This window comes from Oncorhynchus clarkii, chromosome 28 (assembly GCF_045791955.1).
Source record: "Oncorhynchus clarkii lewisi isolate Uvic-CL-2024 chromosome 28, UVic_Ocla_1.0, whole genome shotgun sequence".
Taxonomy (NCBI): domain Eukaryota; kingdom Metazoa; phylum Chordata; class Actinopteri; order Salmoniformes; family Salmonidae; genus Oncorhynchus; species Oncorhynchus clarkii.
Window position 1 is genome coordinate 46166406 of NC_092174.1, and position 72089 is coordinate 46238494.

Genomic DNA, 72089 nt, shown 5'->3' on the forward strand with positions numbered 1-72089 from the left:
GCTACTACCAATACAGATTATAAAATAAAACCATACAAATATATTGGATTAGATTAATACCATTTTAGTAATCATAACAACATAGTTCTTCCATAAGTTCACATAGTAGCTGGTCGTATACAGCCACTGTCTCTCCTCTTGGAGAGATCTGGAGAGGATTGTATGGACCAGAGACCACCACTCTACACCACACGAGATCTGGAGAGGATTGTATGGACCAGAGACCACCACTCTACACCACACAAGATCTGGAGAGGATTGTATGGACCAGAGACCACCACTCTACACCACACGAGATCTGGAGAGGTTTTTTTTTGTTTCTACCTGGTAGTTAATCACATGATGTCCCTGGTCTGAAATAGTCTCTGATTAGTTGGAGATGATGAAAACCAGAAGTGTTTGGGCCCTCCAGGACAGGATGATTGGGCAGCCCTGGTCTAGTAGGACCTATGATTGGACAGCCCTGGTCTAGTAGGACCTATGATTGGACAGCCCTGGTCTAGTAGGACCTATGATTGGACAGCCCTGGTCCAATTGGACCTATAATTGGACAGCCCTGGTCTAGTAGGACCCATGATTGGGCAGCCCTGGTCTAGTAGAACCCATGATTGGGCAGCCCTGGTCTAGTAGGACCCATGATTGGGCAGCCCTGGTCTTGTAGGACCTATGATTGGGCAGCCCTGGTCTTGTAGGACCTATGATTGGGCAGCCCTGGTCTAGTAGGACCCATGATTGGGCAGCCCTGGTCTAGTAGGACCCATGATTGGGCAGCCCTGGTCTAGTAGGACCCATGATTGGGCAGCCCTGGTCTAGTAGGACCCATGATTGGACAGCCCTGGTCTAGTAGGACCTATGATTGGGCAGCCCTGGTCTTGTAGGACCTATGATTGGGCAGCTCTGGTCTAGTAGGACCCATGATTGGGCAGCCCTGGTCTGGTAGGACCCATGATTGGGCAGCCCTGGTCTAGTAGGACCCATGATTGGACAGCCCTGGTCTAGTAGGACCTATGATTGGACAGCCTTGGTCTAGTAGGACCTATGATTGGGCAGCCCTGGTCTAGTAGGACCTATGATTGGGCACTGGTCTAGTAGGACCCATGATTGGACAGCCCAGGTCCAATTGGACCTATAATTGGGCAACGCTGGTCTAGTAGGACCTATGATTGGGCCCTGGTCTTGTAGGACCTATGATTGGGCCCTGGTCTAGTAGGACCTATGATTGGGCAGCCCTGGTCTTGTAGGACCCATGATTGGACAGCCCTGGTCTAGTAGGACCCATGATTGGACAGCCCTGGTCTAGTAGGACCTATGATTGGGCAGTCCTGATCTAGTAGGACCTATGATTGGGCAGCCCTGGTCTAGTAGGACCTATGATTGGGCCCTGGTCTAGTAGGACCTATGATATGGCCCTGGTCTAGTAGGACCTATGATTGGGCAGCCCTGATCTAGTAGGACCTATGATTGGACAGCCCTGATCTAGTAGAACCCATGAAAAGAATCACAAACACAAAGCAGCACATGCATTCAATTAATCTGAAAAAGTCTGTAATGAAGAACTGGAAGAAAAACAACTTTGAAATGTCCCCAACACACCCCAAATCCACTGACATGCATGGGAGGGACACAATGCCATTATTCATCTGAAAAATATGGCATAATCATTCTGTAATGTTTAAACACTTTGGGAGAGCTATATTTCATCATCACACGTGTGTGTGCACAGATCCAAGGCAAATCACAATAATCTAAAAGTCTATAAATGATTAAATGATGAAATTATAAATTATGAAGTTATTCATGCTGCAATGGGTTTTGGGAGCACTGGTTTTCAATGGTCACCGGTTTCAACTGTAAAACAACTTGGCTGGAACAAAAGCCTGTAACCAAACAGTAAAACCGCCCAGCATCACGGATCACATCCCCCCTGTTCACAGATCACATCCCCACTGTTCACAGATCACATCCCCCCTGTTCACAGATCACATCCCCACTGTTCACAGATCACATCCCCCCTGTTCACAGATCACATCCCCACTGTTCACAGATCACATCCCCACTGTTCACAGATCACATCCCCACTGTTCACAGATCAACCCCTCCCCCTGTTCACAGATCACATCCCCCCTGTTCACAGATCACATCCCCACTGTTCACAGATCACATCCCCACTGTTCACAGATCACATCCCCTCTTTTCACAGATCACATCCCCACTGTTCACAGATCACATCCCCACTGTTCACAGATCACATCCCCCCAGCATCACAGATCACACCCACTGTTCACAGATCACATTCAAGAATAATTAAAATTGTGAAATTATAATTGTACAGTTTAAAAGAGGTTAGGGATTAACGCTGGTGTCAAAGTGTTGCTTCAGCGCCAATAGGATAGTAAGACAGAACTCCTGAAGGCCAATAGGATAGTAAGACAGAACTCCTGATGGCCAATAGGATAGTAAGACAGAACTCCCAAGGGCCAATAGGATAGTAAGACAGAACTCCCAAGGGCCAATAGGATAGTAAGACAGAACTCCCAAGGGCCAATAGGATAGTAAGACAGAACTCCTGAAGGCCAATAGGATAGTAAGACAGAACTCCCAAGGGCCAATAGGATAGTAAGACAGAACTCCCAAGGGCCAATAGGATAGTAAGACAGAACTCCCAAGGGCCAATAGGATAGTAAGACAGAACTCCCAAGGGCCAATAGGATAGTAAGACAGAACTCCCAAGGGCCAATAGGATAGTAAGACAGAACTCCCAAGGGCCAATAGGATAGTAAGACAGAACTCCTGATGGCCAATAGGATAGTAAGACAGAACTCCCAAGGGCCAATAGGATAGTAAGACAGAACTCCCGAAGGCCAATAGGAGAATAAGACAGAACTCCTGAAGGCCAATAGGAGAATAAGACAGAACTCCCGAAGGCCAATTGGATAAAATGACAGAACTCCTGAAGGCCAATAGGATAAAATGACAGAACTCCTGAAGGCCAATAGGAGAATAAGACAGAACTCCTGAAGGCCAATAGGATAGTAAGACAGAACTCCCGAAGGCCAATAGGATAGTAAGACAGAACTCCTGAAGGCCAATAGGATAGTAAGACAGAACTCCCGAAGGCCAATAGGATAGTAAGACAGAACTCCCGAAGGCCAATAGGATAGGAAGATAGAACTCCCGAAGGCCAATAGGATAGTAAGACAGAACTCCTGAAGGCCAATAGGATAGTAAGACAGAACTCCCAAGGGCCAATAGGATAGGAAGATAGAACTCCCAAGGGCCAATAGGATAGTAAGACAGAACTCCTGAAGGCCAATAGGATAGTAAGACAGAACTCCCAAGGGCCAATAGGATAGTAAGACAGAACTCCCAAGGGCCAATAGGATAGTAAGACAGAACTCCCGAAGGCCAATAGGATAGGAAGATAGAACTCCCGAAGGCCAATAGGATAGTAAGACAGAACTCCTGAAGGCCAATAGGATAGTAAGACAGAACTCCCAAGGGCCAATAGGATAGGAAGATAGAACTCCCAAGGGCCAATAGGATAGTAAGACAGAACTCCTGAAGGCCAATAGGATAGTAAGACAGAACTCCCAAGGGCCAATAGGATAGTAAGACAGAACTCCCAAGGGCCAATAGGATAGTAAGACAGAACTCCCAAGGGCCAATAGGATAGTAAGACAGAACTCCCGAAGGCCAATAGGAGAATAAGACAGAACTCCTGAAGGCCAATAGGAGAATAAGACAGAACTCCCGAAGGCCAATTGGATAAAATGACAGAACTCCTGAAGGCCAATAGGATAAAATGACAGAACTCCTGAAGGCCAATAGGAGAATAAGACAGAACTCCTGAAGGCCAATAGGAGAATAAGACAGAACTCCTGAAGGCCAATAGGAGAATAAGACAGAACTCCTGAAGGCCAATAGGAGAATAAGACAGAACTCCTGAAGGCCAATAGGCTCACAGGGAGGAATGTCAAAGCCAACAGTTCAAATAAGCAAGAGGTCAAACCACCAAAGCCTTGATGCTAGTGTATGTGCGGGTGGGCATGTATGTGTGTATGTATGTGTGGGTGGGTGTGTGTGTCTGTGTATGTATGTATGTATGTATGTATGTATGTGTGTGTCTGTCTGTCTGTCTGTCTGTCTGTCTGTCTGTCTGTGTATGTATGTATGTGCGTGCGTTATGCGGGTGTTGAACAGAAAATCACTTCACAACTCTCCCCTCCAGACACAAGTACAGACTAGAGGAGGAGGCAATGATTTGGAAATGGTCAAATATAGAATATAATATACATCAATACCCTCTAAAACAGAGGAAATAAACATCACAATAAACTAATAATAAATATATATAATTATTAACAAATGAATAAACATGAATAAACATAACATTAATAAAATATTGTTATTATGTTGGCTAGTTTGGCAACTCTTTGATTCAACCCAATTTGAATACGTCTGACTATCATTTCCCTTTTCGTTGTAAGAACGAATAAAAATAATAATAATAATAATGATAATAATGATAATAATAATAATAATAATATCAATGATAATAATAATAATGATAATAATAATAATAATGATAATAATGATAATAATAATAATAATGATAATAATAATGATAATAATAATAATAATAATGATAATAATAATAATAATGATAATAATAATAATAATAATAATAATGATAATAATAATAATAATGATAATAATAATGATAATAATAATAAGAAGAATGATAATAGTAATAATGATAATAATAATAATAATGATCATGATCATGATCATAATAATAACAATAATACTAATAATGATAATAATGATAATAATGATAATAGTAATAATGATAATACTAATAATAATGATAATAGTAATAATGATAATAATAATAATAATGATAACAATAATAATGCTAATAATAATAATAATGATAATAATAATAATAATGATAATAATGATAATAATGATAATAATAATAATAATGATAATAATGATGATAATAATAATAATAATAATGATAATAATAATAATAATAATCCCAAAACAAACAGAGTCCATTTATCTATGAAATATACTTATTTTTCAGTTGTATGTGCCATCCCCCAATACAAACTCATCGGATGGAGGTGGGGAGTTTACAGTACCTTAGTGACCAGGCTACATGGCTACACACTCCACGCCCCCCCAATACAAACTCATCCGGAAGGAGGAGTGGAGTTTACTCCCGCTCTCTATTCGAGGACACACGGGGTTCAGATCATAATGAATTAAACTCTGACAGAATACAGGTAGGATTCTTGTGTAGTACAGGAAAGAGCATGCTCATCAATACGCTATTTTATTCATTCGCGGGATGTTCTATGTCGTTTTGGAGAGACACGGAAAGGCAATTTCTGAAGCCGACATTTCTTCTGTTAGAATAGAAGACAAGACGCACTTCAACTTCGGATTGGCTCGAGAGGAAACGTCGTTCGCTGCTTTGAAGCATACTAAGTAAATTTAATTATTCTTTGCGGTGACGAAAATTGAGTTTGAATACATTCAAATCGATATCTTCCACAGACACACACACACACACACCGCTATTTCGTCTGATGTTTTGGACGGCTATCACTGAGCCGAAACTATGGTGATAGAAATCCGTCACGGATTTGACTAAAGACGCGCCGCAGATAAAGGAATAACAAATCTTCAGAGAAACAAAAAAAACCTCATCGCTGTCTGAAGTCTTGACGGAATGGAGCCTTCCATAGTATTACTGCTCATGACACTTTTCGGTAAGACGTTAAATATATATGTTTACTGAAATACTATTCATGTGGTTCCTTGTCTAATCATGCTTTTGAAGTGACTATAATTTATCCTTTTTAAAAAAATTGAATAGTCCTTTTAATTCGAGTTAATATGAAATACGCTTTAGGAATATAATCGTGTGCAGTTGATACATCTGGTTTCCCACTACTGTAATTACTAGACGTTATAGACCAGTGCTATTCAACTCTTACCCTACACGTTCCGGGGGGGGGGGGGGGGGGGGGGGTGCTGGTTTTCTGTTCTATCTGATAGTTATCTACACCTACCTGTTGTCCCAGGTCTAAGGCAGTCCCCGATTAGAGGGGAACAATGACAACAAGCAGTGGAACTGGGGGGGTTCTAGGTCCAGAGTTGAGTTTGAGGGTTCTAGACCCTCCATATACGGCCAAACTATGTACGTATAGTTAAACTATTTTCAACATCTTGTTTTACTCTATAGGCCAAATATGACATATTATAAGGATAAAAATACCCATGAGTGGAAAAGTTGTCACCAGAACTTCCCACAGAGAACAGAGCATTTGGTAGTGACTTATGTTTGGCCACCTTGGTGGACATGTTTGAGGCAGAGAATGTAATATAGCGTAGCCATGGGCAACAGGGCAGATGAATCAGGGCCTGATTACTGTACACATTCCTGCTGGGGCTCATTCACACCACTACACACACACACACCACTACACACACACACCACTACACACACACACACCACTACACACACACACACACACACCACTACACACACACACCACTACACACATACACATACACACACACACACACACCACTACACACATACACACACACCACTACACACACACACACACACACACACACACACACACACACACACACACACACACCACTACACACACACACACCACTACACACACACACACACACACACACACACACCACTACACACACCCCCACACACCACTACACATACACCACTACACACACACCACAACACACACACCACTGCACACACACCACTACACACACACACACCACTACACACACACACACACACACACACACACACACACACACACACCACTACACACACCCCCACACACCACTACACATACACCACTACACACACACCACTACACACCACTACACACACACACACCACTACACACATACACACACACACACACCACTACACACACACACACACACACACACACACCACTACACACACCCCCACACACCACTACACATACACCACTACACACCACTACACACACACACACACACACCACTACACACACCCCCACACACCACTACACATACACCACTACACACACACCACTACACACATACACACACACACCACTACACACACCCCCACACACCACTACACACACACCACTACACACACACCACTGCACACACACCACTACACACACACCACTACACACACCCCACTACACACACCCCACTACACACACACACACCACAACACACACCCACACACACACCACTGCACACACACCACTAAACACACACATTTACACACCACCACACACACACATACACACACCACTAAACACACACCACCACACACACCACTACACACACCCACACCACTACACCCACACCACTGCACACACACCACTACACACACACCACTAAACACACACATTTACACACCACCACACACACACATACACACACCACTAAACACACACCACCACACACACACACCACTACACACACACATATACACACCACTACGCGCACACACACCACTGCACACACACACACACACACCATTACACAACTACACACTAGATTACTGGAATAGAACTGACCAGTTCCATCTGCTGGTTATGACAGTACAGACAATGAAGCCAAAGACTTGGCCAGGACTTCAAACGAGCTGCAAGATGCAAGAAACTAACATTCAATTAACTGGGGCGTTATTGTAGTCTTTCCCTACAGCTGTAAAACCAGGCTGTCAGACCTGATCAGTGTCAGCTGTAAAACCAGGCTGTCAGACTGGATCAGTGTCAGCTGTAAAACCAGGCTGTCAGACTGGATCAGTGTAGGCTGTAAAACCAGGCTGTCAGACTGGATCAGTGTAGGCTTAAAAAACAGGCTGTCAGACCTGATCAGTGTCAGCTGTAAAACCAGGCTGTCAGACCGGATCAGTGTAGGCTGTAAAACCAGGCTGTCAGACTGGATCAGTGTAGGCTGTAAAACCAGGCTCTCAGACTGGATCAGTGTAGGCGGCAAAACCAGACTGTCTACTTTGGCTACTTGATGGGGGGGGGGGGGGGGTCGAGGTGAGGAGGATTATTTAAGATACTGTTTGCAGTGGACGTGAGCTTCGACTAGAAGCCAGTGGAGTGTGAGGAGGGGCGGGGTGACATGAGAGAACTTGGGAATGTTTGAACACCAGGCGGGTTGCAGTGTTCTGGATTAGTTGAAGGGGTTTGATGGCAGAAACAGGGAGCCCAGCCAACAGACGGGAGATGACAAGTGCCTGGATTAGGACCTGCGCTGCTTCCTGTTTGAGGTAGGGAGCAGTCACTGCCTTGATGACAGGGTGTTGTCCAGGGTCACACCGAGGTTCTTTGCACTCTGGGAGGGCGACACTGTGGAGTTGTCAACCGCGATCTCGGTGGTCTTTAAGCGGCAGGCCTTCCCCGGGAGGAAGTAGCTGAGTTTCATCCTCATAGTAATAATACGAGAAACCATGTGAGGATATGACAGAGCTGAGTGACTTGGTCTATAGAGAGGAGAGGAGAGGTCCATCCTCATAGCAGTGATAGGAGAGATCATGTGAGGATATGACAGAGCTGAGTAACTTGGTGTAGAGAGGAGAGACCATGTGAGGATATGACAGAGCTGAGTGACTTGGTGTATAGAGAGGAGAGGAGAGACCATGTGAGGATATGACGGAGCTGAGTGACTTGGTCTATAGAGAGGAGAGGAGAGACCATGTGAGGATATGACGGAGCTGAGTGACTTGGTGTAGAGACAGTAGAGGAGAGACCATGTGAGGATATGACAGAGCTGAGTGACTTGGTGTAGAGAGAGTAGAGGAGAGGTTCATCCTCATAGCAGTGATAGGAGAGAGAAGAGGAGAGGTCCATCCTCATAGCAGTGATAGGAGGGACCATGTGGGGATATGACAGAGCTGAGTGACTTGGTGTAGAGAGAGTAGAGGAGAGACCATGTGAGGATATGACGGAGCTGAGAAACTTGGTCTATAGAGAGTAGAGGAGAGACCATGTGAGGATATGACGGAGCTGAGTGACTTGGTGTAGAGAGAGTAGAGGAGAGACCATGTGAGGATATGATGGAGCTGAGTGACTTGGCCTATAGAGAGTAGAGGAGAGACCATGTGAGGATATGACGGAGCTGAGTGACTTGGTGTAGAGACAGTAGAGGAGAGGTCCATCCTCATAGCAGTGATAGGAGAGAGAAGAGGAGAGGTCCATCCTCATAGCAGTGATAGGAGAGAGAAGAGGAGAGGTCCATCCTCATAGCAGTGATAGGAGGGACCATGTGGGGATATGACAGAGCTGAGTGACTTGGTGTAGAGAGAGTAGAGGAGAGACCATGTGAGGATATGACGGAGCTGAGAAACTTGGTGTAGAGAGAGTAGAGAGACCACGTGAGGATATGACGGAGCTGAGTAACTTGGTGTAGAGACAGTAGAGGAGAGACCATGTGAGGATATGACAGAGCTGGGTGACTTGGTGTAGAGAGAGTAGAGGAGAGACCATGTGAGGATATGACGGAGCTGAGTGTCTTGGTGTAGAGACAGTAGAGGAGAGACCATGTGAGGATATGACGGAGCTGAGTGACTTGGTGTAGAGACAGTAGAGGAGAGACCATGTGGGGATATGACGGAGCTGAGTGACTTGGTCTATAGAGAGTAGAGGAGAGACCATGTGAGGATATGACGGAGCTGAGTGACTTGGTGTAGAGACAGTAGAGGAGAGACCATGTGAGGATATGACGGAGCTGAGTGACTTGGTGTAGAGAGAGTAGAGGAGAGACCATGTGAGGATATGACGGAGCTGAGTAACTTGGTGTAGAGACAGTAGAGGAGAGACCATGTGAGGATATGACGGAGCTGAGTGTCTTGGTGTAGAGACAGTAGAGGAGAGACCATGTGAGGATATGACGGAGCTGAGTGACTTGGTGTAGAGACAGTAGAGGAGAGACCATGTGGGGATATGACGGAGCTGAGTAACTTGGTGTAGAGACAGTAGAGGAGAGACCATGTGAGGATATGACGGAGCTGAGTGTCTTGGTGTAGAGACAGTAGAGGAGAGACCATGTGAGGATATGACGGAGCTGAGTGACTTGGTGTAGAGACAGTAGAGGAGAGACCATGTGGGGATATGACGGAGCTGAGTGACTTGGTCTATAGAGAGTAGAGGAGAGACCATGTGAGGATATGACGGAGCTGAGTGACTTGGTGTAGAGACAGTAGAGGAGAGACCATGTGAGGATATGACGGAGCTGAGTGACTTGGTGTAGAGACAGTAGAGGAGAGACCATGTGGGGATATGACGGAGCTGAGTGACTTGGTGTAGAGACAGTAGAGGAGAGACCATGTGAGGATATGACAGAGCTGAGTGACTTGGTGTAGAGAGAGTAGAGGAGAGGTCCATCCTCATAGCAGTGATAGGAGAGAGAAGAGGAGAGGTCCATCCTCATAGCAGTGATAGGAGGGACCATGTGGGGATATGACAGAGCTGAGTGACTTGGTGTAGAGAGAGTAGAGGAGAGACCATGTGAGGATATGACGGAGCTGAGAAACTTGGTCTATAGAGAGTAGAGGAGAGACCATGTGAGGATATGACGGAGCTGAGTGACTTGGTGTAGAGAGAGTAGAGGAGAGGTCCATCCTCATAGCAGTGATAGGAGAGAGAAGAGGAGAGGTCCATCCTCATAGCAGTGATAGGAGAGAGAAGAGGAGAGGTCCATCCTCATAGCAGTGATAGGAGGGACCATGTGGGGATATGACAGAGCTGAGTGACTTGGTGTAGAGAGAGTAGAGGAGAGACCATGTGAGTATATGACGGAGCTGAGAAACTTGGTGTAGAGAGAGTAGAGAGACCACGTGAGGATATGACGGAGCTGAGTAACTTGGTGTAGAGACAGTAGAGGAGAGACCATGTGAGGATATGACAGAGCTGGGTGACTTGGTGTAGAGAGAGTAGAGGAGAGACCATGTGAGGATATGACGGAGCTGAGAAACTTGGTGTAGAGAGAGTAGAGGAGAGACCATGTGAGGATATGACGGAGCTGAGTAACTTGGTGTAGAGACAGTAGAGGAGAGACCATGTGAGGATATGACGGAGCTGAGTGTCTTGGTGTAGAGACAGTAGAGGAGAGACCATGTGAGGATATGACGGAGCTGAGTGACTTGGTGTAGAGACAGTAGAGGAGAGACCATGTGAGGATATGACGGAGCTGAGTGACTTGGTGTAGAGACAGTAGAGGAGAGACCATGTGGGGATATGACGGAGCTGAGTGACTTGGTCTATAGAGAGTAGAGGAGAGACCATGTGAGGATATGACAGAGCTGAGTGACTTGGTGTAGAGAGAGTAGAGGAGAGACCATGTGAGGATATGATGGAGCTGAGTGACTTGGTCTATAGAGAGTAGAGGAGAGACCATGTGAGGATATGACGGAGCTGAGTGACTTGGTGTAGAGACAGTAGAGGAGAGGTCCATCCTCATAGCAGTGATAGGAGAGAGAAGAGGAGAGGTCCATCCTCATAGCAGTGATAGGAGAGAGAAGAGGAGAGGTCCATCCTCATAGCAGTGATAGGAGGGACCATGTGGGGATATGACAGAGCTGAGTGACTTGGTGTAGAGAGAGTAGAGGAGAGACCATGTGAGGATATGACGGAGCTGAGAAACTTGGTGTAGAGAGAGTAGAGAGACCATGTGAGGATATGACGGAGCTGAGTAACTTGGTGTAGAGAGAGTAGAGGAGAGACCATGTGAGGATATGACGGAGCTGAGTGACTTGGTGTAGAGACAGTAGAGGAGAGACCATGTGGGGATATGACGGAGCTGAGTGACTTGGTCTATAGAGAGTAGAGGAGAGACCATGTGAGGATATGACGGAGCTGAGTGACTTGGTGTAGAGACAGTAGAGGAGAGACCATGTGAGGATATGACGGAGCTGAGTGACTTGGTGTAGAGAGAGTAGAGGAGAGACCATGTGAGGATATGACGGAGCTGAGTGACTTGGTGTAGAGACAGTAGAGGAGAGACCATGTGGGGATATGACGGAGCTGAGTGACTTGGTCTATAGAGAGTAGAGGAGAGACCATGTGAGGATATGACAGAGCTGAGTGACTTGGTGTAGAGAGAGTAGAGGAGAGACCATGTGAGGATATGATGGAGCTGAGTGACTTGGTCTATAGAGAGTAGAGGAGAGACCGTGTGAGGATATGACGGAGCAGAGTGACTTGGTGTAGAGACAGTAGAGGAGAGGTCCATCCTCATAGCAGTGATAGGAGAGACCATGTGAGGATATGACAGAGCTGAGTGACTTGGTGTAGAGAGAGTAGAGGGCTTAGAACCGAGCCCTTGGGGGACACCAGTAGCGAGAGTACGAGGAGCAGACACAGATCCTCTCCGCGTCACCTGGTAGGAGCGGTTTGCCAGGTAGGGTCCAATCCAAGGTACTTCATTATCCATTTGGTTAGAATATAAACCGACGTCGTCTTAGATATATTGATGATGTCGGAGGAGGAGGAGGAGTTCTCAAAGCCAACGTTCACAACAGATGTGGAGTCCTCCAGCTCCAGCCCAGCCAGGCAGGCAGGGGTCCCAGTTGTGTTAGCTCAATGGTGGTGCTGGGCCAAACTACGTGGGCCAATTGGAAATGTTCACTGTGGTTTGGATCTCTGCTAGGAGCTCTGTGGTTCTCTTTGATTTAGATAGAAACCAATGGGACATGATTGGTAGAGGAGGAGGAGGAAGAGGAAAGAGCCTGCCATTCGGCCTCGGATAGCAGTGGCTTTAGATATAGGACTAATGAAGGAAGGGTTATGGACTTCTACATGAAAGAAACATGAACCTTGAACCTCCCCCCCACACACACACACAGATACAGCGCTAACATCATTCTGAGAAGGACAAATATGGACATTGGTGAGATTGCTGTAATTATGTGTAGTTTTGATAAAAATAGATATTTTATATCTATATATTTGAATGTGTTTTCCCCCTTGGTGTGAAAGTGTTTTCCCCCTTGGTGTGAAAGTGTTCCCCCTTGGTGTGAATGTGTTTTCCCCCTTGGTGTGAAAGTGTTTCTCCCCTTGGTGTGAAAGTGTTTCTCCCCTTGGTGTGAAAGTGTTTTCCCCCCTTGGTGTGAAAGTGTTCCCCCTTGGTGTGAATGTGTTTCCCCCCTTGGTGTGAAAGTGTTCCCCCTTGGTGTGAATGTGTTTCCCCCTTGGTGTGAAAGTGTTTCTCCCCTTGGTGTGAAAGTGTTTTCCCCCCTTGGTGTGAAAGTGTTCCCCCTTGGTGTGAATGTGTTTTCCCCCTTGGTGTGAATGTGTTTTCCCCCTTGGTGTGAATGTGTTTTCCCCCTTGGTGTGAAAGTGTTCCCCCTTGGTGTGAAAGTGTTTCTCCCCTTGGTGTGAAAGTGTCCCCCCTTGGTGTGAATGTGTCCCCCCTTGGTGTGAATGTGTCCCCCCTTGGTGTGAATGTGTTTTCCCCCTTGGTGTGAAAGTGTTCCCCCTTGGTGTGAAAGTGTTCCCCCTTGGTGTGAAAGTGTTCCCCCTTGGTGTGAAAGTGTTTTCCCCCTTGGTGTGAAGGTGTTCCCCCCTTGGTGTGAAAGTGTTCCCCCTTGGTGTGAATGTGTTTCCCCCCTTGGTGTGAAAGTGTTCCCCCCTTGGTGTGAAAGTGTTCCCCCTTGGTGTGAAAGTGTTCCCCCTTGGTGTGAATGTGTTTCCCCCTTGGTGTGAAAGTGTTCCCCCCTTGGTGTGAAAGTGTTCCCCCCTTGGTGTGAAAGTGTTTTCCCCCTTGGTGTGAAAGTGTATTCCCCCCTTGTTGTGAAAGTGTTCCCCCCTTGGTGTGAAAGTGTTCCCCCTTGGTGTGAAAGTGTCCCCCCTTGGTGTGAAAGTGTTTTCCCCCTTGGTGTGAAAGTGTTTCCCCCCTTGGTGTGAAAGTGTTTTCCCCCCTTGGTGTGAAAGTGTTTTCCCCCATTGGTGTGAAAGTGTTCCCCCTTGGTGTGAAAGTGTTCCCCCTTGGTGTGAAAGTGTTTGATGCAAGAAATGATGCATGAAACCACTTTACAAAATGAAATTAATTAACAGAGAATTAGACAATGTTGACTTATTTACATGTTCAAGCCTGTCTCAAAATACAACACTGCCCCTTTTATTAAATTAACATAAGCTGTTTACCTAACTGACTTTTCAAAGGCAGTTTGAAAAGTAGTCTACACGTTTTTGTGCTCTTGTAGGCAGCAGTAACTCCCCATTTCGGACCTATACTTATCTATAACTGGGCTAATAACTCACTAACTAGCAAAGAATATCAACAAATGTTCACACTCTGATCTGAAGTGATCTGAAAAGCGCAATTCACTTGCAGATGATTGAAAGACTCGTGGGCTACTCCGGCCCGCCAATAGAATTCTACTCCGTTTCTCTCTGACTCTGCCTACAACAAAACAAAATCATCACATCTTGCAAAATAAGATGTTTTTTGTTGTTGTTGGTTTGTTGCATTGAAAAGGGGCTGATATAATGCTAATTCGATCACAGAAGAAGAAAAAAAACATTGGCCTGTATTGTACAAACTGATCGAGTGAATTCAGTGAAGTTAGGTAACCTATATACAGCGTATATACATATAAGTCAATGGTGGTTGGTGCCGTTTAAGATGAGGGAGGACGATTATGTTTTTTAGGAGCATGGCCTTACTTCTATTACAACATATTGGATGACTGTCATTCATATTCCATTCACCCAGTTCAATGTAACAGCGATAGGTTTAGGCTACTACATGATACTCAAATGTTCCTCTATACCCATCGTTAGGTTGCTACAACCTAGCCAACGAATGGTTGAGAGAAATTTGAGTCATCAAGGTGACAGACATTGACACATTCAATACCACCTTGCACAATCTTGCCTGCATCTAGCTGATCTAGGGTGTAATCATTAGTCCAACAGTTGCAAACAAGAGTTTCTATTGGACAAATTCAGGTATGTTTATCCCAGTTTCGTTCCGTTTCCTTCTGTTTAAGGAGAAGTATAGCTTTAATTCTATACACTTGTATCTTTTATCAACGTTTATGATGAGTATTCCTGTAAATTGATGTGGCTCTGCAAAATCACCGGATGTGTTGGAGGCAAAACGTAACGCGCCAATGTAAACTGTGATTTTTGGATATAAATATGAACTTTATCGAACAAAACATACATGTATTGTGTAACATGAAGTCCTATGAGTGTCATTTGATGAAGATCATCAAAGGTTAGTGATTACTTTTATCTCTATTTCTGCTTTTTTGTGACTCATCTCTTTGGCTGGAAAATGGCAGTTTTTTTGTGACTAGGCGCTGACCTAACATAATCACATAGTATACTTTCGTCGTAAAGCTTTTTTGAGATCGGACACTATGGTGGGATTAACAACAAGTTTATCTTTAAAATGGTGTATAACACTTGTATGTTTGAGGAATTTTAATTATGAGATTACTGTTTGAATTTGGGACCCTGCACTTTCACTGGCTGATGTAAAATCGATCCCGTTAACGGGATTTCAGCCGTAAGAAGTTAATGCAACCGCTGTGTCAGATTTTAAAAAAAGCTTTACGGCAAAAGCACACCATGCGATAATCTGAGTACAACGCTCAGCCACCATACAGATACCCGCCAAGTTGTGGAGTCAACAAAAGTCAGAAATAGCATTATAAATATTCACTTACCTTAGATGATCTTCATCAGAATGCACTCCCAGGAATCCCAGTTCCACAATAAATGTTTGTTTTGTTCGATAAAGTCCATCATTAATGTCCAAATACCTCCTTTTCGTTTGCGCGTTTAGTCCAGTAATCCAAATGCACAACGCGCGAGCACTAGGTCCAGACGAAAAGTTTAAAAAGAAAGTTCTATTACAGTTCATAGAATCATGTCAAACAATGTATAGAATATATCTTTAGGATGTTTTTATCATGAATCTTCAATAATGTTTCAACCGGACAATTCCTTTGTCTTTAGAAATGAAAAGGAACAGAGTTCGTGCTCACGGCTGTGCACGTAACTAAACTAAAGGCTTTCAAATGACATCAAATCCAATGTATTTATAAAGCCCTTCGTACATCAGCTGATATCTCAAAGTGCTGTACAGAAACCCAGCCTAAAACCCCAAACAGCAAGCAATACAGGTGTAGAAGCACGGTGGCTAGGAAAAACTCCCTAGAAAGGCCAAAACCTAGGAAGAAACCTAGAGAGGAACCAGGCTATGTGGCGTGGCCAGTCCTCTTCTGGCTGTGCCGGGTGGAGATTATAACAGAACATGGCCAAGATGTTCAAATGTTCATAAATGACCAGCATGGTCAAATAATAATAAGGGAGAACAGTTGAAACTGGAGCAGCAGCACGGCCAGGTGGACTGGGGACAGCAAGGAGTCATCATGTCAGGTAGTCCTGAGGCATGGTCCTAGGGCTCAGGTCCTCCGAGAGAGAGAAAGAAAGAGAGAAAGAGAGAATTAGAGAGAGCACACTTAAATTCACACAGGAAACCGAATAGGACAGGAGAAGTACTCCAGATATAACAAACTGATTCTAGCCCCCCGACACCAAAACTACTGCAGCATAAATACTGGAGGCTGAGACAGGAGGGGTCAGGAGACACTGTGGCCCCATCCGAGGACAACCCCCGGACAGGGCCAAACAGGAAGGATATAACCCCACCCACTTTGCTAAAGCACAGCCCCCACACCACTAGAGGGATATCTTCAACCACCAACTTACCATCCTGAGACAAGGCCGAGTATAGCCCACAAAGATCTCTGCCACGGCACAACCCAAGGGGGGGGCGCCAACCCAGACAGGAAGATCACATCAGTGACTCAACCCACTCAAGTGACGCACCCCTCCTAGGGACGGTATGAAAGAGCCCCAGTAAGCCAGTGACTCAGCCCCTGTAATGGGGTTAGAGGCAGAGAATCTCAGTGGAAAGAGGGGAACTGGCCAGGCAGAGACAGCAAGGGCGGTTTGTTGCTCCAGAGCCTTTCCGTTCACCTACCCACTCCTGGGCCAGACTACACTCAATCATATGACCCACTGAAGAGATGAGTCTTCAGTAAAGACTTAAAGGTTGAGACCGAGTTTGCGTCTCTATCATGGGAAGGCAGACCATTCCATAAAAATGGAGCTCTATTGGAGAAAGCCTTGTTTGCTTAGAAATTCTAGGGACAATTAGGAGGCCTGCGTCTTGTGACCGTAGCGTACATGTAGGTATGTACGGCAGGACCAAATCAGAGAGATAGGTAGGAGCAAGCCCATGTAATGCTTTGTAGGTTAGCAGTAAAAACTTGAAATCAGCCCTTGCCTTGACAGGAAGCCAGTGTAGGGAGGCTAGCACTGGAGTATTATGATCAAATATTTTGGTTCTAGTCAGGATTTTAGCAGCCGTATTTAGCACTAACTGAAGTTTATTTAGTGCTTTATCCGGGTAGCCGGAAAGTAGAGCATTGCAGTAGTCTAACCTAGAAGTGACAAAAGCATGGATTAATGTTTCTGCATCATTTTTGGACAGAAAGTTTCTGATTTTTGCAATGTTACGTAGACGGAAAAAAGCTGTCCTTGAAATGGTCTTGATATGTTCTTCAAAAGAGAGATCGGGGTCCAGAGTAACGCAGAGGTCCTTCACAGTTTTATTTGAGACAACTGTACAACCATTAAGATTAATTGTCAGATTCAACAGAAGATCTCTTTGTTTCTTGGGACCTAGAACAAGCATCTCTGTTTTGTCCGAGTTTAAAAGTTTCAGCCAGACCACTGACTGGTTGAAACAGCTCTTATTCGCTGCCCCTTCACAGTTGAAGCCTGAAACAACGTTCTAAAGACTATTGTCATCTAGTGGAAGCCTTAGGAAGTGCAATCGGACCAAATGTATACTGTATATTGGATAGGCAATCACTTGAAAAACTACAAACCTCAGATTTCCCACTTCCTGGTTGGATTTTTCTCAGGTTTTTGCCTGCCATATGAGTTCTGTTATACTCACAGACATCATTCCAACAGTTTTAGAAACTTCAGAGTGTTTTCTATCCACATTTACTAATAATATGCATATCTTACCTTCTGGGCCTGAGTAGCAGGCAGTTTACTCTGGGCACGCTTTTCATCCGAACGTGGAAACAGCGCCTCCCAGCCATAAGAAGTTTTAGCTAGCTGTAGCTTATGCTTTCAGCTCTAGATTCATTCTATGATCCTTTTATTGGGTCCCATTCTACAGTAGGTTCCATTCTACAGTAGTCCACCTTCAACAGTAGGTCACGTTATAGAGTAGGTCCCATTCTACAGTAGGTCCCATTATACAGTAGGTCCCATTCTACGGTAGGTCCCCGTCTACTGTAGTCCCCATTCTACAGTAGGTTCCATTTTACAGTAGGTCCCCATTATATGGTAATCCCCATTCTACGGTAGTCCCCATTCTACAGTAGGTCCCCATTTTACAGTAATCCCCATTCTATGGTAGGCTCCATTCTTCAGTAGATCCCATTCCACGAAGGTCCCATTCTACAGTAGGTCCCCATTTTACAGTAATCCCCATTCTACGGAAGTCCCCATTCTACAGTAGGTCCCCATTCTACAGTACGTCCCCATTATACAGTAGTCCCCATTCTACAGTAGTCCCCATTCTACAGTAGGTCCCCATTCTACAGTAATCCCCATTCTACAGTAGGTCCCATTCTACAGTAGTCCACCTTCTACAGTAGTCCCCATTCTACAGTAGGTCCCCATTCTACAGTAATCCCCATTCTACAGTAGGTTCCCATTCTACGGTAGTCCCCATTCTACGGTAGTCCCCATTCTACAGTAGGTCCCCATTCTACAGTAATCCCCATTCTATGGTAGGCCCCATTCTACAGTAGATCCCATTCCACAAAGGTCCCATTCTACAGTAGGTCCCCATTTTACAGTAATCCCCAATCTACAGTAGATTCCATTCTACAGTAGGTCCCCATTCTACTGTAGGTTCCATTCTACAGTAGGTTCCATTCTACAGTAGATCCCATTATACAGTAGTCCACCTTCTACAGTAGGTCCCCATTCTACAGTATGTCCCCCATTCTACAGTAGTCCCCATTCTACAGTAATCCCCATTCTACAGTAGGTCCCATTCTACAGTAGTCCACCTTCTACAGTAGTCCCCATTCTACAGTAGGTCCCCATTCTACAGTAATCCCCATTCTACAGTAGGTTCCCATTCTACGGTAGTCCCCATTCTACGGTAGTCCCCATTCTACAGTAGGTCCCCATTCTACAGTAATCCCCATTCTATGGTAGGCCCCATTCTACAGTAGATCCCATTCCACAAAGGTCCCATTCTACAGTAGGTCCCCATTTTACAGTAATCCCCAATCTACAGTAGATTCCATTCTACAGTAGGTCCCCATTCTACTGTAGGTTCCATTCTACAGTAGGTTCCATTCTACAGTAGATCCCATTATACAGTAGTCCACCTTCTACAGTAGGTCCCCATTCTACAGTATGTCCCCCATTCTACAGTAGTCCCCATTCTACAGTAGATTCCATTCTACAGTAGGTCCACATTCTACAGTAGATTCCATTCTACAGTAGGTTCCATTCTACAGTAGGTCCCATTATACAGTAGGTCCGATTATACAGTAGGTTCCATTCTACAGTAGGTCCCATTCTACAGTAATCCCCATTCTACAGTAGGTCCCCATTCTACAGTAGGTCCCCATTCTACAGTAGGTCCCCATTCTACAGTAGGTCCCATTCTACAGTAATACCCATTCTACAGTAGATCCCCATTCTACAGTAGGTCCCCATTCTACAGTAGGTCCCATTCTACAGTAATCCCCATTCTACAGTAGGTCCCCATTCTACAGTAGGTCCCCATTATACGGTAGTCCCCATTCAACAGTAGGTCCCATTCTACAGTAGGTCCCCATTATACGGTAATCCTCATTCTACAGTAGGTCCCCATTATACAGTAGGTCCGATTATACAGTAGGTTCCATTCTACAGTAGGTCCCATTCTACAGTAATCCCCATTCTACAGTAGGTCCCCATTCTACAGTAGGTCCCATTCTACAGTAATCCCCATTCTATGGTAGGCCCCATTCTACAGTAGATCCCATTCCACAAAGGTCCCATTCTACAGTAGGTCCCCATTTTACAGTAATCCCCAATCTACAGTAGATTCCATTCTACAGTAGGTCCCCATTCTACTGTAGATTCCATTCTACAGTAGGTTCCATTCTACAGTAGATCCCATTATACAGTAGTCCACCTTCTACAGTAGGTCCCCATTCTACAGTATGTCCCCCATTCTACAGTAGTCCCCATTCTACAGTAGATTCCATTCTACAGTAGGTCCCCATTCTACAGTAGATTCCATTCTACAGTAGGTTCCATTCTACAGTAGGTCCCATTATACAGTAGGTCCGATTATACAGTAGGTTCCATTCTACAGTAGGTCCCATTCTACAGTAATCCCCATTCTACAGTAGGTCCCCATTCTACAGTAGGTCCCCATTCTACAGTAGGTCCCATTCTACAGTAATACCCATTCTACAGTAGATCCCCATTCTACAGTAGGTCCCCATTCTACAGTAGGTCCCATTCTACAGTAATCCCCATTCTACAGTAGGTCCCCATTCTACAGTAGGTCCCCATTATACGGTAGTCCCCATTCAACAGTAGGTCCCATTCTACAGTAGGTCCCCATTATACGGTAATCCCCATTCTACAGTAGATCCCCATTCTACAGTAGGTCCCCATCCTAGGAAAGTGTTCCTCTGATTCAGTCTCTATTTGCATAACATCCCAGCAGATTCCTCCTGATCCAGATAAGGGCTGTGTCCCCAATGGCAGCCTATTCCCTACATAGTGCACTACCTTCGACCAAGGCCAGACCAGAGCGGTTTCCTCCTTCTCCAGATCAGCTGTACTGTAATCTGTAATCCACCATACCTGATTCATAGGACTCCATCCTCCCAGGTTTGGCTGTAGCGTGTGTCTGTGTGGTGTGTGTGTGTGTGCGTCTGTGTGGTGTGTGTGTGTGCGTCTGTGTGGTGTGTGTGTGCGCGTGCGTACGTACGATAAGGTTGTTCCTCCCAGGTTTGGCTGTAGCGTGTGTCTGTGTGGTGTGTGTGTGTGCGTCTGTGTGGTGTGTGTGTGTGTGTGTGTGCGCGTGCATACATACGATAAGGTTGTTCCTCCCAGGTTTGGCTGTAGTAGAAGGATGTCTGTTTTACCTCAGAATCTGATGGTCTCCTGAGCCCTGTGTTTCCATCCTCTTGTCATTGAGAGGAAACCCCATTGAATACCTTATCTGAATCTTTGATGGAGGTGTGTGTGTGTGTGTGTGTGTGTGTGTGTGTGTGTGTGTGTGTGTGTGTGTGTGTGTGTGTGTGTGTGTGTGTGTGTGTGTGTGTGTGTGTGTGTGTACATATGTGTGTCAGGCGTTTGTACTGTAGACCTTAACAGTTCACCTCACATTCATTCACATGCCAGTAAAGCTGTTTTTCAACATGCAGTAATTCCGACTAACGGATTTCTGGACAAGAAAGTGTTTACTTTCAGAAAGTATTCAGACCCCTTTTCTTTTTCCACATTTTATGTAAATGTGATATGTTTTATTATTATGAATAAATGAGCCCAAAATTCTAAAAACCTGTTTTTGCTTTGTCATTATGGGGTATTGTGATGTCATTATGGGGTATTGTGATGTCATTATGGGGTATTGTGATGCCATTACGGGGTATTGTGATGCCATTACGGGGTATTGTGATGCCATTACGGGGTATTCTGTGTAGATTGATGAGGCGGGAAAAAACACAATTCAATCAATTTTAGAATAAGGCTGTAACATAAAATGTGTAAAAAGTAATCGGGTCTGAATACTTTACGAATGTAACACATCTCTCCAGGTCTCCCCAGACTAACTCAGACACACACCGCCCGGTGTTTTCTGGTATCCCAAGTCCGAACACAATTCTGTTCAGGGCCGTTCCTCTGAAAGGAGGAGGCATAAACGCTCACACACTTATTGTGTCCTTTTGTTCTACCTTGTGTTTTTTTCAGTACTTTTAAAAAATGTATTTGACCTTTATTTAACTAGGCAAGTCAGTGAAGAACACATTCTTCTTTACAATGACCGCCTAGGAACAGTGGGTTCACTGCCTTGTTCAGGGGCAGAATGACAGATTTGTACCTTGTCAGCTCGGGGGTTTGAACTTGCAACCTTTCGGTTACTAGTCTAATGCTCTAACCACTAGGCTACCCTGCCCCCCCTACACTCTAACCACTAGGCTACCCTGCCGCCCCTCCCCTCTAACCACTAGGCTACCCTGCCGCCCCTCCGCTCTAACCACTAGGCTACCTGCCGCCCCTCCGCTCTAACCACTAGGCTACCCTGCCGCCCCTCAGCTCTAACCACTAGGCTACCTAACCCCCCTCCGCTCTAACCACTAGGCTACCTGCCGCCCCTACGCTCTAACCACTAGGCTACCTGCCGCGCCTCCGCTCTAACCACTAGGCTACCTGCCGCCCCTACGCTCTAACCACTAGGCTACCTGCCGCCCCTACGCTCTAACCACTAGGCTACCCTGCCGCCCCTCAGCTCTAACCACTAGGCTACCTGCCCCCCCTCCGCTCTAACCACTAGGCTACCTGCCGCCCCTCCGCTCTAACCACTAGGCTACCTGCCCCCCCTCCGCTCTAACCACTAGGCTACCTGCCGCCCCTACGCTCTAACCACTAGGCTACCTGCCGCGCCTCCGCTCTAACCACTAGGCTACCTGCCGCCCCTACGCTCTAACCACTAGGCTACCTGCCCCCCCTCCGCTCTAACCACTAGGCTACCTGCCGCCCCTACGCTCTAACCACTAGGCTACCTGCCGCGCCTCCGCTCTAACCACTAGGCTACCTGCCGCCCCTACGCTCTAACCACTAGGCTACCTGCCGCCCCTACGCTCTAACCACTAGGCTACCTGCCGCCCCTCCGCTCTAACCACTAGGAGACCTGCCGCCCCTCCGCTCTAACCACTAGGCTACCTGCCGCTCCTCCGCTCTAACCACTAGGCTACCTGCCGCCCCTCCGCTCTAACCACTATGCTACCTGCCGCCCCTCCGCTCTAACCACTAGGCTACCTGCCGCCCCTCCGCTCTAACCACTAGGCTACCTGCCGCCCCTACGCTCTAACCACTAGGCTACCTGCCCCATCTATACTCTAACCACTAGGCTACCTGTCGCCTCCCCTACGCTCTAACCACTAGACTACCTGCCGACCCTACACTCCAACCACTAGGCTACCCTGCCGACCCTACACTCTAACCACTAGGCTACCCTGCCGACCCTACGCTCTAACCACTAGGCTACCTGCCGCCCCTCCGCTCTAACCACTAGGCTACCTGCCGCCCCTCCGCTCTAACCACTAGGCTACCTGCCGCCCCTACGCTCTAACCACTAGGCTACCTGCCTCCCCTCCACTCTAACCACTAGACTACCTGCCTCCCCTCCACTCTAACCACTAGACTACCTGCCACCCCTCCACTCTAACCACTAGACTACCTGCCTCCCCTCCACTCTAACCACTAGACTACCCTGCCGACCCTCCACTCTAATTACTAGGCTACCTGCCTCCCCGCCACTCTAACCACTAGGCTACCTGCCGCCCCTCCACTCTAACCACTAGGCTACCTGCCGCCCCTCCACTCTAACCACTAGGCTACCCTGCCGACCCTACACTCTAACCACTAGGCTACCCTGCCGACCCTACACTCTAACCACTAGGCTACCCTGCCGACCCTACACTCTAACCACTAGGCTACCCTGCCGACCCTCCACTCTAACCACTAGGCTACCTGCCCCCCCGCCACTCTAACCACTAGGCTACCTCCCGCCCCTCCACTCTAACCACTAGGCTACCTGCCGCCCCTCCACTCTAACCACTAGGCTACCCTGCCGTCCCTTCATTATTACTGTTGTGTGTGTGTGTGTGTGTGTGTGTGTGTGTGTGTGTGTGTGTGTGTGTGTGTGTGTGAGAGAGAGAGAGACCAGCGAGCAAACACTGACAGCGTTATGCTTAGTATCGCTCCGGTATTCATATCTATTAAACACACACCAAGTCACTCCAGATTCCAAGGTGAAATTCAACGTTTGTCCCCAGGATTTTGGGAGATGTTTTAAAAAAAAAAAAAAAGAAGCTGGTTGTCTGTTGGTCTTGATACAGACCGACACCAAAGAGATGCTGTGTGTGTTGTCGTTGTGTTTTAACAGGCGTGTAATGTCCGTGAGACTCAACTGAAACAAACAGGCTCAATAGTTCACCTCTCCTCCATCCAGGAATGTGGTTTCCCATTGAGCCGACATGTGCAGCGCTTACCGTGAACATTTCCTTTTAAATTTCAATCACACTGAGGGCGGATCTTCCACGTACGGATTGAATCTAGCCCTTTACTCCGTGAGGAAACCTTTCACAGGTGTGACAGACTGGTTAATAACTTTAGTTAATCTCGTAGTGATGACACAGGTTAAATTGACTACATTAAACTTTGTATCACTTCAAAAGAGATTCAGCTTAATGAAAATGGTAATGAAGAATGTTAAAAGCAGCATTTTCTTTGTTTGAATGGTGTGAACGTACCCCAACAACAGAATGGTGTGGGTCGTACCCCAACAACAGAATGGTGAGGGTCGTACCCCAACAACAGAATGGTGAGGGTCGTACCCCAACAACAGAATGGTGTGGGTCGTACCCCAACAACAGAATGGTGAGGGTCGTACCCCAACAACAGAATGGTGAGGGTCATACCCCAACAACAGAATGGTGTGAACGTACCCCAACAACAGAATGGTGTGGATGTACCCCAACAACAGAATGGTGTGGGCGTACCCCAACAACAGAATGGTGTTGTCCTCGGAAGAATGTCTCTGGTGGTATATTGGATACATTTTAGTATCGTCGTTGAGTGTTAGACTGGATACGTCGTCCATCCTTTCCTAGCCCACGTTTACAGCGGCCGTTGCTAACTCAACGGCTAGGAGGTATCACTTCTGCAGTGAATAAGAGTTCAAAGTTCATACCAATCACAACCAAAGCTTATTTAAACATTTAAATTGTACAACAATTCCATGTGAATCTGATAACTAGAATGTGTAGACTTTCCCAGATACAGTTTGTCGTCCTGTCATTAGTAATAATGTCTCAGATGACAACTGAACTGACATCATATTCATTAAGTACCAACGCATATTTTCAACTGGTTCGATTACCAAAATATGGTTCCTTTCCCCCCACTTGTTTGATGTTCCCAGACTCTCTATGTTTAACAAAGGCTCTTCAAGAGTCCTTCAGTAGAGTCAAGAGAGAGGCGGAGGGGAGAAAGGTATTTATGGGGGGGGGGGTCATAAACCTTACCCACAGGCCAACGTCATGACACCGGTCATCGATAATATTAATGACAAGTAACGGCTGATTGGTCAGCTCAATGAGCCAACATGACATCCTGTTCTATGAGGAAATGGCAAGCATTTTTACAACAGTCTGTTTGAGATACGAGTTTGAGGTGGGGTTTTAAAGTGTTTTTTTCCCCTTTCTTCTCAAATATATGCTTTGGCCACAGTATTATTTGGGTGTAAGTTAACTTAATATGAACTATTAAAAAGTGAGATTTTCATTGGACAATTACTTTAACTGTTGTCTCTCTTAGGTTTGGGTGAGGGGTTGTCCCACAACTACTCAGAGGGCCGCTCCAACCGCCTGCTGTCCCTGGAGAAGATGTTCGGTCGTCCTGCGAAACACTCCCAGTGTCATCACAAGTTGAAACATCTCCACCACGGGGCCCGGATCACCGTCCAGATGCCCCCCAACATAGAGGGTCACTGGGTCTCTACCAGGTAAAACTAACCCTAGCTCCGATCCTAACCTCATCGCAACAGAGTGACACTGGGGCCGGGACTCAATTAAAGGCACGTTGTAGCCAAGCACATTGTTCTTGACGTTTTTAGGGAAATCAAACTCCTCTCCCTGTCCACCTCTCTCTAAGTCCTCTCCCCATCCACTTCTCTCTAAGTCCTCTCCCCATCCACCTCTCTCTATGTCCTCTCCCCATCTACCTCTCTCTAATTCCTCTCCACATCCACCTCTCTAAGTCCTCTCCCATCCATCTCTCTCTAATTCCTCTCCCCATCCACCTCTCTAAGTCCTCTCCCATCCATCTCTCTCTAAGTCCTCTCTCTATCTACCTCTCTCTAAGTCCTCTCCCCATCCATCTCTCTCTAATTCCTCCCCCATCCACCTCTCTAAGTCCTCTCCCATCCATCTCTTTCTAAGTCCTCTATCTACCTCTCTCTATGTCCTCTCCCCATCCACCTCTCTAATTCCTCTCCCCATCCACCTCTCTAAGTCCTCTCCCCATCCACCTCTCTCTAAGTCCTCTCTCTATCTACCTCTCTCTAAGTCCTCTCTCTATCTCCCTCTCTCTAAGTCCTCTCTCTATCTACCTCTCTCTAAGTCCTCTCCCCATCCACCTCTCTCTAATTCCTCTCCCCATCCACCTCTCTCTCCGTCTGCCAGCTGTGAGGTACGTCCTGGCCCAGAGTTCCTGACGCGGTCGTACCGGTTCTTCCCCAACAACACGTTCCAGGCCAACCAGTTCTACTACAGGGACAACCACTGCACCACCCCCACCTACACCCTGGTGGTCCAGGGACGGCTGAGGCTCAGACAGGCCTCCTGGATCATCAGAGGAGGAACAGAGGCTGACTACCAGCTTCACCACACACAGGTAGGGGTTTGTTTGTTTGTTTGTTTGTGTGTGTGTGTGTGTGTGTGTGTGTGTGTGTGTGTGTGTGTGTGTGTGTGTGTGTGTGTGTGTGTGAGAGAGAGAGAGAGAGAGAGAGAGAGACAACAGTAAAACTCCTTGCTCAACTAGATTAATTTACTAGTGTGTTAAAGCCCTGGTCAGTCAATGTGTTAATTAAAGCCCTGGTCAGTCAGTGTGTTAATTAAAGCCCTGGTCGGTCAGTGTGTTAAAGCCCTGGTCAGTCAGTGTGTTAAAGCCCAGGTCAGTCAGTGTGTTAATTAAAGCACTGGTCAGTCAGTGTGTTAATTAAAGCCCAGGTCGGTCAGTGTGTTAAAGCCCAGGTCAGTCAGTGTGTTAAAGCCCAGGTCAGTCAGTGTGTTAATTAAAGCCCTGGTCAGTCAGTGTGTTAATTAAAGCCCAGGTCGGTCAGTGTGTTAAAGCCCAGGTCAGTCAGTGTGTTAAAGCCCTGGTCAGTCAGTGTGTTAATTAAAGCTCTGGTCAGTCAGTGTGTTAATTAAAGCCCAGGTCGGTCAGTATGTTAAAGCCCTGGTCAGTCAGTGTGTTAAAGCCCAGGTCAGTCAGTGTGTTAATTAAAGCCCTGGTCAGTCAGTGTGTTAATTAAAGCCCAGGTCGGTCAGTGTGTTAAAGCCCAGGTCAGTTAGTGTGTTAAAGCCCTGGTCAGTCAGTGTGTTAATTAAAGCCCTGGTCAGTCAGTGTGTTAATTAAAGCCCAGGTCGGTCAGTGTGTTGATTAAAGCCCAGGTCGGTCAGTGTGTTAATTAAAGCCCAGGTCAGTCAGTGTGTTAATTAAAGCCCAGGTCAGTCAGTGTGCTAATTAAAGCCCTGGTCAGTCAGTGTGTTAAATCCCAGGTCAGTTATTGTGTTAAAGCCCTGGTCAGTCAGTGTGTTAATTAAAGCCCTGGTCAGTCAGTGTGTTAAAGCACTGGTCAGTCAGTGTGTTAATTAAAGCCCTGGTCAGTCAGTGTGTTAAAACCCAGGTCGGTCAGTGTGTTAAAGCCCAGGTCAGTCAGTGTATTAAAGCCCTGGTCAGTCAGTGTGTTAAAGCCCAGGTCGGTCAGTGTTAATTAAAGCCCTGGTCAGTCAGTGTGTTAATTAAAGCCCAGGTCAGTCAGTGTGTTAATTAAAGCCCTGGTCAGTCAGTGTGTTTAAAGCCCAGGTCGGTCAGTGTTAATTAAAGCCCAGTTCAGTCAGTGTGTTAATTAAAGCCCAGGTCAGTCAGTGTGTTAATTAAAGCCCAGGTCCGTCAGTGTGTTAATTAAAGCCCTGGTCAGTCAGTGTGTTAATTAAAGCCCTGGTCAGTCAGTGTATTAAAGCCCAGGTCAGTCAGTGTGTTAATTAAAGCCCTGGCCAATCAGTGTGTTAATTAAAGCCCAGGTCGGTCAGTGTGTTAATTAAAGGCCTGGTCAGTCAGTGTACTAATTTAAGCCCTGGTCAGTCAGTGTACTAATTTAAGCCCAGGTCAGTCAGTGTGCTAATTAAAGCCCAAGTCAGTCAGTGTGTTAATTAAAGCCCATGTCAGTCAGTGTGTTAATTAAAGCCCTGGTCAGTCAGTGTGTTCATCCCACTACCCAGGTGGTGTGTCACAGCGCGGCCGTGGCCAGGGACCTGAGCCAGAGGTTAAACCAGAGCTGTCCGGGCACCGTGAGGATCAAAGCACCCTGGGAACCCAACGTCAGCTACGAGCTGTGGAACGAGGAGGGCTGTGACTGTTCCAGAGAGATCAACTTCTCCATACACGAGCTACAGGTTAGTGAGGAGGACTAGTAACCAGAGGGTCAACGGTTCAAATCTCATTCCCGACTAGAAAAAAAATATGCAATGAGACTGGCAACCACAGGGTTGCTGGCATCAATATCCACCTGTAACCCTTTGAACAGAGGCTCTTAACCTCTAGATACTGACCATGGGGGAGTTGCAGTGTGTCTTTCTGTTAGACATGAGTGTACGTTGGACCACAGAATAAAACACGTTTTGAATTATATGTCTATGAATCATTCTTCTTCTTCTCCTGCAGCTGCTGCGTGTGGAGAAACAGTACCCTCATCATAACTTGGACCACATGGTTGAAGAGCTGTTCCTGGGAGACATCCACACTGAGGTAGCCCAGAGGATGTACTATAGACCCTCTAGTTACCAGGCCGCGCTACAGAGTGCCAAGGTCAGTGTGCTGCTCTGTATGCTAGTGGGGCTGAAGGTTGTACAGATTTAAGACGTTAGGTTGAAGACTGTTCTGGTGTTGTCTGTGTACTTACTGCCTCCCAGACCATGACATACTGATACCATGACATACTGATACTATGACATACTGATACTATGATATACTGATACCATACTGATACTATGACATACTGATACCATGACATACTGATACTATGACATACTGATACCATGACATACTGATACCATACTGATACTATGCCATGCTGATACTGTGACATGCTGATACTATGACATACTGATACCATGCCATACTGTTACCATACTGATACCATGACATACTGATACCATGACATACTGATACCATGACACACTGATACTATGACATACTGATGCTATGACATACTGATGCCATGACATACTGATACTATGACATACTGATACTATGACATACTGATACCATACTGATACCATGACATACTGATACTATGACATACTGATACCATGGCATACTGATGTTATGACATACTGATACCATGACATACTGATACCATGACATACGGAGACCATGAAATACTGATACCATACTGATACTATGAAATACTGATACCATGACATATTGATACCATACTGATACTATGACATACTGATACCATGCCATACTGTTACCATACTGATACCATGACATACTGATACCATGACATACTACTACCATGACATACTGATACCATACTGATACTATGACATACTGATACTATGACATACTGATGCTATGACATACTGATACCATGACATACTGATACCATACTGATACTATGACATACTGATACCATACTGATACCATGACATACTGATACCATGACATACTGATGCTATGACATACTGATACCATGACATACTGATACTATGACATACTGATACTATGACATACTGATACCATACTGATACCATGACATACTGATACTATGACATACTGATACTATGACATACTGATACCATGACATACGGAGACCATGAAATACTGATACCATACTGATACTATGAAATACTGATACCATGACATACTGATACCATACTGATACTATGACATACTGATACCATGCCATACTGTTACCATACTGATACCATGACATACTGATACTATGACATACTGATACCATGACATACTGATACCATGACATACTGATACCATACTGATACCATGACATTCTACTACCATGACATACTGATACCAAACTGATACCATGACATACTGATACCAATCTGATACCATGACATACTGATACCATGACATACTGATACCATACTGATACCATGACATACTGCTACCATGACATACTGATACCAAACTGATACCATGACATACTGATACCAAACTGATACCATGACATACTGATACCATGACATACTGATACCATACTGATACTATGACATACTAATACCATGACATACTGATACCATACTGATACTATGACATACTGATACCATGACATACTGATACCATACGGATACCATGACATACTGATACCAAACTGATACCATGACATACTGATACCATGACATACTGATACCATACTGATACCATGACATACTGATACCATACTGATACCATGACATACTGATACTATGACATACTGATACCATGACATACTGATACCATACTGATACGACATACTGATACCATACTGATACTATGACATACTGATACCATGCCATACTGTTACCATACTGATACCATGACATACTGATACCATGACATACTGATACCATACTGATACCATGACATACTGATACCATACTGATACCATGACATACTGATACTATAACATACTGATACCATGACATACTGATACCATACTGATACGACATACTGATACTATGACATACTGATACCATACTGATACCATGCCATACTGTTACCAGACTGATACCATGACATATTGATACCATGACATACTGATACCAAACTGATACCATGACATACTGATACCAAACTGATACCATGACATAATGATACCATGACATACTGATACCATGACATACTGATACCATGACATACTGATACCATACTGATACCATGACATACTGATACCATACTGATACTATGACATACTGATACCATGACATACTGATATCATGACATACTGATACCACACTGATACCATAACATATTGATACCATGACATACTGATACCATGACATACTGATACCATGACATACTGATACCATGACATACTGATACCATGACATACTGATACCACACTGATACCATGACATACTGATACCACACTGATACCATGACATACTGATACCACACTGATACCATGACATACTGATACCACACTGATACCATGACATACTGATACCACACTGATACCATGACATACTGATACCATTCTGATACCATGTCCAGTTGCTTTCCACTTCTTTACTTATCAAGGCCTAAGTCATTTTAATTCCTGATCGTGCTCTTGATGAGGATGTGATTTTAACTGTTTATAGTTGAACAGAGGTTGTCCTGCTCCATGTAACCTTATAGTCATGCTGTGAAACCAGCTCCGTCGGATAGATTACCCTGAGATCCTCTGGAGTGGCCTGTCTAAACAACCATTACATCTGTACCACGCTGACCCAGCTCCATATCACTGGACTGGTAATGCAAACAGCGACTGGGCACCCTATGGGCCCTGGTCAAAAGTAGTGCACTATATAGGGAATAGGGTGCCATTTGGGACACAAACGAGCGGTTAGGGTGAAGAGCCATGACAAGACTAGCTACGTTGTGTTGCTCTAACGACCAGTGCTGCAGAGGGAAGCTCCTCAGGGCCGGTTGAGAAGAGAAACAGAGGGGGGGGGGGGGACATGAAACCTGGTGTACGTCCCAAATGACACATTATTGCCTACATAGTGCACTACTTTTGGCCAAAAGCCTATGGGCCTTGGTGAAAAGAAGTACCCTATATGGAGAAAGGGGTTTCAATTGGAATGTGAAACCTTCCGTCTCTGGTAGTGATCAACATGCGGCATTCCTAGAATTTAAAATCATGCAGCCTTATGAATGATTCCGGACCGAACATCCCGACTCTGATTTCATACATACCTCTGTCTCTTTCCAACCCCTGTATGTTTCTCTCTGTCTGTACATCTCTCTCTGTCCCCCTGTCTCTCTTGTCCTGTCTCTCTCTCTCTCTCTCTCTCTCTCTCTCGCTCTCTCCGTGCAGTAGGTCCAGCATATCTTATCTACCATAATCAAAGCACACTAGCAGCATTTGCATTTTCCATGAGCTCTAATCAAATACAGGCAGCTTGGGGGTCATCAAAAAACATTTCCCTTGTCCAATAGTTTGCCAGCTATTCAGGAATTCTATTCCTGAAATAAAGTCTTAGAACACGAGAGAACATCCACACCTGCTAGCGGAGTCCAGTAGACAAGTCAGTGAAAGGTTTCTATATAATCAACATAGGATTGTATGTAGCATGATTAAAAAAAAACACCTTATGGAACAGCGGGGGCTGTGAAGCAACACAAACATTGGCACAGACACATGCATACACACACACACACACACACACACATGGATTTAGTACTGTAGATATGTGGTAGTGGTGGAGTATGGGCCTGAGGGCACACAGCGTGTTGTGAAATCTGTGAATGTATTGGAATGTTTTTAAAAATCGTATATAACTGCCTTAATTTTGCTGGATCCCAGGAAGAGTAGGTGATGCCTTGGCAGGAACTAATGGGTATCCATAATAAACCCCAGGAAGAGTAGCTGCTGCCTTGACAGGAACTAATGGGGATCCATAATAAACCCCAGGAAGAGTAGCTGCTGCCTTGACAGGAACTAATGGAGATCCATAATAAACCCCAGGACTAGTAGCTGCTGCCTTGACAGGAACTAATGGGGATCCATAATAAACCCCAGGAAGAGTAGCTGCTGCCTTGACAGGAACTAATGGGGATCCATAATAAACCCCAGGAAGAGTAGCTGCTGCCTTGACAGGAACTAATGGGGATCCATAATAAACCCCAGGAAGAGTAGCTGCTGCCTTGACAGGAACTAATGGGGATCCATAATAACCCCCAGGAAGAGTAGCTGCTGCCTTGGCAGGAACTAATGGGGATCCATAATAAACCCCAGGAAGAGTAGCTGCTGCCTTGGCAGGAACTAATGGGGATCCATAATAAACCCCAGGAAGAGTAGCTGCTGCCTTGGCAGGAACTAATGGGGATCCATAATAAACCCCAGGAAGAGTAGCTGCTGTCTTGACAGGAACTAATGGGGATCCATAATAAACCCCAGGAAGAGTAGCTGCTGCCTTGACAGGAACTAATGGGGATCCATGATAAACCCCAGGGAAGAGTAGCTGCTGCCTTGACAGGAACTAATGGGGGTCCATAATAAACCCCAGGAAGAGTAGCTGCTGCCTTGGCAGGAACTAATGGGGATCCATAATAAACCCCAGGAAGAGTAGCTGCTGTCTTGGCAGGAACTAATGGGGGTCCATAATAAACCCCAGGAAGAGTAGCTGCTGCCTTGACAGGAACTAATGGGGATCCATAATAAACCCCAAGAAGAGTAGCTGCTGTCTTGGCAGGAACTAATGGGGGTCCATAATAAACCCCAGGAAGAGTAGCTGCTGCCTTGACAGGAACTAATGGGGATCCATAATAAATACAAACATACAATAACTAGTGGATAGTATGTGGAAGTAAACCAGCTCTACACATACAGACTTTCCTTCTCTCTTTGTACACTGAGGATGATAGTATATTGAAGTGAAACCCCGGATCTTGTATGTGCCACAAGGCTTTGTTAGCCAGCTGAGCGGAAGCCCAGATAATATATTGGACTTAAAATAGCTTTAGACATGCCCTCAGCTCAGTCAGTTAACCACCAGTTAACTTACAATCACCAATAATCTTTTCTCTTATCCAACACCAGTCACAGTCATCAGTTCGCTAGCCAGCCCATCCGGTGATGTCATAATGGTTTCTTCTTCAGGATGTGTTATTGCCATGGCGACTATCCGATCCGTTAATGTTCAGTGGGTATATACTGTAGTTGGGGCTGGTAACAGGTCCAGAGTGTTGTCACTGCCAGCCTGTTAGTCTGCGGTTATTGTGTGGATCTCAGTGACGCAATAAGAGCGAGGCAGCAGACAGTTTACACCCATGTGTGTATTTTCCATCCATTCTCCAGATAAAGTTATGAGTATGAGCTTTTATTTTGTTCCATATGTGGAGTTGTGGCACTCAATATTGTTTAAACTAAATTAAACACCATAGTATACAGCAGTGTTTCCAAACACCCTGGTCCTCCAGTACTCCCCAACACCCTGGTCCTCCAGTACCCCCCCAACACCCTGGTCCTCCAGTACCCCCCCAACACCCTGGTCCTCTAGTACCCCCCCCCCAACACCCTGGTCCTCCAGTACCCCCCCAACACCCTGGTCCTCCAGTACCCCCCAACACCCTGGTCCTCCAGTACCCCCCAACACCCTGGTCCTCCAGTACCCCCCAACACCCTGGTCCTCCAGTACTCCCCAACACCCTGGTCCTCCAGTACCCCCCCAACACCCTGGTCCTCCAGTACCCCCCCAACACCCTGGTCCTCCAGTACCCCCCCCAACACCCTGGTCCTCCAGTACCTCCCAACACCCTGGTCCTCCAGTACCCCCCAACACCCTGGTCTTCCAGTACCCCACAACACCATGGTCCTGCAGTACCCCCCAACACCCTGGTCGTCCAGTACCCCCCAACACCCTGGTCCTCCAGTACCCCCCAACACCATGGTCCTGCAGTACCCCCCAACACCCTGGTCGTCCAGTACCCCCCAACACCCTGGTCCTCCAGTACCCCCAACACCCTGGTCCTGCAGTACCCACAACACTCTGGTCCTCCAGTACCCCCCTGGTCTTCCAGTACCCACAACACCCTGGTCCTCCAGTACCCCCAACCCCCTGGTCCTCCAGTACCCCCCAACCCCCTGGTCCTCCAGTACCCCCCCCACCACCCTGGTCCTCCAGTAACCCCCCACCACCCTGGTCCTCCAGTACCCCCCCACCACCCTGGTCCTCCAGTACCCCCAACACCCTGGTCCTCCAGTACCCCCCAACACCCTGGTCCTCCAGTACCCCAAACACCCTGGTCCTCCAGTACCCCCAACACCCTGGTCATCCAGTACCCCCAACACCCTGGTCCTGCAGTACCCCCAACACCCTGGTTCTCCAGTACCCCCCTGGTCCTCCAGTACCCCCAACACCCTGGTCCTCCAGTACCTGCAACACCCTGGTCCTCCAGTACCCCCCAACACCCTGGTCCTCCAGTACCCCCAACACCCTGGTCCTGCAGTACCCACAACACTCTGGTCCTCCAGTACCCCCCTGGTCTTCCAGTACCCACAACACCCTGGTCCTCCAGTACCCCCAACCCCCTGGTCCTCCAGTACCCCCCAACCCCCTGGTCCTCCAGTACCCCCCCCACCACCCTGGTCCTCCAGTAACCCCCCACACCCCTGGTCCTCCAGTACCCCCCCACCACCCTGGTCCTCCAGTACCCCCAACACCCTGGTCCTCCAGTACCCCCCAACACCCTGGTCCTCCAGTACCCCAAACACCCTGGTCCTCCAGTACCCCCAACACCCTGGTCATCCAGTACCCCCAACACCCTGGTCCTGCAGTACCCCCAACACCCTGGTTCTCCAGTACCCCCCTGGTCCTCCAGTACCCCCAACACCCTGGTCCTCCAGTACCTGCAACACCCTGGTCCTCCAGTACCTCCCAACACCCTGGTCCTCCAGTACCCCCCAACCCCCTGGTCCTCCAGTACCCCCCCCACCACCCTGGTCCTCCAGTACCCCCCCACCACCCTGGTCCTCCAGTACCCCCCCACCACCCGGGTCCTCCAGTACCCCCCCACCACCCTGGTCCTCCAGTACCCCACCAACACCCTGGTCCTCCAGTACCCCCCAACACCCTGGTCCTCCAGTACCCCCCAACACCCTGGTCCTCCAGTACCCCCCAACACCCTGGTCCTCCAGTACCCCCCAACACCCTGGTCCTCCAGTACCCCCCCAACACCCTGGTCCTCCAGTACCCCCAACACCCTGGTCCTCCAGTACCCCCAACACCCTGGTCCTCCAGTACCCCCAACACCCTGGTCCTCCAGTACCCCCCAACCCCCTGGTCCTCCAGTAGCCCCCAACCCCCTGGTCCTCCAGTACCCCCCCCACCACCCTGGTCCTCCAGTACCCCCCCACCACCCTGGTCCTCCAGTACCCCCAACACCCTGGTCCTCCAGTACCCCCCAACACCCTGGTCCTCCAGTACCCCCAACACCCTGGTCCTCCAGTACCCCCAACACCCTGGTCATCCAGTACCCCCAACACCCTGGTCCTGCAGTACCCCCAACACCCTGGTTCTCCAGTACCCCCCTGGTCCTCCAGTACCCCCAACACCCTGGTCCTCCAGTACCTGCAACACCCTGGTCCTCCAGTACCTCCCAACACCCTGGTCCTCCAGTACCCCCCAACACCCTGGTCCTCCAGTACCCCCCCAACACCCTGGTCCTCCAGTACCCCCAACCCCCTGGTCCTCCATTACCCCCAACACCCTGGTCCTCCAGTACCCCCAACACCCTGGTCCTCCAGTACCCCCCAACCCCCTGGTCCTCCAGTACCCCCCCCACCACCCTGGTCCTCCAGTACCCCCCCACCACCCTGGTCCTCCAGTACCCCCAACACCCTGGTCCTCCAGTACCCCCCAACACCCTGGTCCTCCAGTACCCCCAACACCCTGGTCCTCCAGTACCCCCAACACCCTGGTCATCCAGTACCCCCAACACCCTGGTCCTGCAGTACCCCCAACAACCTGGTTCTCCAGTACCCCCCTGGTCCTCCAGTACCCCCAACACCCTGGTCCTCCAGTACCTGCAACACCCTGGTCCTCCAGTACCTCCCAACACCCTGCTCCACCAGTACCCCCCAACCCCCTGGTCCTCCAGTACCCCCCAACCCCCTGGTCCTCCAGTACCCCCCCCACCACCCTGGTCCTCCAGTACCCCCCCACCACCCTGGTCCTCCAGTACCCCCCCACCACCCTGGTCCTCCAGTACCCCCCCACCACCCTGGTCCTCCAGTACCCCCAACACCCTGGTCCTCCAGTACCCCCCAACACCCTGGTCCTCCAGTACCCCAAACACCCTGGTCCTCCAGTACCCCCAACACCCTGGTCATCCAGTACCCCCAACACCCTGGTCCTGCAGTACACCCAACACCCTGGTTCTCCAGTACCCCCCTGGTCCTCCAGTACCCCCAACACCCTGGTCCTCCAGTACCTGCAACACCCTGGTCCTCCAGTACCTCCCAACACCCTGGTCCTCCAGTACCCCCCAACCCCCTGGTCCTCCAGTACCCCCCCCCCACCACCCTGGTCCTCCAGTACCCCCCCACCACCCTGGTCCTCCAGTACCCCCCCACCACCCTGGTCCTCCAGTACCCCCCCACCACCCTGGTCCTCCAGTACCCCACCAACACCCTGGTCCTCCAGTACCCCCCAACACCCTGGTCCTCCAGTACCCCCCAACACCCTGGTCCTCCAGTACCCCCCAACACCCTGGTCCTCCAGTACCCCCCAACACCCTGGTCCGCCAGTACCCCCCCAACACCCTGGTCCTCCAGTACCCCCAACCCCCTGGTCCTCCAGTACCCCCAACACCCTGGTCCTCCAGTACCCCCCAACCCCCTGGTCCTCCAGTAGCCCCCAACCCCCTGGTCCTCCAGTACCCCCCCCCACCACCCTGGTCCTCCAGTACCCCCCCACCACCCTGGTCCTCCAGTACCCCCAACACCCTGGTCCTCCAGTACCCCCCAACACCCTGGTCCTCCAGTACCCCCAACACCCTGGTCCTCCAGTACCCCCAACACCCTGGTCATCCAGTACCCCCAACACCCTGGTCCTGCAGTACCCCCAACACCCTGGTTCTCCAGTACCCCCCTGGTCCTCCAGTACCCCCAACACCCTGGTCCTCCAGTACCTGCAACACCCTGGTCCTCCAGTACCTCCCAACACCCTGGTCCTCCAGTACCCCCCAACCCCCTGGTCCTCCAGTACCCCCCAACACCCTGGTCCTCCAGTACCCCCCCAACACCCTGGTCCTCCAGTACCCCCAACACCCTGGTCCTCCAGTACCCCCAACACCCTGGTCCTCCAGTACCCCCAACACCCTGGTCCTCCAGTACCCCCCAACACCCTGGTCCTCCAGTACCCCCAACACCCTGGTCCTCCAGTACCCCCAACACCCTGGTCATCCAGTACCCCCAACACCCTGGTCCTGCAGTACCCCCAACAACCTGGTTCTCCAGTACCCCCCTGGTCCTCCAGTACCCCCAACACCCTGGTCCTCCAGTACCTGCAACACCCTGGTCCTCCAGTACCTCCCAACACCCTGGTCCTCCAGTACCCCCCAACCCCCTGGTCCTCCAGTACCCCCCAACCCCCTGGTCCTCCAGTACCCCCCCCACCACCCTGGTCCTCCAGTACCCCCCCACCACCCTGGTCCTCCAGTACCCCCCCACCACCCTGGTCCTCCAGTACCCCCCCACCACCCTGGTCCTCCAGTACCCCCAACACCCTGGTCCTCCAGTACCCCCCAACACCCTGGTCCTCCAGTACCCCAAACACCCTGGTCCTCCAGTACCCCCAACACCCTGGTCATCCAGTACCCCCAACACCCTGGTCCTGCAGTACACCCAACACCCTGGTTCTCCAGTACCCCCCTGGTCCTCCAGTACCCCCAACACCCTGGTCCTCCAGTACCTGCAACACCCTGGTCCTCCAGTACCTCCCAACACCCTGGTCCTCCAGTACCCCCCAACCCCCTGGTCCTCCAGTACCCCCCCCCCACCACCCTGGTCCTCCAGTACCCCCCCACCACCCTGGTCCTCCAGTACCCCCCCACCACCCTGGTCCTCCAGTACCCCCCCACCACCCTGGTCCTCCAGTACCCCACCAACACCCTGGTCCTCCAGTACCCCCCAACACCCTGGTCCTCCAGTACCCCCCAACACCCTGGTCCTCCAGTACCCCCCAACACCCTGGTCCTCCAGTACCCCCCAACACCCTGGTCCTCCAGTACCCCCCCAACACCCTGGTCCTCCAGTACCCCCAACACCCTGGTCCTCCAGTACCCCCAACACCCTGGTCCTCCAGTACCCCCAACACCCTGGTCCTCCAGTACCCCCCAACCCCCTGGTCCTCCAGTAGCCCCCAACCCCCTGGTCCTCCAGTACCCCCCCCACCACCCTGGTCCTCCAGTACCCCCCCACCACCCTGGTCCTCCAGTACCCCCAACACCCTGGTCCTCCAGTACCCCCCAACACCCTGGTCCTCCAGTACCCCCAACACCCTGGTCCTCCAGTACCCCCAACACCCTGGTCATCCAGTACCCCCAACACCCTGGTCCTGCAGTACCCCCAACACCCTGGTTCTCCAGTACCCCCCTGGTCCTCCAGTACCCCCAACACCCTGGTCCTCCAGTACCTGCAACACCCTGGTCCTCCAGTACCTCCCAACACCCTGGTCCTCCAGTACCCCCCAACCCCCTGGTCCTCCAGTACCCCCCAACACCCTGGTCCTCCAGTACCCCCCCAACACCCTGGTCCTCCAGTACCCCCAACACCCTGGTCCTCCAGTACCCCCAACACCCTGGTCCTCCAGTACCCCCAACACCCTGGTCCTCCAGTACCCCCAACACCCTGGTCCTCCAGTACCCCCAACACCCTGGTCCTCCAGTACCCCCCAACACCCTGGTCCTCCAGTACCCCCAACACCCTGGTCCTCCAGTACCCCCAACACCCTGGTCATCCAGTACCCCCAACACCCTGGTCCTGCATTACCCCCAACAACCTGGTTCTCCAGTACCCCCCTGGTCCTCCAGTACCCCCAACACCCTGGTCCTCCAGTACCTGCAACACCCTGGTCCTCCAGTACCTCCCAACACCCTGGTCCTCCAGTACCCCCCAACCCCCTGGTCCTCCAGTACCCCCCAACCCCCTGGTCCTCCAGTACCCCCCCCACCACCCTGGTCCTCCAGTACCCCCCCACCACCCTGGTCCTCCAGTACCCCCCCACCACCCTGGTCCTCCAGTACCCCCCCACCACCCTGGTCCTCCAGTACCCCACCAACACCCTGGTCCTCCAGTACCCCCAACACCCTGGTCCTCCAGTACCCCCCAACACCCTGGTCCTCCAGTACCCCCCAACACCCTGGTCCTCCAGTACCCCCCCAACACCCTGGTCCTCCAGTACCCCCAACACCCTGGTTCTCCAGTACCCCCAACACCCTGGTCCTCCAGTACCCCCAACACCCTGGTCCTCCAGTACCCCCAACACCCTGGTCCTCCAGTACCTCCCAACACCCTGGTCCTCCAGTACCCCCCAACACCCTGGTCTTCCAGTACCCCCCCCAACACCCTGGTCCTCCAGTACCCCCCAACACCCTGGTCCTCCAGTACCCCCCAACACCCTGGTCCTCCAGTACCCCCAACACCCTGGTCCTGCAGTACCCACAACACTCTGGTCCTCCAGTACCCCCCTGGTCTTCCAGTACCCACAACAGCCTGGTCCTCCAGTACCCCCAACACCCTGGTCCTCCAGTACCCCCCAACACCCTGGTCCTCCAGTACATCCCAACACCCTGGTCCTCCAGTACCCCCAACACCCTGGTCATCCAGTACCCCCAACACCCTGGTCCTGCAGTACCCCCAACACCCTGGTTCTCCAGTACCCCCCAGGTCCTCCAGTACCCCCAAACACCCTGGTCCTCCAGTACCCCCCTGGTCCTCCAGTACCCCCAACATGGTCCTCCAGTACCCCCCAACACCCTGGTCCTCCAGTACACCCCAACACCCTGGTCCTCCAGTACCCCCCAACACCCTGGTCCTCCAGTACCCCCCAACACCCTGGTCCTCCAGTACCCCCCAACACCCTGGTCCTCCAGTACCCACAACACCCTGGTCCTCCAGTACCCCCAACACCCTGGTCCTCCAGTACCCCCAACACCCTGGTCATCCAGTACCCCCAACAACCTGGTCCTCCAGTACCCCCAACACCCTGGTCCTCCAGTACCCCCAACACCCTGGTCCTGCAGTACCCCCAACACCCTTGTTCTCCAGTACCCCCCCGGTCCACCAGTACCCCCCTGGTCCTCCAGTACCCCCCTGGTCCTCCAGTACCCCCCTGGTCCTCCAGTACCCCCAACACCCTGGTCCTCCAGTACCCCCAACACCCTGATCCTCCAGTACCCCCAACACCCTGGTCATCCAGTACCCCCAACACCCTGGTCCTCCAGTACCCCCCTGGTCCTCCAGTACCCCCAACACCCTGGTCATCCAGTACCCCCAACACCCTGGTCCTCCAGTATCCCCAACACCCTGGTCCTCCAGTACTCCCCCGGTCCTCCAGTACCCCCAACAACCTGGTCCTCCAGTACCCCCAACACCCTGGTCCTCCAGTACCCCCAACACCCTGGTCCTGCAGTACCCCCAACACCCTTGTTCTCCAGTACCCCCCCGGTCCACCAGTACCCCCCTGGTCCTCCAGTACCCCCCTGGTCCTCCAGTACCCCCCTGGTCCTCCAGTACCCCCAACACCCTGGTCCTCCAGTACCCCCAACACCCTGGTCCTCCAGTACCCCCAACACCCTGGTCATCCAGTACCCCCAACACCCTGGTCCTCCAGTACCCCCCTGGTCCTCCAGTACCCCCAACACCCTGGTCCTCCAGTACCCCCAACACCCTGGTCCTGCAGTACCCCCAACACCCTGGTTCTCCAGTACCCCCCCGGTCCTCCAGTACCCCCAAACACCCTGGTCCTCCAGTACCCCCCTGGTCCTCCAGTACCCCCAACACCCTGGTCCTGCAGTACCCCCAACACCCTTGTTCTCCAGTACCCCCCCGGTCCACCAGTACCCCCAAACACCCTGGTCCTCCAGTACCCCCAACACCCTGGTGCTGCAGTACCCCCAACACCCTTGTTCTCCAGTACCCCCCCGGTCCACCAGTACCCCCCCCGGTCCACCAGTACCCCCAAACACCCTGGTCCTCCAGTACCCCCCTGGTCCTCCAGTACCCCCCTGGTCCTCCAGTACCCCCAACACCCTGGTCCTCCAGTACCCCCAACACCCTGATCCTCCAGTACCCCCAACACCCTGGTCATCCAGTACCCCCAACACCCTGGTCATCCAGTACCCCCAACACCCTGGTCCTGCAGTACCCCCAACACCCTGGTTCTCCAGTACCCCCCCGGTCCTCCAGTACCCCCAAACACCCTGGTCCTCCAGTACCCCCCTGGTCCTCCAGTACCCCCAACACCCTGGTCCTCCAGTACCCCCAACACCCTGGTCCTGCAGTACCCCCAACACCCTTGTTCTCCAGTACCCCCCCGGTCCACCAGTACCCCCCCGGTCCACCAGTACCCCCAAACACCCTGGTCCTCCAGTACCCCCCTGGTCCTCCAGTACCCCCCTGGTCCTCCAGTACCCCTAACACCCTGGTCCTCCAGTACCCCCAACACCCTGATCCTCCAGTACCCCAAACACCCTGGTCCTCCAGTACCCCCAACACCCTGGTCCTCCAGTACCCCCCAACACCCTGGTCTTCCAGTACCCCCCAACACCCTGGTCCTCCAGTACCCCCCAACACCCTGGTCGTCCAGTACCCCCCAACACCCTGGTCCTCCAGTACCCCCCAACACCCTGGTCCTGCAGTACCCCCCAACACCCTGGTCGTCCAGTACCCCCCAACACCCTGGTCGTCCAGTACCCCCCAACACCCTGGTCCTCCAGTACCCCCAACACCCTGGTCCTGCAGTACCCCCAACACCCTGGTTCTCCAGTACCTGCAACACCCTGGTCCTCCAGTACCTCCCAACACCCTGGTCCTCCAGTACCCCCCAACACCCTGGTCCTCCAGTACCCACAACACCCTGGTCCTCCAGTACCCCCAACACCCTGATCCTCCAGTACCCCAAACACCCTGGTCCTCCAGTACCCCCAACACCCTGGTCCTCCAGTACCCCCCAACACCCTGGTCTTCCAGTACCCCCCAACACCCTGGTCCTCCAGTACCCCCCAACACCCTGGTCGTCCAGTACCCCCCAACACCCTGGTCCTCCAGTACCCCCCAACACCCTGGTCCTGCAGTACCCCCCAACACCCTGGTCGTCCAGTACCCCCCAACACCCTGGTCGTCCAGTACCCCCCAACACCCTGGTCCTCCAGTACCCCCAACACCCTGGTCCTGCAGTACCCCCAACACCCTGGTTCTCCAGTACCTGCAACACCCTGGTCCTCCAGTACCTCCCAACACCCTGGTCCTCCAGTACCCCGCAACACCCTGGTCCTCCAGTACCCACAACACCCTGGTCCTCCAGTACCCCCCAACACCCTGGTCCTGCAGTACCCCCCAACACCCTGGTCGTCCAGTACCCCCCAACACCCTGGTCCTCCAGTACCCCCAACACTCTGGTCCTCCAGTACCCCCCTGGTCTTCCAGTACCCACAACACCCTGGTCCTCCAGTACCCCCAACACCCTGGTCCTCCAGTACCCCCCAACACCCTGATCCTCCAGTACCCACAACACCCTGGTCCTCCAGTACCCACAACACCCTGGTCCTCCAGTACCCCCAACACCCTGGTCCTGCAGTACCCCCAACACCCTGGTTCTCCAGTACCCCCCTGGTCCTCCAGTACCCCCAACACCCTGGTCCTCCAGTACCCCCAACACCCTGGTCCTGCAGTACCCCCAACACCCTTGTTCTCCAGTACCCCCCCGGTCCACCAGTACCCCCAAACACCCTGGTCCTCCAGTACCCCCCTGGTCCTCCAGTACCCCCCTGGTCCTCCAGTACCCCCCTGGTCCTCCAGTACCCGCAACACCCTGGTCCTCCAGTACCCCCAACACCCTGGTCCTGCAGTACCCCCAACACCCTTGTTCTCCAGTACCCCCCTGGTCCACCAGTACCCCCAAACACCCTGGTCCTCCAGTACCCCCCAACACCCTGGTCCTGCAGTACCCCCCAACACCCTGGTCGTCCAGTACCCCCCAACACCCTGGTCCTCCAGTACCCCCAACACTCTGGTCCTCCAGTACCCCCCTGGTCTTCCAGTACCCACAACACCCTGGTCCTCCAGTACCCCCAACACCCTGGTCCTCCAGTACCCCCCAACACCCTGATCCTCCAGTACCCACAACACCCTGGTCCTCCAGTACCCCCAACACCCTGGTCCTCCAGTACCCCCCAACACCCTGATCCTCCAGTACCTCCCAACACCCTGGTCCTCCAGTACCCCCCAACACCCTGGTCCTCCAGTACCCCCCAACACCCTGGTCCTCCAGTACCCCCCTGGTCCTCCAGTACCCCCAACACCCTGGTCCTCCAGTACCCCCAACACCCTGGTCCTGCAGTACCCCCAACACCCTTGTTCTCCAGTACCCCCCCGGTCCACCAGTACCCCCAAACACCCTGGTCCTCCAGTACCCCCCTGGTCCTCCAGTACCCCCCTGGTCCTCCAGTACCCCCAACACCCTGGTCCTCCAGTACCCACAACACCCTGGTCCTCCAGTACCCCCAACACCCTGGTCCTGCAGTACCCCCAACACCCTGGTTCTCCAGTACCCCCCCGGTCCTCCAGTACCCCCAAACACCTTGGTCCTCCAGTACCCCCCTGGTCCTCCAGTACCCCCAACACCCTGGTCCTCCAGTACCCCCAACACCCTGGTCCTGCAGTACCCCCAACACCCTTGTTCTCCAGTACCCCCCCGGTCCACCAGTACCCCCAAACACCCTGGTCCTCCAGTACCCCCCTGGTCCTCCAGTACCCCCCTGGTCCTCCAGTACCCCCAACACCCTGGTCCTCCAGTACCCCCAACACCCTGGTCCTGCAGTACCCCCAACACCCTTGTTCTCCAGTACCCCCCCGGTCCACCAGTACCCCCAAACACCCTGGTCCTCCAGTACCCCCCTGGTCCTCCAGTACCCCCCTGGTCCTCCAGTACCCCCAACACCCTGGTCCTCCAGTACCCCCAACACCCTGATCCTCCAGTACCCCCAACACCCTGATCCTCCAGTACCCCCAACACCCTGGTCATCCAGTACCCCCAACACCCTGGTCCTCCAGTACCCTCCTGGTCCTCCAGTACCCCCAACACCCTGGTCCTCCAGTACCCCCAACACCCTGATCCTCCAGTACCCCCAACACCCTGGTCATCCAGTACCCCCCCAACACCCTGGTCCTGCAGTAGCCCCAAAACCCTGGTCCTCCAGTACCCCCCCAGTCCTCCAGTACCCCCCAACACCCTGGTCCTCCAGTACCCCCCAACACCCTGGTCCTCCAGTACCCCCAACACCCTGGTCCTCCAGTACCCCCCAACACCCCAGTCCTCCAGTACCCCCCAACACCCTGGTCCTCCAGTACCCCCCAACACCCTGGTCCTCCAGTACCCCCCAACACCCTGGTCCTCCAGTACCCCCCCAACACCCTGGTCCTCCAGTACCCCCAACACCCTGGTCCTCCAGTACCCCCAACACCTTGGTCCTCCAGTACCCCCAACACCCTTGTTCTCCAGTACCCCCCCGGTCCACCAGTACCCCCAAACACCCTGGTCCTCCAGTACCCCCCTGGTCCTCCAGTACCCCCCTGGTCCTCCAGTACCCCCAACACCCTGGTCCTCCAGTACCCCCAACACCCTGATCCTCCAGTACCCCCAACACCCTGATCCTCCAGTACCCCCAACACCCTGGTCATCCAGTACCCCCAACACCCTGGTCCTCCAGTACCCTCCTGGTCCTCCAGTACCCCCAACACCCTGGTCCTCCAGTACCCCCCCAACACCCTGGTCCTGCAGTAGCCCCAACACCCTGGTCCTCCAGTACCCTCCTGGTCCTCCAGTACCCCCAACACCCTGGTCCTCCAGTACCCCCAACACCCTGATCCTCCAGTACCCCCAACACCCTGGTCATCCAGTACCCCCCCAACACCCTGGTCCTGCAGTAGCCCCAACACCCTGGTCCTCCAGTACCCCCCCAGTCCTCCAGTACCCCCCAACACCCTGGTCCTCCAGTACCCCCCAACACCCTGGTCCTCCAGTACCCCCAACACCCTGGTCCTCCAGTACCCCCCAACACCCCAGTCCTCCAGTACCCCCCAACACCCTGGTCCTCCAGTACCCCCCAACACCCTGGTCCTCCAGTACCCCCCAACACCCTGGTCCTCCAGTACCCCCCCAACACCCTGGTCCTCCAGTACCCCCAACACCCTGGTCCTCCAGTACCCCCAACACCCTGGTCCTCCAGTACCCCCAACACCCTGGTCCTCCAGTACCTCCCAACACCCTGGTCCTCCAGTACCCCCCAACACCCTGGTCTTCCAGTACCCCCCAACATCCTGGTCCTCCAGTACCCCCCAACACCCTGGTCCTCCAGTACCCCCAACACCCTGGTCCTGCAGTACCCCCAACACCCTGGTTCTCCAGTACCTGCAACACCCTGGTCCTCCAGTACCCGCAACACCCTGGTCCTCCAGTACCCCCAACACCCTGGTCCTGCAGTACCCCCAAACACCCTGGTCCTCCAGTACCAACAACACCCTGGTCCTCCAGTACCCCCCAACACCCTGGTCCTGCAGTACCCCCCAACACCCTGGTCGTCCAGTACCCCCCAACACCCTGGTCCTCTAGTACTCCCAACACTCTGGTCCTCCAGTACCCCCCTGGTCTTTCAGTACCCACAACACCCTGGTCCTCCAGTACCCCCAACACCCCAGTCCTCCAGTACCCCCCAACACCCTGGTCCTCCAGTACCCCCCAACACCCTGGTCCTCCAGTACCCCCCAACACCCTGGTCCTCCAGTACCCCCCAACACCCTGGTCCTCCAGTACCCCCAACACCCTGGTCCTCCAGTAGCCCCCAACACCCTGGTCCTCCAGTACCCCCCAACACCCGGGGTTCGATGTCCCCTTTTTCGGCTATGCACCACAATGTTTCCGTGTCAGCGGAGACTGCATTCACGGTAAACGCACCTTTATAAATGTCAAGCGAGCTATAGCGAGGATCTTCCGTGGTACAGATTTATTCTTGGATTAATCCATAAGGCTCCATAAATCGAATGTGTTCTGCTGTCTGGTCAAGGGATTACAGAACTGAAGAGAATGTCATCCTGTGTCGCTTTAGGGACTTGGCTAAGCGAACGAGACATGGCATGTAATAAATATTAATAGAGGGTCTTGAATACATTCGACAAACCTTTATGAATCTGAAGCCTAATGAAACAAATTCCCTGCTGGAGGTCTGGGCTGAATTTCTACAGTAAAACCCAGCTGGAGGACTGGGCTGTATTTCTACAGTAAAACCCAGCTGGAGGACTGGGCTGTATTTCTGCAGTAAAACCCAGCTGGAGGACTGGGCTGTCTTTCTGCAGTAAAACCCAGCTGGAGGACTGGGCTGTATTTCTACAGTAAAACCCAGCTGGAGGACTGGGCTGTATTTTTGCAGTAAAACCCAGCTGGAGGACTGGGCTGTATTTCTGCAGTAAAACCCAGCTGGAGGACTGGGCTGTATTTCTGCAGTAAAACCCAGCTAGAGGACTGGGCTGTCTTTCTGCAGTAAAACCCAGCTGGAGGACTGGGCTGTATTTCTACAGTAAAACCCAGCTGGAGGACTGGGCTGTATTTTTGCAGTAAAACCCAGCTGGAGGACTGGGCTGTATTTCTACAGTAAAACCCAGCTGGAGGACTGGGCTGTATTTCTACAGTAGTTTTTCCTTCTGTCCGTCCATCCATGTCTGATTCAGTAAATAATGTGACCACTGCCACTTTGCTTGGATTCCGTAACGGATTGATTCTTTCTGAAGAAAATAAGTTTTCCTTTATAACTCAAAGTACAGCAAGAGTCGTTAAATTACAGTACTTAAACGATTCTATTGGTATTTGACATTACAGTAATGTACATAATAGATGTGCTCGACATGTCTAGTAATCCCGTCTAATAGAGAGAATACAATAGATAGGGAATACAGCTCATTGATCATACTTGATGTTCCTACAGAGACATTTAATGACAAGACAAAAACTCAACAAATCCTATTTAGTGATTTTGCAGTGTTAAAGGGACATTACAGCCTACAATCTAAGTTTGTCAGATGTTTTCATACCTTAAATGTAGTCTTCCGACTCTTTTATTCATTTCTGTCCTCCTCCAGAACCATGACCCCGGCTGCGTCCCCTGTCGTATCATCTACCGGTCGGATGAGTTCCACCCTCCCATCCTGGCGCTGCGGGCAGACATGACAGTGGGGCTGACTGGCCAATGGGTGAGCCAGCGCTGTGAGGTCCGTCCTGAGGTCCTCTTCCTGACCCGTCACTTCATCTTCCATGACAACAACCAGACCTGGGAGGGCCACTACTACCACTACTCTGACCCCATCTGCAAACACCCCTCCTTCAGTATCTACGCTAGAGGGAGGTACAGCCGAGGGACGCACTCAAGCCGAGTTATGGGAGGCACGGAGTTCGTCTTCAAAGGTAAAGGTCAAAGGTTGATTTTCAACTCTGTTGAGATGTGAATTGTGAGCCGTGTGGTTGAGATGAATGAGAGGGAGGGTTACAAATCTGTGTTTTTCAGATTACATTTATCATCTCGTCCTCTGCCCCTCTCCTTCCCCCTCCAGTGAATCACATGCGTGTGATGCCCATGGACCTGGCCATCACGTCCCTCCTCAACGTGTTCAAAGGTAACGAATGTGGCACCCATGGTTCCTGGGAGGTCGGAGTTGAACAGGACGTCACCCTGACCAATGGCTGCGTGGCGTTGGGGATCCGCCTGCCCCACACAGAGTATGAGCTGTTCCGGATGGAGCAGAACGCCCACGGACACCTACTCCTCTACAACGGACAGAGACCCTCAGACGGGACCAGCCCCGACCGGCCAGATAAACGAGCAACCTCGTACCAAATGCCCCTGGTCCAGTGTTCAGCTAGCAGCCAGAGGTCAGAGGTCGTGGGAGGGGAAGACGAGGACCAACCCCTGAGGCTGAGTAATGGTGGAACCAGAATGACATGGAACCAGAACCGGAGGGATGTTGTTGTGGTTCTGACCGCGCTGGTACTGTTGTTCCGATGTTACAGCTAAGAACTGACAGTCTGGTTTTTCATAGTTAAAGAACAGACCTATTGGTTTTTGTACATAAAGACACTGACTGTGTGGAGAACTGTGAACCGTGAGAGAGGACTCTAATCTGACTCTACTTCGGCGTCTACCCTGAGGGAAAGGAGAATGCTAGTTGCCTTTGGCGCACTTGAACTTTTGAAATATATTTTTGGGATCTTTTAAAAGCGATGGAAGCGTTTAAAAGACAAGGTGGAGATAGAGTGGAGAAAGAGTGGAGATAGAGTGGAGAAAGAGTGGAGATAGAGTGGAGCGAGTGCAGAGTAGTTCCTTTTATGCCTCTGTTGCTTTGAACTCCACTCGGTTATTAGGGTTAGGGTTAGGGTTAGGGTTAGGGGTTAGGGTTAGGGTTAGGGTTAGGGGTTAGGGTTAGGGTTAGGGTTATTACCAGAGGTGACACCGCTGCATCACAATAACTGCACTTTAGAGTGGAAATGGAGAACTAGAGAAGACTAGAACTATTGAAGTCTGGCTATAGAACTAGAGAAGACTAGAACTATTGAAGTCTGGCTATAGAACTAGAGAAGACTAGAACTAGAGAAGACTAGAACTATTGAAGTCTGGCTATAGAACTAGAGAAGACTAGAACTAGAGAAGTCTGGCTATAGAACTAGAGAAGACTAGAACTATTGAAGTCTGGCTATAGAACTAGAGAAGACTAGAACTAGAGAAGTCTGGCTATAGAACTAGAGAAGACTAGAACTAGAGAAGACTAGAACTAGAGAAGTCTGGCTATAGAACTAGAGAAGACTAGAACTAGAGAAGTCTGGCTATAGAACTAGAGAAGACTAGAACTAGAGAAGACTAGAACTAGAGAAGACTAGAACTAGAGAAGTTTAGAACTAGAGAAGACTAGAACTAGATAAGTATGGCTATAGAACTAGAGAAGACTAGAACTATTGAAGTCTGGCTATAGAACTAGAGAAGACTAGAACTAGAGAAGACTAGAACTAGAGAAGACTAGAACTAGAGAAGTCTAGAACTAGAGAAGACTAGAACTAGATAAGTATGGCTATAGAACTAGAGAAGACTAGAACTATTGAAGTCTGGCTATAGAACTAGAGAAGACTAGAACTAGATAAGTCTGGCTATAGAACTAGAGAAGACTAGAACTAGAGAAGACTAGAACTAGAGAAGACTAGAACTAGAGAAGACTAGAACTAGAGAAGACTAGAACTAGAGAAGTCTAGAACTAGAGAAGACTAGAACTAGATAAGTATGGCTATAGAACTAGAGAAGACTAGAACTATTGAAGTCTGGCTATAGAACTAGAGAAGACTAGAACTATTGAAGTCTGGCTATAGAACTAGAGAAGACTAGAACTAGAGAAGTCTGGCTATAGAACTAGAGAAGACTAGAACTAGAGAAGTCTGGCTATAGAACTAGAGAAGACTAGAACTAGAGAAGACTAGAACTAGAGAAGACTAGAACTAGAGAAGTCTAGAACTAGAGAAGACTAGAACTAGATAAGTATGGCTATAGAACTAGAGAAGACTAGAACTATTGAAGTCTGGCTATAGAACTAGAGAAGACTAGAACTAGAGAAGACTAGAACTAGAGAAGACTAGAACTAGAGAAGTCTAGAACTAGAGAAGACTAGAACTAGATAAGTATGGCTATAGAACTAGAGAAGACTAGAACTATTGAAGTCTGGCTATAGAACTAGAGAAGACTAGAACTAGATAAGTCTGGCTATAGAACTAGAGAAGACTAGAACTAGAGAAGACTAGAACTAGAGAAGACTAGAACTAGAGAAGACTAGAACTAGAGAAGTCTAGAACTAGAGAAGACTAGAACTAGATAAGTATGGCTATAGAACTAGAGAAGACTAGAACTATTGAAGTCTGGCTATAGAACTAGAGAAGACTAGAACTATTGAAGTCTGGCTATAGAACTAGAGAAGACTAGAACTAGAGAAGTCTGGCTATAGAACTAGAGAAGACTAGAACTAGAGAAGTCTGGCTATAGAACTAGAGAAGACTAGAACTAGTGAAGTCTGGCTATAGAACTATAAAAGTCTAGAACTATAGAAGTCTGGCTATAGAACTATAGAAGTCTGGCTATAGAACCATAGGAGTCTGGCTATAGAACTAGAGAAGTCTGGCTATAGAACTAGAGAAGTCTAGAACTATAGAAGTCTGGCTATAGAACTAGAGAACTCTAGAACTAGAGAAGTCTGGCTATAGAACTATAGAAGTCTGGCTATAGAACTATAGAAGTCTGGCTATAGAACTAGAGAAGTCTAGAACTAGAGAAGTCTGGCTATAGAACTAGAGAAGTCTTTGGCTATAGAACTAGAGAAGTCTTTGGCTATAGAACTAGAGAAGTCTTTGGCTATAGAACTAGAGAAGTCTTTGGCTATAGAACAAGAGAAGTCTTTGGCTATAGAACTAGAGAAGTCTTTAGCTATAGAACTAGAGAAGTCTAGAACTAGAGAAGTCTGGCTATGGAACTAGAGAAGCCTGGCTATAGAACTAGAGAAGTCTGGCTATAGAACTATAGAAGTCTGGCTATAGAACTAGAGAAGTCTGGCTATAGAACTAGAGAAGTCTTTGGCTATAGAACCTAGAGAAGTCTTTGGCTATGGAACTAGAGAAGTCTGGCTATAGAACTAGAGAAGTCTTTGGCTATAGAACCTAGAGAAGTCTTTGGCTATAGAACTAGAGAAGTCTTTGGCTATAGAACTAGAGAAGTCTTTGGCTATAGAACTATAGAAGTATTTGGCTATAGAACTAGAGAAGTCTTTGGCTATAGAACTAGAGAAGTCTTTGGCTATAGAAGTCTTTGGCTATAGAACTAGAGAAGTATTTGGCTATAGAACTAGATAAGTCTTTGGCTATAGAACTAGAGAAGTCTTTGACTATAGAACTAGAGAAGTCTTTGGCTATAGAACTACGTGTCAACAGAACAGAGATAATGAAGTGACGTGTCAACAGAACAGAGATAAGGAAGTGACGTGTCAACAGAACAGAGATAATGAAGTGACGTGGCAACAGAACAGAGATAATGAAGTGACGTGCCAACAGAACAGAGATAATGAAGTGACGTGTCAACAGAACAGAGATAATGAAGTGACGTGTCAACAGAACAGAGATAATGAAGTGACGTGTCAACAGAACAGAGATAATGAAGTGACGTGTCAACAGAACAGAGATAATGAAGTGACCTGTCAATAGAACAGAGATAATGAAGACGCATGAATAAGTGCTTGAATAGCTTTTAAATTGAAGGGAGTATTCTATAACGCTATGGCCAGTACTTAGTATTGCTGGATATCCAAGGAAATACTGTAACAACCTCCTTTTATAGTACTTGGACTTCTGTTGTATAATAAAGACAACTTCACACCAAACGAATGATTACCTTAGGTTGTTTTTTTTCCCATAATGTTTTAAAACACTTTCACAGAGGTAAATCTAACTTCACGTGTAAAGGGTTTACTTTTAACCTCAAAGCCCCTTTGTAGTGTAATCCTGGGGTGGAGGGGGGTCATGGAAACGTGTGTGAGGCAGACCTTTTGAGAATGTTTTTCTTGTTATTTTTATTTATTTTATTATTATTTATTTATTTAAACTTTATTTAACTAGGCAAGTCAGTTAAGAACAAATTCTTATTTACAATGACGGCCTAGGAACAGTGGGGTTAACTGTCTGTTCAGGGACAGAACGACAGATTTGTACCTTGTCAGCTCGGGGATTTGAACTTGCAACCTTTCGGTTACTAGTCCAATACTAACCACTAGGCTACCTGCTGGTTACTAGTCCAACACTCTAACCACTAGGCTACCTGCTGGTTACTAGTCCAACACTCTAACCACTAGGCTACCTGCTGGTTACTAGTCCAACACTCTAACCACTAGGCTACCTGCTGGTTACTGACCCAACACTCTAACCACTAGGCTACCTGCTGGTTACTGACCCAACACTCTAACCACTAGGCTACCTGCTGGTTACTGACCCAACACTCTAACCACTAGACTACCTGCTGGTTACTAGTCCAACACTCTAACCACTAGGCTACCTGCTGGTTACTGACCCAACACTCTAACCACTAGACTACCTGCTGGTTACTGACCCAACACTCTAACCACTAGGCTACCTGCTGGTTACTGACCCAACACTCTAACCACTAGGCTACCTGCTGGTTACTAGTCCAACACTCTAACCACTAGGCTCCCTGCTGGTTACTGACCCAACGCTCTAACCAGTAGGCTGCCTGCTGTCCCAACACTAACCACTAGGCTGCCTGCCGTCCCAACACTCTAACCACTAGGCTACCTAATGGTTACTGACCCAACACTCTAACCACTAGACTACCTGCTGGTTACTGACCCAACACTCTAACCACTAGGCTGCCTGCTGGTTACTGACCCAACACTCTAACCACTAGGCTACCTGCTGATTACTAGTCCAACACTCTAACCACTAGGCTACCTGCTGGTTACTAGTCCAACACTCTAACCACTAGCCTACCTGCTGATTACTAGTCCAACACTCTAACCACTAGGCTGCCTGCGTCCCAACACTCTAACCACTAGGCTACCTGCTGGTTACTGACCCAACACTCTAACCACTAGACTACCTGCTGGTTACTGACCCAACACTCTAACCACTAGGCTTCCTACTGGTTACTGACCCAACACTCTAACCACTAGGCTACATGCTGGTTACTGACCCAACACTCTAACCACTAGGCTACCTGCTGGTTACTGACCCAACACTCTAACCACTAGGCTACCTGCTTGTTACTGACCCAACACTCTAACCACTAGGCTTCCTACTGGTTACTGACCCAACACTCTAACCACTAGGCTACCTGCTGGTTACTGACCCAACAGTCTAACCACTAGGCTACCTGCTGGTTACTGACCCAACACTCTAACCACTAGGTTACCTGCTGGTTACTGACCCAACACTCTAACCACTAGGCTACCTGCTGGTTACTAGTCCAACACTCTAACCACTAGGCTACCTGCTGGTTACTGACCCAACACTCTAACCACTAGGCTACCTGCTGGTTACTGACCCAACACTTTAACCACTAGGCTGCCTGCTGGTTACTGACCCAACACTCTAACCACTAGGCTACCTGCTGGTTACTAGTCCAACACTCTAACCACTAGGCTCCCTGCTGGTTACTGACCCAACGCTCTAACCAGTAGGCTGCCTGCTGTCCCAACACTAACCACTAGGCTGCCTGCCGTCCCAACACTCTAACCACTAGGCTACCTGCTGGTTACTGACCCAACACTCTAACCACTAGACTACCTGCTGGTTACTGACCCAACACTCTAACCACTAGGCTGCCTGCTGGTTACTGACCCAACACTCTAACCACTAGGCTACCTGCTGATTACTAGTCCAACACTCTAACCACTAGGCTACCTGCTGGTTACTAGTCCAACACTCTAACCACTAGCCTACCTGCTGGTTACTAGTCCAACACTCTAACCACTAGGCTACCTGCTGGTTACTAGTCCAACACTCTAACCAGTAGGCTGCCTGCGTCCCAACACTCTAACCACTAGGCTACCTGCTGGTTACTGACCCAACACTCTAACCACTAGACTACCTGCTGGTTACTGACCCAACACTCTAACCACTAGGCTTCCTACTGGTTACTGACCCAACACTCTAACCACTAGGCTACCTGCTGGTTACTGACCCAACACTCTAACCACTAGGCTACCTGCTGGTTACTGACCCAACACTCTAACCACTAGGCTACCTGCTTGTTACTGACCCAACACTCTAACCACTAGGCTTCCTACTGGTTACTGACCCAACACTCTAACCACTAGGCTACCTGCTGGTTACTGACCCAACAGTCTAACCACTAGGCTACCTGCTGGTTTCTGACCCAACACTCTAACCACTAGGCTACCTGCTGGTTACTGACCCAACACTCTAACCACTAGGCTACCTGCTGGTTACTGACCGAACACTCTAACCACTAGGCTACCTGCAGTTTACTAGCCCAACACTCTAACCACTAGGCTACCTGCTGGTTACTAGTCCAACACTCTAACCACTAGGCTACCTGCTGGTTACTAGTCCAACACTCTAACCACTAGGCTACCTGCTTGTTACTGACCCAACACTCTAACCACTAGGCTTCCTACTGGTTACTGACCCAACACTCTAACCACTAGGCTACCTGCTGGTTACTGACCCAACTCTAACCACTAGGCTACCTGCTGGTTACTAGTCCAACACTCTAACCACTAGGCTGCCTGCTGGTTACTGACCAAACACTCTAACCACTAGGCTGCCTGCTGGTTACTAGTCCAACACTCTAACCACTAGGCTACCTGCTGGTTACTGACCAAACACTCTAACCACTAGGCTCTCTGCTGGTTACTAGTCCAACACTCTAACCACTAGACTACCTGCTGGTTACTGACCCAACACTCTAACCACTAGGCTACCTGCTGGTTATTAGTCCAACGCTCTAACCACTAGACTACCTTCTGGTTACTGACCCAACACTCTAACCACTAGGCTACCTGCTGGTTACTGACCCAACACTCTAACCACTAGGCTACCTGCTGGTTACTGACCCAACACTTTAACCACTAGGCTGCCTGCTGGTTACTGACCCAACACTCTAACCACTAGGCTACATGCTGGTTACTAGTCCAACACTCTAACCACTAGGCTCCCTGCTGGTTACTGACCCAACGCTCTAACCAGTAGGCTGCCTGCTGTCCCAACACTAACCACTAGGCTGCCTGCCGTCCCAACACTCTAACCACTAGGCTACCTGCTGGTTACTGACCCAACACTCTAACCACTAGGCTGCCTGCTGGTTACTGACCCAACACTCTAACCACTAGGCTACCTGCTGATTACTAGTCCAACACTCTAACCACTAGGCTACCTGCTGGTTACTAGTCCAACACTCTAACCACTAGCCTACCTGCTGGTTACTAGTCCAACACTCTAACCACTAGGCTACCTGCTGGTTACTAGTCCAACACTCTAACCAGTAGGCTGCCTGCGTCCCAACACTCTAACCACTAGGCTACCTGCTGGTTACTGACCCAACACTCTAACCACTAGACTACCTGCTGGTTACTGACCCAACACTCTAACAACTAGGCTTCCTACTGGTTACTGACCCAACACTCTAACCACTAGGCTACCTGCTGGTTACTGACCCAACACTCTAACCACTAGGCTACCTGCTGGTTACTGACCCAACACTCTAACCACTAGGCTACCTGCTTGTTACTGACCCAACACTCTAACCACTAGGCTTCCTACTGGTTACTGACCCAACACTCTAACCACTAGGCTACCTGCTGGTTACTGACCCAACAGTCTAACCACTAGGCTACCTGCTGGTTACTGACCCAACACTCTAACCACTAGGCTACCTGCAGGTTACTAGCCCAACACTCTAACCACTAGGCTACCTGCTGGTTACTAGTCCAACACTCTAACCACTAGGCTACCTGCTGGTTACTAGTCCAACACTCTAACCACTAGGCTACCTGCTTGTTACTGACCCAACACTCTAACCACTAGGCTTCCTACTGGTTACTGACCCAACACTCTAACCACTAGGCTACCTGCTGGTTACTGACCCAACTCTAACCACTAGGCTACCTGCTGGTTACTAGTCCAACACTCTAATCACTAGGCTGCCTGCTGGTTACTGACCAAACACTCTAACCACTAGGCTGCCTGCTGGTTACTAGTCCAACACTCTAACCACTAGGCTACCTGCTGGTTACTGACCAAACACTCTAACCACTAGGCTCTCTGCTGGTTACTAGTCCAACACTCTAACCACTAGACTACCTGCTGGTTACTGACCCAACACTCTAACCACTAGGCTACCTGCTGGTTACTAGTCCAACACTCTAACCACTAGGCTACCTGCTGGTTACTGACCCAACACTCTAACCACTAGGCTACCTGCTGGTTACTAGTCCAACACTCTAACCACTCACCTACCTGCTGGTTACTAGTCCAACACTCTAACCACTAGGCTACCTGCTGGTTACTAGTCCAACACTCTAACCACTAGGCTGCCTGCGTCCCAACACTCTAACCACTAGGCTACCTGCTGGTTACTGACCCAACACTCTAACCACTAGACTACCTGCTGGTTACTGACCCAACACTCTAACCACTAGGCTTCCTAGTGGTTACTGACCCAACACTCTAACCACTAGGCTACCTGCTGGTTACTGACCCAACACTCTAACCACTGGGCTACCTGCTGGTTACTGACCCAACACTCTAACCACTAGGCTACCTGCTTGTTACTGACCCAACACTCTAACCACTAGGCTTCCTACTGGTTACTGACCCAACACTCTAACCACTAGACTACCTGCTGGTTACTGACCCAACACTCTAACCACTAGGCTACCTGCTGGTTACTGACCCAACAGTCTAACCACTAGGCTACCTGCTGGTTACTGACCCAACACTCTAACCACTAGGCTACCTGCTGGTTACTGACCCAACACTCTAACCACTAGGCTACCTGCTGGTTACTGACCGAACACTCTAACCACTAGTCTACCTGCAGGTTACTAGCCCAACACTCTAACCACTAGGCTACCTGCTGGTTACTAGTCCAACACTCTAACCACTAGGCTACCTGCTGGTTACTAGTCCAACACTCTAACCACTAGGCTACCTGCTTGTTACTGACCCAACACTCTAACCACTAGGCTTCCTACTGGTTACTGACCCAACACTCTAACCACTAGGCTACCTGCTGGTTACTGACCCAACTCTAACCACTAGGCTACCTGCTGGTTACTAGTCCAACACTCTAACCACTAGGCTGCCTGCTGGTTACTGACCAAACACTCTAACCACTAGGCTGCCTGCTGGTTACTAGTCCAACACTCTAACCACTAGGCTACCTGCTGGTTACTGACCAAACACTCTAACCACTAGGCTCTCTGCTGGTTACTAGTCCAACACTCTAACCACTAGACTACCTGCTGGTTACTGACCCAACACTCTAACCACTAGGCTACCTGCTGGTTACTAGTCCAACGCTCTAACCACTAGACTACCTGCTGGTTACTGACCCAACACTCTAACCACTAGGCTACCTGCTGGTTACTGACCCAACACTCTAACCACTAGGCTACCTGCTGGTTACTGACCCAACACTCTAACCATTAGGCTACCTGCTGGTTACTGACCCAACACTCTAACCACTAGGCTACCTGCTGGTTACTGACCCAACACTCTAACCACTAGGCTACCTGCTGGTTACTGACCCAACACTCTAACCATTAGGCTACCTGCTGGTTACTGACCCAACACTCTAACCACTAGGCTACCTGCTGGTTACTGGCCCAACACTCTAACCACTAGGCTACCTGCTGGTTACTGACCCAACACTCTAACCACTAGGCTACCTGCTGGTTACTGACCCAACACTCTAACCACTAGGCTACCTGCTGGTTACTGACCCAACAGTCTAACCACTAGGCTACCTGCTGGTTACTGACCCAACACTCTAACCACTAGGCTACCTGCTGGTTACTGACCCAACACTCTAACCACTAGGCTACCTGCTGGTTACTGACCCAACACTCTAACCACTAGGCTACCTGCTGGTTACTAGTCCAACACTCTAACCACTAGGCTACCTGCTGGTTACTGGCCCAACACTCTAACCACTAGACTACCTGCTGGTTACTGACCCAACACTCTAACCACTAGGCTGCCTGCTGGTTACTGACCCAACACTCTAACCACTAGGCTACCTGCTGATTACTAGTCCAACACTCTAACCACTAGGCTACCTGCTGGTTACTAGTCCAACACTCTAACCACTAGCCTACCTGCTGATTACTAGTCCAACACTCTAACCACTAGGCTACCTGCTGGTTACTAGTCCAACACTCTAACCAGTAGGCTGCCTGCGTCCCAACACTCTAACCACTAGGCTACCTGCTGGTTACTGACCCAACACTCTAACCACTAGACTACCTGCTGGTTACTGACCCAACACTCTAACCACTAGGCTTCCTACTGGTTACTGACCCAACACTCTAACCACTAGGCTACCTGCTGGTTACTGACCCAACACTCTAACCACTAGGCTACCTGCTGGTTACTGACCCAACACTCTAACCACTAGGCTACCTGCTTGTTACTGACCCAACACTCTAACCACTAGGCTTCCTACTGGTTACTGACCCAACACTCTAACCACTAGGCTACCTGCTGGTTACTGACCCAACAGTCTAACCATTAGGCTACCTGCTGGTTACTGACCCAACACTCTAACCACTAGGTTACCTGCTGGTTACTGACCCAACACTCTAACCACTAGGCTACCTGCTGGTTACTAGTCCAACACTCTAACCACTAGGCTACCTGCTGGTTACTGACCCAACACTCTAACCACTAGGCTACCTGCTGGTTACTGACCCAACACTTTAACCACTAGGCTGCCTGCTGGTTACTGACCCAACACTCTAACCACTAGGCTACCTGCTGGTTACTAGTCCAACACTCTAACCACTAGGCTCCCTGCTGGTTACTGACCCAACGCTCTAACCAGTAGGCTGCCTGCTGTCCCAACACTAACCACTAGGCTGCCTGCCGTCCCAACACTCTAACCACTAGGCTACCTGCTGGTTACTGACCCAACACTCTAACCACTAGACTACCTGCTGGTTACTGACCCAACACTCTAACCACTAGGCTGCCTGCTGGTTACTGACCCAACACTCTAACCACTAGGCTACCTGCTGATTACTAGTCCAACACTCTAACCACTAGGCTACCTGCTGGTTACTAGTCCAACACTCTAACCACTAGCCTACCTGCTGGTTACTAGTCCAACACTCTAACCACTAGGCTACCTGCTGGTTACTAGTCCAACACTCTAACCAGTAGGCTGCCTGCGTCCCAACACTCTAACCACTAGGCTACCTGCTGGTTACTGACCCAACACTCTAACCACTAGACTACCTGCTGGTTACTGACCCAACACTCTAACCACTAGGCTTCCTACTGGTTACTGACCCAACACTCTAACCACTAGGCTACCTGCTGGTTACTGACCCAACACTCTAACCACTAGGCTACCTGCTGGTTACTGACCCAACACTCTAACCACTAGGCTACCTGCTTGTTACTGACCCAACACTCTAACCACTAGGCTTCCTACTGGTTACTGACCCAACACTCTAACCACTAGGCTACCTGCTGGTTACTGACCCAACAGTCTAACCACTAGGCTACCTGCTGGTTTCAGACCCAACACTCTAACCACTAGGCTACCTGCTGGTTACTGACCCAACACTCTAACCACTAGGCTACCTGCTGGTTACTGACCGAACACTCTAACCACTAGGCTACCTGCAGGTTACTAGCCCAACACTCTAACCACTAGGCTACCTGCTGGTTACTAGTCCAACACTCTAACCACTAGGCTACCTGCTGGTTACTAGTCCAACACTCTAACCACTAGGCTACCTGCTTGTTACTGACCCAACACTCTAACCACTAGGCTTCCTACTGGTTACTGACCCAACACTCTAACCACTAGGCTACCTGCTGGTTACTGACCCAACTCTAACCACTAGGCTACCTGCTGGTTACTAGTCCAACACTCTAACCACTAGGCTGCCTGCTGGTTACTGACCAAACACTCTAACCACTAGGCTGCCTGCTGGTTACTAGTCCAACACTCTAACCACTAGGCTACCTGCTGGTTACTGACCAAACACTCTAACCACTAGGCTCTCTGCTGGTTACTAGTCCAACACTCTAACCACTAGACTACCTGCTGGTTACTGACCCAACACTCTAACCACTAGGCTACCTGCTGGTTATTAGTCCAACGCTCTAACCACTAGACTACCTTCTGGTTACTGACCCAACACTCTAACCACTAGGCTACCTGCTGGTTACTGACCCAACACTCTAACCACTAGGCTACCTGCTGGTTACTGACCCAACACTTTAACCACTAGGCTGCCTGCTGGTTACTGACCCAACACTCTAACCACTAGGCTACATGCTGGTTACTAGTCCAACACTCTAACCACTAGGCTCCCTGCTGGTTACTGACCCAACGCTCTAACCAGTAGGCTGCCTGCTGTCCCAACACTAACCACTAGGCTGCCTGCCGTCCCAACACTCTAACCACTAGGCTACCTGCTGGTTACTGACCCAACACTCTAACCACTAGGCTGCCTGCTGGTTACTGACCCAACACTCTAACCACTAGGCTACCTGCTGATTACTAGTCCAACACTCTAACCACTAGGCTACCTGCTGGTTACTAGTCCAACACTCTAACCACTAGCCTACCTGCTGGTTACTAGTCCAACACTCTAACCACTAGGCTACCTGCTGGTTACTAGTCCAACACTCTAACCAGTAGGCTGCCTGCGTCCCAACACTCTAACCACTAGGCTACCTGCTGGTTACTGACCCAACACTCTAACCACTAGACTACCTGCTGGTTACTGACCCAACACTCTAACAACTAGGCTTCCTACTGGTTACTGACCCAACACTCTAACCACTAGGCTACCTGCTGGTTACTGACCCAACACTCTAACCACTAGGCTACCTGCTGGTTACTGACCCAACACTCTAACCACTAGGCTACCTGCTTGTTACTGACCCAACACTCTAACCACTAGGCTTCCTACTGGTTACTGACCCAACACTCTAACCACTAGGCTACCTGCTGGTTACTGACCCAACAGTCTAACCACTAGGCTACCTGCTGGTTACTGACCCAACACTCTAACCACTAGGCTACCTGCAGGTTACTAGCCCAACACTCTAACCACTAGGCTACCTGCTGGTTACTAGTCCAACACTCTAACCACTAGGCTACCTGCTGGTTACTAGTCCAACACTCTAACCACTAGGCTACCTGCTTGTTACTGACCCAACACTCTAACCACTAGGCTACCTGCTGGTTACTGACCCAACTCTAACCACTAGGCTACCTGCTGGTTACTAGTCCAACACTCTAATCACTAGGCTGCCTGCTGGTTACTGACCAAACACTCTAACCACTAGGCTGCCTGCTGGTTACTAGTCCAACACTCTAACCACTAGGCTACCTGCTGGTTACTGACCAAACACTCTAACCACTAGGCTCTCTGCTGGTTACTAGTCCAACACTCTAACCACTAGACTACCTGCTGGTTACTGACCCAACACTCTAACCACTAGGCTACCTGCTGGTTACTAGTCCAACACTCTAACCACTAGGCTACCTGCTGGTTACTGACCCAACACTCTAACCACTAGGCTACCTGCTGGTTACTAGTCCAACACTCTAACCACTCACCTACCTGCTGGTTACTAGTCCAACACTCTAACCACTAGGCTACCTGCTGGTTACTAGTCCAACACTCTAACCACTAGGCTGCCTGCGTCCCAACACTCTAACCACTAGGCTACCTGCTGGTTACTGACCCAACACTCTAACCACTAGACTACCTGCTGGTTACTGACCCAACACTCTAACCACTAGGCTTCCTACTGGTTACTGACCCAACACTCTAACCACTAGGCTACCTGCTGGTTACTGACCCAACACTCTAACCACTGGGCTACCTGCTGGTTACTGACCCAACACTCTAACCACTAGGCTACCTGCTTGTTACTGACCCAACACTCTAACCACTAGGCTTCCTACTGGTTACTGACCCAACACTCTAACCACTAGACTACCTGCTGGTTACTGACCCAACACTCTAACCACTAGGCTTCCTACTGGTTACTGACCCAACACTCTAACCACTAGGCTACCTGCTGGTTACTGACCCAACAGTCTAACCACTAGGCTACCTGCTGGTTACTGACCCAACACTCTAACCACTAGGCTACCTGCTGGTTACTGACCCAACACTCTAACCACTAGGCTACCTGCTGGTTACTGACCGAACACTCTAACCACTAGTCTACCTGCAGGTTACTAGTCCAACACTCTAACCACTAGGCTACCTGCTGGTTACTAGTCCAACACTCTAACCACTAGGCTACCTGCTTGTTACTGACCCAACACTCTAACCACTAGGCTTCCTACTGGTTACTGACCCAACACTCTAACCACTAGGCTACCTGCTGGTTACTGACCCAACTCTAACCACTAGGCTACCTGCTGGTTACTAGTCCAACACTCTAACCACTAGGCTGCCTGCTGGTTACTGACCAAACACTCTAACCACTAGGCTGCCTGCTGGTTACTAGTCCAACACTCTAACCACTAGGCTACCTGCTGGTTACTGACCAAACACTCTAACCACTAGGCTCTCTGCTGGTTACTAGTCCAACACTCTAACCACTAGACTACCTGCTGGTTACTGACCCAACACTCTAACCACTAGGCTACCTGCTGGTTACTAGTCCAACGCTCTAACCACTAGACTACCTGCTGGTTACTGACCCAACACTCTAACCACTAGGCTACCTGCTGGTTACTGACCCAACACTCTAACCACTAGACTACCTGCTGGTTACTGGCCCAACACTCTAACCACTAGGCTACCTGCTGGTTACTGACCCAACACTCTAACCACTAGGCTACCTGCTGGTTACTGACCCAACACTCTAACCATTAGGCTACCTGCTGGTTACTGACCCAACACTCTAACCACTAGGCTACCTGCTGGTTACTGACCCAACACTCTAACCACTAGGCTACCTGCTGGTTACTGACCCAACACTCTAACCATTAGGCTACCTGCTGGTTACTGACCCAACACTCTAACCACTAGGCTACCTGCTGGTTACTGGCCCAACACTCTAACCACTAGGCTACCTGCTGGTTACTGACCCAACACTCTAACCACTAGGCTACCTGCTGGTTACTGACCCAACACTCTAACCACTAGGCTACCTGCTGGTTACTGACCCAACAGTCTAACCACTAGGCTACCTGCTGGTTACTGACCCAACACTCTAACCACTAGGCTACCTGCTGGTTACTGACCCAACACTCTAACCACTAGGCTACCTGCTGGTTACTGACCCAACACTCTAACCACTAGGCTACCTGCTGGTTACTGACCCAACACTCTAACCACTAGGCTACCTGCTGGTTACTGACCCAACACTCTAACCACTAGGCTACCTGCTGGTTACTGACCCAACACTCTAACCACTAGACTACCTGCTGGTTACTGACCCAACACTCTAACCACTAGGCTACCTGCTGGTTACTAGTCCAATACTAACCACTGGTTAGGGGTTAACTCAAACCCTGTTCCTGGAGGTTAACTCAAACCCTGTTCCTGGAGGTTAACTCAAACCCTGTTCCTGGAGGTTAACTCCAACCCTGTTCCTGGAGGTTAACTCCAACCCTGTTCCTGGAGGTTAACTCCAACCCTGTTCCTGGAGGTTAACTCCAACCCTGTTCCTGGAGGTTAACTCCAACCCTGTTCCTGGAGGTTAACTCCAACCCGGTTCCTGGAGGTTAACTCCAACCCTGTTCCTGGAGGTTAACTCCAACCCGGTTCCTGGAGGTTAACTCAAACCCTGTTCCTGGAGGTTAACTCAAACCCTGTTCCTGGAGGTTAACTCAAACCCTGTTCCTGGAGGTTAACTCAAACCCTGTTCCTGGAGGTTAACTCCAACCCTGTTCCTGGAGGTTAACTCCAACCCGGTTCCTGGAGAGAGACCATCCTGTAGGTTTTTAACTCCAACCCGGTTCCTGGAGAGAGACCCTCCTGTAGGTTTTTAACTCCAACCCTGTTCCTGGAGAGAGACCCTCCTGTAGGTTTTTAACTCCAACCCTGTTCCTGGAGAGAGACCCTCCTGTAGGTTTTTAACTCCAACCCTGTTCCTGGAGAGAGACCATCCTGTAGGTTTTTAACTCCAACCCTGTTCCTGTAGGAGGGTCTCTCTCCAGGAACAGGGTTGGAGTTAAAACCTACAGGAGGGTAGATCCTGTAAAAACCTACAGGAGGGTAGGAACAGGGTTAGAAAGCCCTGATCCAGAATGTCAGGACTCTGGTGCGTTTCTGCTTGGTTAGAACTAAAGCCAGCACCCACACACTAGCCCTGGAATGATAAGAGAGGGTAGCATTGTCATTATATTTATATGAGACCAATTGGAGAGGGTAGCTAGAGACAGCTGGGCCAGTTCAAGCCCTCTACAGCTGGAGAGGGTAGCTAGAGACAGCTGGGCCAGTTCAAGCCCTCTACAGCTGAAGAGGTTTATACCCTTACACCATGTTATTACAAGTGATCCCATGACCACCCAGAACACCTACCTTACTGTTTAGTTATTTTGTCTGACTGACTGGGCCTGGGCCCGTATTCATGAAGCTTCTCATTATCCACAGCTCTATGCTGATCTAGGATCAGGTCTTTGTTATCCACAGCTCTGTGCTGATCTAGGATCAGGGTTTCATTATCCACAGCTCTGTGCTGATCTAGGATCAGGGTTTCATTATCCACAGCTCTATGCTGATCTAGGATCAGGTCTTCATTATCCACAGCTCTGTGCTGATCTAGGATCAGGTCTTCATTATCCACAGCTCTGGGCTGATCTAGGATCAGGTCTTCATTATCCACAGCTCTGGGCTGATCTAGGATCAGGTCTTCATTATCCACAGCTCTGGGCTGATCTAGGATCAGGTCTTCATTATCCACAGCTCTGGGCTGATCTAGGATCAGGTCTTCATTATCCACAGCTCTGGGCTGATCTAGGATCAGGTCTTCATTATCCACAGCTCTGGGCTGATCTAGGATCAGGGTTTCATTATCCACAGCTCTGGGCTGATCTAGGATCAGGTCTTCATTATCCACAGCTCTGGGCTGATCTAGGATCAGGTCTTCATTATCCACAGCTCTGGGCTGATCTAGGATCAGGTCTTCATTATCCACAGCTCTGGGCTGATCTAGGATCAGGTCTTCATTATCCACAGCTCTGGGCTGATCTAGGATCAGGTCTTCATTATCCACAGCTCTGGGCTGATCTAGGATCAGGTCTTCATTATCCACAGCTCTGGGCTGATCTAGGATCAGGTCTTCATTATCCACAGCTCTGTGCTGATCTAGGATCAGGGTTTCATTATCCACAGCTCTATGCTGATCTAGGATCAGGTCTTCATTATCCACAGCTCTGTGCTGATCTAGGATCAGGTCTTCATTATCCACAGCTCTGGGCTGATCTAGGATCAGGTCTTCATTATCCACAGCTCTGGGCTGATCTAGGATCAGGTCTTCATTATCCACAGCTCTGGGCTGATCTAGGATCAGGTCTTCATTATCCACAGCTCTGGGCTGATCTAGGATCAGGTCTTCATTATCCACAGCTCTGGGCTGATCTAGGATCAGGTCTTCATTATCCACAGCTCTGGGCTGATCTAGGATCAGGGTTTCATTATCCACAGCTCTGGGCTGATCTAGGATCAGGTCTTCATTATCCACAGCTCTGGGCTGATCTAGGATCAGGTCTTCATTATCCACAGCTCTGGGCTGATCTAGGATCAGGTCTTCATTATCCACAGCTCTGGGCTGATCTAGGATCAGGTCTTCATTATCCACAGCTCTGGGCTGATCTAGGATCAGGTCTTCATTATCCACAGCTCTGGGCTGATCTAGGATCAGGTCTTCATTATCCACAGCTCTGGGCTGATCTAGGATCAGGTCTTCATTATCCACAGCTCTATGCTGATCTAGGATCAGATGTAAAGTACTTAAGTGGTACTTTAAAGTATTTTTTACTTAAGTTGTTTTTTGGGGTATCTGTACTTTATATTTATATTTTTGACAACTTTGACTTTTACTTCACTACATTCCTAAAGAAAATGATGTACTTTCTACTCCAATAGTCCAATTCGCACACTTATCCAGAGAATATCCCTGGTCATCCCTACTAGCCTCCGATCTGGAGGACTCACTAAACAGAGAACATCCCTGGTCATCCCTTCTAGCCTCTGATCTGGAGGACTCACTAAACAGAGAACATCCCTGGTCATCCCTACTGTCTCTGATCTGGAGGACTCACTAAACAGAGAACGTCCCTGGTCATCCCTACTGCCTCTGATCTGGAGGACTCACTAAACAGAGAATATCCCTGGTCATCCCTACTGCTTGATCTGGAGGACTCACTAAACAGAGAACATCCCTGGTCATCCCTACTGCTTGATCTGGAGGACTCACTAAACAGAGAACATCCCTGGTCATCCCTACAGTCTCTGATCTGATCTGGAGGACTCACTAAACAGAGAACATCCCTGGTCATCCCTACTGTCTCTGATCTGATCTGGAGGACTCACTAAACAGAGAACATCCCTGGTCATCCCTACGGTCTCTGATCTGGAGGACTCACTAACAGAGAACATCCCTGTTCATCCATACTGTCTCTGATCTGGAGGACTCACTAAACAGAGAACATCCCTTGTCATCCCTACTGCCTCTGATCTGATCTGGAGGACTCACTAAACAGAGAACATCCCTGGTCATCCCTACTGCCTCTGATCTGGAGGACTCACTAAACAGAGAACATCCCTGGTCATCCCTACTGTCTCTGATCTGGAGGACTCACTAAACAGAGAACATCCCTGGTCATCCCTTCTAGCCTCTGATCTGGAGGACTCACTAAACAGAGAACATCCCTGGTCATCCCTACTGCCTCTGATCTGGAGGACTCACTAAACAGAGAACATCCCTGGTCTTCCCTTCTAGCCTCTGATCTGGAGGACTCACTAAACAGAGAACATCCCTGGTCATCCCTACTGCCGCTGATCTGGAGGTCTCACTAAACAGAGAACATCCCTGGTCATCCCTACTGCCTCTGATCTGGAGGACTCACTAAACAGAGAACATCCCTGGTCATCCCTACTGCCGCTGATCTGGAGGACTCACTAAACAGAGAACATCCCTGGTCATCCCTACTGCCTCTGATCTGGAGGACTCACTAAACAGAGAACATCCCTGGTCATCCCTACTGCCTCTGATCTGGAGGACTCACTAAACAGAGAACATCCCTGGTCATCCGTACTGCCGCTGATCTGGAGGACTCACTAAGCAGAGAACATCCCTGGTCATCCCTACTGCCTCTGATCTGGAGGACTCACTAAACAGAGAACATCCCTGGTCATCCCTTGTAGCCTCTGATCTGGAGGACTCACTAAACAGAGAACATCCCTGGTCATCCCTTGTAGCCTCTGATCTGGAGGACTCACTAAACAGAGAACATCCCTGGTCATCCCTACTGCCTCTGATCTGGAGGACTCACTAAACAGAGAACATCCCTGGTCATCCGTACTGCCGCTGATCTGGAGGACTCACTAAACAGAGAACATCCCTGGTCATCCGTACTGCCGCTGATCTGGAGGACTCACTAAACAGAGAACATCCCTGGTCATCCCTACTGCCTCTGATCTGGAGGACTCACTAAACAGAGAACATCCCTGGTCATCCGTACTGCCGCTGATCTGGAGGACTCACTAAGCAGAGAACATCCCTGGTCATCCGTACTGCCGCTGATCTGGAGGACTCACTAAACAGAGAACATCCCTGGTCATCCCTTCTAGCCTCTGATCTGGAGGACTCACTAAACAGAGAACATCCCTGGTTATCCCTACTGCCTCTGATCTGGAGGACTCACTAAACAGAGAACATCCCTGGTCATCCCTACTGCCTCTGATCTGGAGGACTCACTAAACAGAGAACATCCCTGGTCATCCGTACTGCCGCTGATCTGGAGGACTCACTAAACAGAGAACATCCCTGGTCATCCCTTCTAGCCTCTGATCTGGAGGACTCACTAAACAGAGAACATCCCTGGTCATCCCTTCTAGCCTCTGATCTGGAGGACTCACTAAACAGAGAACATCCCTGGTCATCCCTTCTAGCCTCTGATCTGGAGGACTCACTAAACAGAGAACATCCCTGGCCATCCCTACTGCCTCTGATCTGGAGGTCTCACTAAACAGAGAACATCCCTGGTCATCCCTACTGCCTCTGATCTGGAGGACTCACTAAACAGAGAACATCCCTGGTCATCCCTACTGCCGCTGATCTGGAGGACTCACTAAACAGAGAACATCCCTGGTCATCCCTACTGCCTCTGATCTGGAGGACTCACTAAACAGAGAACATCCCTGGTCATCCCTACTGCCTCTGATCTGGAGGACTCACTAAACAGAGAACATCCCTGGTCATCCGTACTGCCGCTGATCTGGAGGACTCACTAAGCAGAGAACATCCCTGGTCATCCCTACTGCCTCTGATCTGGAGGACTCACTAAACAGAGAACATCCCTGGTCATCCCTTGTAGCCTCTGATCTGGAGGACTCACTAAACAGAGAACATCCCTGGTCATCCCTTGTAGCCTCTGATCTGGAGGACTCACTAAACAGAGAACATCCCTGGTCATCCCTACTGCCTCTGATCTGGAGGACTCACTAAACAGAGAACATCCCTGGTCATCCGTACTGCCGCTGATCTGGAGGACTCACTAAACAGAGAACATCCCTGGTCATCCGTACTGCCGCTGATCTGGAGGACTCACTAAACAGAGAACATCCCTGGTCATCCCTACTGCCTCTGATCTGGAGGACTCACTAAACAGAGAACATCCCTGGTCATCCGTACTGCCGCTGATCTGGAGGACTCACTAAGCAGAGAACATCCCTGGTCATCCGTACTGCCGCTGATCTGGAGGACTCACTAAACAGAGAACATCCCTGGTCATCCCTTCTAGCCTCTGATCTGGAGGACTCACTAAACAGAGAACATCCCTGGTTATCCCTACTGCCTCTGATCTGGAGGACTCACTAAACAGAGAACATCCCTGGTCATCCCTACTGCCTCTGATCTGGAGGACTCACTAAACAGAGAACATCCCTGGTCATCCGTACTGCCGCTGATCTGGAGGACTCACTAAACAGAGAACATCCCTGGTCATCCCTTCTAGCCTCTGATCTGGAGGACTCACTAAACAGAGAACATCCCTGGTCATCCCTTCTAGCCTCTGATCTGGAGGACTCACTAAACAGAGAACATCCCTGGTCATCCCTTCTAGCCTCTGATCTGGAGGACTCACTAAACAGAGAACATCCCTGGCCATCCCTACTGCCTCTGATCTGGAGGACTCACTAAACAGAGAACATCCCTGGTCATCCCTACTGCCTCTGATCTGGAGGACTCACTAAACAGAGAACATCCCTGGTCATCTCTACTGCCTCTGATCTGGAGGACTCACTAAACAGAGAACATCCCTGGTCATCTCTACTGCCTCTGATCTGGAGGACTCACTAAACAGAGAACATCCCTGGTCATCCCTACTGCCGCTGATCTGGAGGACTCACTAAACAGAGAACATCCCTGGTCATCCCTACTGCCTCTGATCTGGAGGACTCACTAAACAGAGAACATCCCTGGTCATCCCTACTGCCTCTGATCTGGTGGACTCACTAAACAGAGAACATCCCTGGTCATCCCTACTGCCTCTGATCTGGAGGACTCACTAAACAGAGAACATCCCTGGTCATCCCTTCTAGCCTCTGATCTGGAGACTCACTAAACAGAGGACATCCCTGGTCATCCCTTGTAGCCTCTGATCTAGAGGACTCACTAAACAGAGGACATCCCTGGTCATCCCTACTGCCTCTGATCTGGAGGACTCACTAAACAGAGAACATCCCTGGTCATCCGTACTGCCGCTGATCTGGAGGACTCACTAAACAGAGAACATCCCTGGTCATCCCTTCTAGCCTCTGATCTGGAGGACTCACTAAACAGAGAACATCCCTGGTCATCCCTTCTAGCCTCTGATCTGGAGGACTCACTAAACAGAGAACATCCCTGGTCATCCCTACTGCCTCTGATCTGGAGGACTCACTAAACAGAGAACATCCCTGGTCATCCCTACTGCCTCTGATCTGGAGGACTCACTAAACAGAGAACATCCCTGGTCATCCCTACTAGCCTCTGATCTGGAGGACTGGTCATCCCTACTACCTCTGATCTGGAGGACTCACTAAACAGAGAACATCCCTGGTCATCCCTACTGCCTCTGATCTGGAGGACTCACTAAACAGAGAACATCCCTGGTCATCCCTACTGCCTCTGATCTGGAGGACTCACTAAACAGAGAACATCCCTGGTCATCCCTACTAGCCTCTGATCTGGAGGACTCACTAAACAGAGAACATCCCTGGTCATCCCTACTGCCTCTGATCTGGAGGACTCACTAAACAGAGAACATCCCTGGTCATCCCTTCTAGCCTCTGATCTGGAGGACTCACTAAACAGAGAACATCCCTGGTCATCCCTACTGTCTCTGATCTGGAGGACTCACTAAACAGAGAACATCCCTGGTCATCCCTACTAGCCTCTGATCTGGAGGACTCACTAAACAGAGAACATCCCTGGTCATCCCTACTGCCGCTGATCTGGTGGACTCACTAAACAGAGAACATCCCTGGTCATCCCTACTGCCTCTGATCTGGAGGACTCACTAAACAGAGAACATCCCTGGTCATCCCTACTACCTCTGATCTGGAGGACTCACTAAACACAAATGCTTTGTTTTTAAATGTCGTCTGAGTGTTGGAGTGTGCCATCTGTAAAACAAAAAGAATTGCGCCGTCTGGTTTGCTTAATATACCGAATTTTAAATTATTCGTACATTTACTTTTGATACCTAAGTATTTTTATTTAACCAGGTAGGCCAGTTGAGAACAAGTTCTCATTTACAACTGCAACCTGGCCAAGATAAAGCAAAGCAGTGCGACACAAACAACAGAGTAACACAACCAAACGTACAGTCAATAACACAATAGAAAAATCTATGTACAGTGTGTGCAAATGTAGGGAGGTAGGCAAGGTAGGGAGGTATGGCCTATTTATTGCCTTAGAGACTAAAATAATT

General features: G+C 49.7%; 1 protein-coding gene across 1 annotated transcript; it reads left to right on the plus strand.

Annotated features, from left to right (window-relative positions):
• The first annotated feature begins 5249 nt into the window (after positions 1-5249).
• Positions 5250-49537, plus strand: LOC139387134 (protein APCDD1-like). Its single transcript, XM_071133158.1, has 7 exons — positions 5250-5291; positions 25740-25926; positions 26606-26816; positions 28427-28600; positions 28869-29012; positions 48271-48592; positions 48739-49537. The coding sequence occupies exons 2-7, from the start codon at positions 25808-25810 to the stop codon at positions 49197-49199; spliced, it is 1431 nt and encodes a 476-aa protein (XP_070989259.1). The 5' UTR covers positions 5250-5291; positions 25740-25807; the 3' UTR covers positions 49200-49537.
• Positions 49538-72089: the final 22552 nt, after the last annotated feature.

Bases quoted from the DNA above. Each gene is read 5' to 3' on its own strand.
- LOC139387134 (XM_071133158.1), top strand. From the start codon at position 25,808: ATGTTCGGTCGTCCTGCGAAACACTCCCAGTGTCATCACAAGTTGAAA. The intron at 29,013-48,270 runs GTCAGTGTGCTG...GTCCTCCTCCAG, and splicing joins CCGCGCTACAGAGTGCCAAG to AACCATGACCCCGGCTGCGT. The intron at 48,593-48,738 runs GTAAAGGTCAAA...TTCCCCCTCCAG, and splicing joins CACGGAGTTCGTCTTCAAAG to TGAATCACATGCGTGTGATG.